This window comes from Cavia porcellus, unplaced genomic scaffold, assembly GCF_034190915.1.
Source record: "Cavia porcellus strain 051 isolate PalLab524CR breed Dunkin Hartley unplaced genomic scaffold, mCavPor4.1 scaffold_7, whole genome shotgun sequence".
Lineage (NCBI taxonomy): Eukaryota > Metazoa > Chordata > Mammalia > Rodentia > Caviidae > Cavia > Cavia porcellus.
The window spans coordinates 32,259,781-32,331,869 of NW_026947490.1; the positions used below are offsets into that span (position 1 = coordinate 32,259,781).

Sequence of the window (72,089 nt, forward strand, 5' to 3'; positions counted from 1 at the left end):
GCCTCAGCTTCCACTTCTTTTTCTGCCTCAGCATGACAGTGTCTACCTGGGAAAGATAGAAGGCAGCACCAGCACAGGCTCCTCTGCTCCTTGGAGATGCCTGCCACCAACAAAAACTTTTAATTTATTCTGGGAATTTTGAACTAAGAAAAACTTTTCAGATACATAACACCAGAGGCAAGGGTGTCATTGTCACCACAGAAGAATTGACCATTTGTGTCCTGGGGGATGTGAGGTCACATTATCACCAGTGTTTATCTCTGTTTCTGGCCTCCTTTCCTCTCTCATTCACCATGGTTCTGTCTCTGTCGCACTGAGGTCTCCGTCCTGGCAGAGGGAGAGGGACAGGTGAGTTTTCTCATAGGTTGAGAGCAAAGTCTGCTACAGCAGTGAGGGCATCAGATGAGAGCTCTTGTGTGAAGACAGCTTGTTCTGGGGTAGAGGCTGCTCTTCACCAAAGCAAAACAGACAGGAGGAGCAGTTCTGGAGACCTGTGCAGTAGCACACATGGGGACTGTATGTCCAGGAACTTGTGCTGAATCCAGGTGACTGCCGATGTGTTCTGGTGTAACATTCACAGGCCATGAGTGCTGCAGCTGGATGCAAGTAGGAACGAAGTCTGAATTTCATGTTGGGTAAGATGGGAATTTGGAAATTAATTTGTTTCTGAGGTCTCATAAAGTGAGCATGGAGAAGTTTTCCATAAGTTCTGTGTATATGTTGATGAATAGGATGGAGTAAACAGAATCTTCTGGTTGTTTGAAAAACTTGACTACTGGCTATGAAAATGAAACTGTCTCTCTCAATGTGTGTGTAAGGTCTTTACTGAATGAGAAATTGTATCTCTGTATGAAAGTATTAGAATTTGTTGGTATTGAGAAGTTTACCTTCTAGTAGTTAGAAAAACATGCTTCCAAAGTATCATCTTACTGTTGAGAGTGAAGGATTACAGAAAAAAATCCGATATTTGCTGTATTTATTCTGTATATCATGCAATGTTTTGTTTGGTCAAAAAGTGTACCTCTAACATTATTTCCATGTCTCTTTCAGTTCAAATTATTTTATAGGCATGATACTATGGAGTGCATTTTAATTTCAAAAGGCTTTTGCATTTTAACATCTTTTAAAAGTCATATGCTGGAGATTTCTTTTGACATGCAGAAACTTTTTAATAAGAAGTGGTCCCAGTTATTGATTCTGGGAAGTATTTCCTGTGCGGTTTGAGTACTGTTCATGAATTCTTTACCTACTCCTATGTCTCCAAGGTTTCTACCTAATTTTTCTTCCAATAGATTTAGTGTTTCTGTTTTAATATTCAGATCTTTGACCCATTTAGATTTTAATTTAGTACATGGTGATAGACATGGGTCTAGCTTTAGTTTTCGGCAAATGGAGAGCCAGTTTTTCCAGCACCATTTATTAAAGAGACTGTCGTTCTTCCAGTGAACCTGCTTGGCTCCTTTATCAAAAATAAGGTGGTTGAGTGTGTTTGTAGTTGTGGTTGTATCTTCTAATCTATTCCATTGATCTTCAGTTCTGTTTTGATTCCAATACCATGTTGATTTTACTACTGTTGCTTTGTAGTATAACTTCAAGTCAGGGATTGTGATGCCTCCTGCTTTGTCTTTGCTGCTTAGAATTGCCTTTGCGATTCTAGGTCTTTTCTGGTTCCAGATGAAATTTAGGAGTGATTTCTCTAGATCTATAAGGTATGTTGATGGTATTTCTATTGGGATTGCATTGAATCTGTATAACAGTTTTGGGAGAATGGCCATTTTCACAATGTTTGTTCTTCCTATCCATGAGCAAGGGATGTCTTTCCATTTTCTGAGATCATCTTCAATTTCCTTTTTCAGTGTATTATAATTTTCACTGTATAAGTCTTTCACTTCTTTCGTAAGAGTAATTCCTAAATATTTCATTTTTTTTCTTGCTAATGTGAATAGTCCAGTTTCTCTTATTTCCCTCTCTGTGATTTTGTTGTTCGTGTATAGGAATGCTATTGATTTCTGAGTATTGATTTTGTATCCAGCCACATTACTGAATTTATTTATTGTATCTAAGAGTCTTTCAATGGAGTTTAGGGGGTCTTCTATGTAGAGTATCATGTCATCTGCAAACAATGATAATTTAACTTCTTCTTTTCCTATCTTTACCCCTTTTATTTCTCTTTCTTGCCTAATTGCTCTGGCTAGTACTTCCAGTACTATATTAAATAGGAGTGGTGATAAAGGACTATTTTCAAGATGATAATATGTAATCTATTAACAGGTGATTTCTTACTGTTATGTTTTTTTTGTAGTTCTGTATTACGTGTACCCTTACACCGCTTTGTTTCGTTTTGTGTTTTTCTCTTTTTCCTCTTAAATAAAAAAAAGTCATATGATATCTAGATTGTATTTTTCTTTAAACAATGAGTAAAGAATCATATCCTCATTTAGAAGCATTAAGTAAGTTTTTAAAAAAAATTTTGCATCCCCTAGATGATAATGAACTGCAATGTTGTACTCTTTTGGAAGACATTTAAAATATGAAATTCATATTTTATTATTTTCTTAATATTTATTTATATTAAATAAAAAACTATAGCTGAAAAACTACCAGCTTTATCTACATTTCATAAAGACATCAGAACCTTTATTCATATATTTATTCTATAGAAAAATTTGACAATGGAAAATTCAACATATTCCTTTGCATAAAAAATGAGTTTCCTGTAAGACAGGAGATACAATGGTACCTCGGTTCATGATCTTGATTTGTTTTATGATTTTGTGAAGATGGTTGTGTTGTGTTTTTGTGGGGGGAATAATGCCATAGTTGTGTTTGCCACCTGATGTGGAGGAAGAGAAACCAAATTTTGTCAAATGTTTTTGTTTGAGAATCAAATGGTTTGTGAGGAGAAGCACTCATGAACTGAGGTGCATATATGTGTGTTATTGTTAAAAAGACAAAAAGTAGATGGGATTAGATACGAAAGCAATGACAGAGCAACAAGTCTAACCAAGATAGACTCAATGAATTTTAATGTGAGTTGCTAATTGCCTTGTGACTCAGTTTACCTGAACTGTAAGGAAAACACACAGTGCTGTCTTGTCTGATGGCTGTTAATATTAAAGTAGTTAAATAACATGTTAGCAGTGATGTATATATTGTAATTACTATACAAAAATGACATGAAACTTGGAAACTATCCTAAACAAAGGTATATATATATATATATATATATATTTCATGTTATCACACAGAAACCTCTATATAAGAATTGAAATCCTAAATACAGTAAGTGACAGAATGGCCTCCAGGGATGTGTATATAGTAATCTTCAGTTTTCAGATTCTCATTGGAACTCTGGGGAATCTCTTTTTCTTAGGTAAATTCTGATTGTGGCCAACTTATTGGCCATTCTCTTTAGAGGGGTCCCAGAGATTTTGGCAGCTTATGGGTTAGAAGACTTCTTCAGTTATTTTGGATGCAAGTTTGTTTTCTATATTGGCAGGGTGGGCAGGGGTGTAGCCTTTGGCAGCACCTGTCTCCTGAGTATCTTCCAGGCCACCACCATCAGCCCCAGCAACTCCAAGTGGATAAAGTTAAAAGTGAAATTTCCTAAGTATATAAACATCTTAACAACCCTCCTCTGGGTCCTGCACTTGTTTCTGAATATTTGTTTCTCTGTGAGCTTAACTAGTAAATTGAAAAACAACAACCTTACAAGTAAAATAGACTTTGCTTCAGATCCACATACGAAGAGAGGGATATACATAGGTCATGCAATGTTAACCACAGTTTTTGATGTTTCATGCATGGGGCTCAAGGTCTTAGCCTATGGCTCCATGCTTTTCATCTTATTTACGCACAAGCGATGGGTTCAGCACATCTGTAGAACCAGCGACTCCTTCAGGTCCTCTGCTGAGACCAGAACCACCCACAGCATCCTTATCCTGGTGAGCATCTTCCTGTTTTGCTATTTCCTGTCTTGTATCATGCAAATATATGTGACTTTTTTCATCATTCGAGAATCTTACTCTTCACTCTTGCTGCTTTCACAAGCACATGTTTCTCAACTGCCTGTCCCTTTGCATTCATGAATTGTGGCCACTATGTATCTGGAATATGCTGTGTCTACTGTCAAAGAAATAGAGTCACCTAATTACAAGACAAACAACACATGCACTGTCTAGTTTCAACTAAGTTGAATCACTGATCAATTCTACCCTCACCAAATCCAACCAAAATGCAGATGTATCCTTAACTCTTAATTTTGCTTAAGTCTTGTGTTCTTGACTTCACTAAAAGGAATTCCTGTCCATCTCTGCCTCCCGTGTTCTTCAAATTGTCTCATCTAGAGACAATCAACAGCTTCTTAGTAGCAGAAAGACTACAGCCTTCTATTTTTCAGTGATGGCAACACCATTGGCATATGACCTTTTCCTTAAACCTTATAAGCTTCAGAGGAAGCTGTCTGTAAGATACCCTGCAGTATCAATCATATTGCTGTTCTGTTGAACAATGAAAGCTCCTTTACTCATAAAAATTTGGTAACCTGAACATGAATGACTTAAAATTCTTGGTACATTTTCATTTTCAACTTTGGAAGTCTTAATTCCTAGAAGTTGTCTTGGCTCACCCTCTGTGTAGTTCCTTCTTGCTTCTAATTTGGTGGATCTGAGATATGTTGCTCATTGTATTAATGGATGTCTGTGCTGTCTATGCTTGTTCCACTTCCACCAGGTGGTCTCTGATCTACCATCTTTGGAGATGGTTCTACCCATCCTGACCTGAATTCTGCAACAGCTGTCCCCCTGCTCCGAGTGTCTGGGAAGCCTCATCATCTCTAGGCAGGCATTTCCAGAGATTTCCTGTATTTGGCCCAAGTATGTGATAAGAAACAAGAATGAAAAAGTTTATCAGGAGCACAGGACAGGTCCCTAGGACACAAGGAGTGGGGGATGGCATAGGTGCATGTGAGGTGCAAGACACAGATGAGTCAGAACTGGAGTCTTCACATCTTTTTCTTTTTTTTTTTTTAATTTTATTTAAAAGGAAAAAGAGAAAAACACAGAACAAAACAAAGCGGTGTAAGGGTACACATAATACAGAACTACAAAAAAAAAAAAAGACAGTAAGAAATCACCAGTTAATAGATTACATATTATCATCTTAGAAATAGTTGCTCAAATCATCTTTTTCTAGTTAACACCGATATTCTAGATTCCTCGATTTTACCTTACTTCATGTGTCAACTCTTGGATTTGCAAAATCATCTCATTTTTATTTTAATTTTTAAGTTACTAGTGTGTAGTTTTTATTTTCCTTCCTTCTAATATCACTTTAGTTTAATAAGTATAATTGTTACTCATAGTTTTCAGTCTTATGTACATTATTATGAAATGTTTTATGTGTCAAATCGCACACACACACATATATAAAATCCACATAGATTAGAAATGGTTTCTATTTCTATCTGCTTTCTATATACTTTTATATCATTGATGAATATTGAGTAAGATTGTTTCAAGTTATTTGCACAGATGATTACTTTCAAATCTTGATTACAATTAATAATATAAGTAGTGATATAAAAATTGCATCAAGTATAATGTAAACATCATGTCTTGCTTTCTAGTACCAAGACACTTCTGGTACTAGGTCTGTGTTTTGTGTGGGAGTGACTATAATTGCATATGTGAATGTGCCCATGTGTTTGTGTGTGCACTTTTTGCTGCATCTCACTGTGCACTTGTGAGTGGTTCTCACATGTCTCTATGAGAATACACATGTGTGAAATTCAGCTCCTCCTCATTACATTCTGGACATGTGGGTCCCGTACTGATTATCAGGGAACCACCGGAGATAATGTTGTTTGAAGACAAACTGATCCTAACAGAGATTGACTAAAAACACTCCTAATCTTTTAATTTATATCCTTCATTGGACTTTTAAAAGCCATTTTTAGCGGCCCAGGCAAACACAGGGTCCTGACTTCAATTCCTGATATGCCTCCACCAAATTAAAAAAAAATTAAACTCATGTATGTTAATTCATTTAGGAGATTGTATTTAGAGATCTATATTAATTTTAAATGTGAAAACAGAATGTGTGAAGAACCTAGATAAATAACAAAAGAGACAATGTAGCAGAAAGACAACACATAGAGAAGGAGGGAAGCCAGAGGAGAGTAATGCACAAGATGGGGAATAAGAAGAAAGAAGGACAGATGGAAATAAAGAAAAGGAAGTGGGAACTTGAAGCGAAAGTGGTGCAGAAGAAGTAAGAATTTGTGTGATTTGAGAAGAAGACACCAGGGAGGGAAATGTGGAAAATGGAATCAGACACAGGGACCAGGAAAATGAGATTCACCAAAGCAAAAAATATGCCTATGAATGGAGAAGAATGCAAAGTAACAAAGAGAAAACTGGCAGGGCTGGGGGTACAGAAAAAGATAAATAAAAATGGACAATACAGTGGGAGTGGGGAATATATTACAAAAAATAGTAGGAAATAAATGACATTAATAGTGAAATGGATAAGGTAAGACAGAACACCTGAAAAAAGGGAAAGAATGAAATGAAAGATTTCATTTCATTCTTGAAATGAAATGAGGGAATGAAAAAAGGGAGAGATTCTTGAGGGAAATGAAATATGGTAAAGAGAGAAGCTAGAATCCATGTGAGTCTTGACAGAGGGCAGAGCATAAGAACAAAGGAACTGAGGATGTATGGAGGAGGAGAGGAGAGGAGAGCAGAAGAGAGGGGAGAATGACGGAGATCACCAGTGCAGAGGGTCCAAAGGACCAAGAAGTCAGAGATGCAGAAGAAAGCAGGAAATAGAAGGGAAGTGTTAAGTAGAAAAAAATACAGCATCACAGAAAAAAGTATCCAAGGAGTAAGGAGGAAGTAGAAAAATCCAAGGACACGTTGACAATAAACAGAAACTTCCAAGTGGAAAACATTATTAGAAGAGAGAAAATTCTGGATCATTAGAAGGTGAGTTGGCGTAAAAGATAGAATCATAACTGTAGGAAGACTGCACACAAACCAAACAGCCATAGAGAAGGTGACAGGGGGAAATGGTTGAAGGAAAGAAAAATACCTAACTGCCCCCCAAAAAGGATTAAGAATTTAGTCACTGATTATATTGCAGTAAAATATATTTGATATTGAAACTGCCATTAAAATTCCTCCTCCCCCTCTCCCATGCACAAAGTGTACAATATTGTTGAATTTTGTATTCTTAAAATCCATATATTGCTGTCTGCCCCTCAAAAGCCTCATGCAGTCATAGGGGTGGGCTTTGCACAGGGGACTTTAGCTAGAGTTTGTGGTGCTATGAATAAGGGTGTATGATAGGTAAATCAGAACACTAATTGTTTTGGCATGGTTCTATCTAGGATTAAGCATGTGAGTGTTGCATATGACCTAGGGCATGTAGCCTGCTTACAATTTATAGGACAGAAAGAGATTTGTCTGCCACTCCCTTGCTTTTGCTATCTTGCGGGAACCATGAAGTGTTCTCCTCTGTCATGCCCCTTCTGTATGTTCTGTCCTGCCTTGGAGCAAGCCAAATATGGACTGGAACTTCTACAAAATGTGAGCTAAGTATACATTTTTTGGTGCATTGGAAACTGGTGGTCAACTTAACATTCAGCTGAACTAAACCCTAAGGATTGTTGCCAACAAAAAAAAAGGCCTGGAGAGGAAGAAATGTTGTTGGAAAGTGCTGCTAGTTTTCTTGTTGCCATGGTTTCTTCTGGAGGAGGTCATTGAGCTTCTTTCCTTATATGAACTCGGTTGTTCTTATTGTCTGAGGAGCACAGGACCTTGTTGTTGCTGAGAATGACTGAAGTTCATTTTTTTTCAGGGGTGGGGGGTGCTCTGGTTCTTACTTTAAGCATCACTTCTTGGCTCTGGAGGAGAAGATGGTGTGCTGTTCAATTTCCAGGAGAAATCTGTCATTCTGGCTTGCTAATATGAACTCAGCTGTTTCCATCATCTGAGGAGCTCAGGATCCCTTTGTTGCTGAGGATGTTCCAGAGGCTGTGGTACTTGTAGTGGGAGCTCTGGTCTGTTCTTTGAGTATCACTTCTTGCCTTCAGTGCAGAACTCTCAGCCTACTGGCATAAATCATTCATCCCACTGGCACAGACTTTCTAGCTTTCACTGCTGATACTTGGGATTTCTCAGTGCATATCTGTGAAACAGACTTGTGTGAGATATTGCCATAGGCTCTAAGTCTCCAGTTATACTCATGAGGGGCATAGTCATGGGTTCTAGATTTTTAGCTGAACTCATGTAGGATGTTGCCATGGGATTCAGGCCCTCAAATGAATTCTCTAGGTCTTAGTGTATGAACATATTTCCTGTACACTTTCTTTTGTATTTGACTCTTGAGTGACTATCCTAAAATAATAGTAAAATTATGTGTCCTGTGTTAAATTGTTTTTCCTTGCAAGCTCTGACTACATCTTACTCCTTTACTTTGAGTGTGGTGTATTTGGCCTGCTCAAGAGAAGTTAGTAAGACACACTGTATTTACAAAGTATACAACATCATTGAATTTTGTTTACCTAAAATCCATATATTTTTGTCCTCACCAAAATCCATTAAGTTTAATGTAATGTGGGAGTGAGATCTTTTCAGTGGAAGGCATTAAGATGAGGTTGTACTGAGGTAGATTTAGAATCTTAGACAATGTGATAACTTCAGGATAGAAATCACAGAAAACAAACACATGAAATTCTGGAGCATTTTTATTCTGCAAGAAAACTTACTGAGCAGGAGATCAAGAAGGCGATCTCACAGCATCTTCAAAAAATAAATGAAATAATATACACCGAGGATAGAATGTGAATAAGGATATGAAATCTTTGCACTGACAATTGAAAACCAGAGATGTAAGAAATTGAAAACAGTTTAAAATGGAAAGGTGCATCATGAAGAGGTTCTTTTCTACCTGTGTATTTTGGGATTCTGAGTGTAAAACATCTCATTCCTTAGATTTAGGAAACTTTCTGCCATACTTTCAGAGAATCCATGTTTTATAACATTGGTTTCTGGCTCTACACTTTACTCCAAACCTAATCTTGTTCTTTTAGATTCACCTAGGAGTTCTTGGTCATTGTGACTTGGTATCTTGTTGCTTCTTTATTTATTTCTGAATAAATATTTTACTAACAATAGAGTACACAAATCCTGTTATTGTATGTTCTAATGGATCTTATTTCTTGCCAAAATTTTCCAATTTCAAACTTTTGCAAATTTCAAGTTTTCATTTCTAGGATTTTTGCTTCATTTCCATACTCTAATTATTTGATTATGTGGTCTTTCATAAATTGTATTGTTCTTTGTAACTCATGCAAATCCTTGTTTGTATATTATTTATGCTCCTTGATCATCATATTGATTCACTTGACTGATTATATGATCATCTCAATAACAGTTCATCTTAGTATTTTGTTCAATTATATCAGTAATTGATTCATTCAGCTGCTTATATTCTTGCTCTGTAAGCTCTTCAACCATTTTACCTATCAGTTTTTTTACATAAAGATTAATTAAATTTATATATCTTAACCAACATACATATAACCTCTCCCTTTCTTCCTTTTTTCCTTTGCCCTATCCTAGTAGCTCTAGGTTACTATACTTCCTATTTCTTTTACTTCATCAGAAAGAACAGTTTGTGCTATCATTGTTTGATTGAACACTTTTGTATCTAGATTTTATAACTTGAACAACTAGTTCTGAGATAACAATGTGCAATGTATTAACTAGTTTTAATTCCCTAACTTTTTTATTTTTTGAAATTCTGTATCATTTCTAGCCTTTTTTGTTTTGATTTTTAAAATAAAATAATTAAAAAAAAAATTAATTAAATTTCATATAGTTTATTTTATATGAGATATTAAATAAAATGAATAAAAACAAAAGAGAGATGACAGGGCAAAATTGTAGACATTTTTTATATTAGGAAGGAGATCAGAGGTATTGAGAGAAAGTTAAAGTGATAAAAATGACCATGAACTGTATTATAAGAATACTCTAATAAAAGTAAAATACTAGAATAGAAAGATCACAACTTTCCATGAATTTGAAAGTCACTTTTTCTTACCAATGTTAGTACTATCCAAAGTGACTAACAGAGTCAATGTCATTCCCATAAAAATAAAACCGTGTCTTAGTTACTTTTCCCCTTGCTTATACAAAATACCAACCAACCAAAGTTAAGGGAGGAAAGGATTATTTAGTCTACAGTTTGTAGAGGTTTCAGCCCATAGTTGGTTGGCTCCAAGGCAGGGAAGTGTCTCTCATGGGCAAATGTGTATAGAAACAAAAGATACACAAAAGCAACAAAAGAGGAAGAGATAAACTTTTTTCTTTCCCTCATATTGTCTGCAGGCTACCCACACTAGGGTGGGTGTAGCAATCACACCCTCAATCCCAGCATTGGATTATGAATCAAACACAAACAAGATTCAGCCTCCTAAGAAAAACCCACCCTCCATAGCTCCATGAAGCTTTGGAGTGACATTCAGAGACAAACAATAACACAGTTCCATTATTTATAAAAATTAAAACAATCCAAAATTTACATGGAACTGCAAAATGTACCAAATAGTAAAGGTATAAAGAGATGAATAAAGAAATCTATCTATCTACATATATGTATATTATATACATTATATATATACATATATATATATATATATATGTATATATATAATGTGACTTATGTTTTACTCTGTCATAAAAAGTGAAACTCTAAAATTTGTAACAATAAGAACAGCATGAGAGATGTTAATTTAACTGGATTAAGCCAGCACTGAAAGAAAGTACAGTTTATTCCTCATTAAGTGTTGAAGTTAAAAATTATTGATCTGAATAAACAATAGTGTTTACCTGGTGCTAAGGGAAGTAGGACTGAAGAATGAGGATCAATTTGGATATCAGATACCAAAATTCTGTTGTGACAAATAAGTCATACTGTGCAATAACACATCATGGTTTCTATAGTTTATGATTTTGTGTTATGTATTTAAGGGTAACTACTGGGTGGAAACTTTAAGATGCAAAGATAAAGATATGGTTAATGAGATTGGATGATTTTCCTAATAGTGTTATGATAGTATATATACATGTATTGAGATATACTGTGCCTCATCATAAACTTGTACATTTATGTATTGAAAAAAGAAAAATATTGTAAAACTATCAGCGTATAATCATTTAAAAATAGACACAGGAAGGGGTGGAGCAGAACAGAGATGTCATAGATAAGTATGACATGTGCTAAACAAATTTTTGATAGACTCATGTATACATGATGAGAAAAAAAATTCTTGAATAAATGGCATCGATAAATTTTCATATCTCTACACAAAAGGGAACCTTGGCCTGCACTTAATTGTCACTGTGTGGGATCTGGGCTTGTGGGCAGTGGCACGGAGTCACGGTGTGAATAAATCACACGAGAGACCAGGCTGATGGCACTGATCCAACTTTTAATATGTCTCCTGCCCTCTTTTTTTTATTTAAAGAGAAAAACAAAACTAAACAAAGCAAGACAGTAAAAGGCTAGAAGCAGCACAGAATTTCAAGACAAAAAAACATACAGTAAGAGTTCACCAGTTAATAAATCACACATTGTCATCTTACAAACAGCTGTCCAGATTACAAAATTAAAGCATACAAAGTGGAGATTAATACAGTGAGACTGCAGTCAGTTCTGTTCAGTGATCCAAGAAAAACTCAGCAATATGGTTCTCTATCCTACACATTTAAATAAACTTGCGGTTGTATCCTTTAGATCACTTTCCTTCCTCTCTTTTTTACACTAACAATCACGCATTTTAGTTTCCATTACTTCCACAGTTTTTTTTAGCTTTTTCTTTGAAGAGGAAAAGAAAAAAGATTGAAAAAAAGGCCAAAAAACAAAAAACAAAACAAGACGGACCAAAGAAAAACCCAATGTGACAAAGCAAAACAGAGTCACTTAGATCAGGAGGATGGACACAGCATAAAATGAAACAAAAAAAAAGGGGGGGGATTACCAGGTGATCAACAATGATTACCATTATGCTTCTTGTTATTCTAAAAAGAGTAGCCTATATCAGCTAGTATAAAAGAATTGAACAAAACTGTACATAAGACCAATAAAACCACATTGGAGAGCTTACAGGATTGCAAAGAAGATAATAGTCAAATAATAACGGGCATCATAGAATATCTGGTTGCCTTCCAAATGTTTGCCTATACCCTCTAACTTGATACTTTTAAGCGAAATAGAATATAACAAAATCAGTCAGAACAAGATATGGAGAACACTACAGGGGTTCAAATCAGGTTAATAGGGAAACAAAAAAAATTACTATAATCTATCGCACTATTTTTAATTTAGTTTTCCCTTAGTTAAAAGATACTAAGAAATAAATTATTTTTTTAAAAAAGGAGGGGGAGAGACTGAGATAAAAAAAAAAAGAACATATCAATATAACAACACCGGTCAGAATTGAAAAATTTAACCATCATTGTGTTTCACCCCCAGATAGCTTGACATTAATAGTAGTTACCATAGTGACTCTTTCCTTGAAATATTTGAGTCTAACTTTGTATACTATAGCATCAAATTTATCAAGACAGTGTGAGACTGTTCAAGAGAATGAAATTATTGCAGGGTATTTAGAACCAGCTAGCAGAAACCAAACATCAATTTCTATATTATCTCTTTGTCTATAAAAATAACTTGCTTATACTATCGCATACATTAAGATATAATAAGGTACCATATGTTAGAACCAATGAAAACAAATGAACAACAAATTGATGGGGCTTCAAAACAGGATGATATTAAGTCAGCGCTAGTTATGCTCTTATTCTCTTCAAAATAGTTATTTGTAGTATCACAGACAATAAAATAAAACCACCCAAATTAAAACCATTCCAAGTAATGAGTGAAAACATTATATGGCTTCAAACCAGTGTGACTGGGAATCATGATTACCACGTATTTCATATATTCTTATCATTTCTTACACTAGGGAAATTATTTGGTATTTATACAGGTGAGTTTGATTTATTTCACTTATGAGTATGGTCTCGAGCTGTGTCCATTTATTTATAAATGTCTCAATGTGATCATTCTTTATAGCTGAGTAGTACTCTGTTGTATACAAATACCATAACTTTTTTATCCATTCCTCAGTTGATGGACACTTAAGTTGTTTTCAAGATCTGACTATTACAAATTGTGCTGCTATAAACATGGATGCACATATATCACTGTGGTATGATGCTTTCAGTTCTTCTGGGAATATGCCTAGGAGTGGAATAGCTGGGTCAAATGGTGCTTCCAGTTCCAGCTTTCTGAGAAATCTCCAGACTGACCTCCACAATGGTTGCACCAGTCTACACTCCCACCAAAAGTGCAGGAGAGTTCCTTTTTCCCCACAGCCTCTCCAGCACTTATTATTGGTGGTTTTCTTGATCTTGGCCATTCTTTCAGGAGTGAGATGAAATCTCAGTGTGGTTTTAATTTGCATTTCTCTAATGACTAGTGATGCTGAACATCTTTTCATATATTTATTTGCCGTTTGTATTTCTTCATATGAAAATTGTTTATTCATCTCCGATGCCCATTTTTGGATGGGCATCCCTTTGAATTTTGGGGGTTTGATTTTTTTTAATTCTTTGTATGTTTTAGACAGAAGTCCTTTGTCTGAGGGACAGTTCACTAGGATTTTTTCCCAGTTTGTGGGTTTTCTTTTCACTATGTTAGAGATTTCTTTCGATGTGCAGAAACTTTCTAATAAGATGTGATACTAGTTATTGACTCTGGGAAGTATTTCCCATGCGGTTTGAGTCTTGTTCATGAATTCTCTACCTACCCCTATGTCTTCAAGGTTTTAACCCAATTTTTCTTCCAATAGATTTAGTGTTTCTGTTTTAATATTTAGAACTTTGATCCATTTAGATTTTATTTTAGTATATGGTGACAGACATAGGTCTAGTTTTAGTTTTCGGCATATGGAGAGCCAATTTTTCCAACACCATTTATTAAAGAGACTGTCATTCTTCCAGGGAACATGTTTGGCCCCTTTATCAAAGATGAGGTGGTTGAGTGTGTTTGTAGTTGTGGTTTTATCTTCTAATGTATTCCATTGGTCTTCGGCTCTGTTTTGATTCCAGTACCATGTTGATTTTACTACTGTTGCTTTGTAGTATAACTTCAAGTCAGGGATTGTGATGCCTCCTGCCTTCCATTTGCTGCTTAGAACTGACCTTGCTATTCTACGTCTCTTCTGGTTCCAGATGAATTTTAGGATTGATTTCTCAAGATCTATGAGGTATGTTGATGGTATTTTTATCGGGATTGCATTGAATCTGTAATAACAATTGGGAGAATGGCCATTTTCACAATATTTATTCTTCCTATCCATGAGCAAGGGATGTCTTTCCATTTCCTGAGATCATCTTCAACTTCATTTTTCAATGTATTATAATTTTCCCTATATAAGTCTTTCACTTCTTTTGTGAGAGTAATTTCTAAATATTTCTTTTTCTTGCTTGCTAGTGTGACGGGTGTGGCTTCTCTTATTTCTCTCTGTGTGATTTTGTTGTTAGTATATAAGAATGCTATTGATTTTTGAGTATTGATTTTGTATCCAGCCACATTGCTGAATTTATTTATTATATCTAGGAGTCTTTCAATGGAGTTTTGGGGGTCTTCTATGTAGAGTATCATATCATCTGCAAATAGTGGTAATTTAACTTCTTCTTTTCCTATCTTTACGCCTTTTATTTTTCTTTCATGTCTAATTGCTTTGGCTAGTATTTCCAGTACTATATTAAATAGGAGCGGTGACAGGGGACATCCTTGTCTTGTGCCTGATTTTAAAGTAAAGGCCTTCAACTTTTGGCCATTTAGTATGATACTGGCTGTTGGTTTGTCATAGATGGCCTTTATTATGTTGAGGTAAAGACCATCTATTCCAATTTTCTGTAAGGTTCTTAACATAAATGAATGTTTTACCTTATCAAAAGCTTTTTCTGCATCTATAGAAATGATCATGTGATTCTTACTTTTGACTCTATTGATATGGTGGATTACATTTATTGATTTATGTATATTGAACCACCCCTGCATACCTGGAATGAATCCCACTTGCTCATGGTGTATAATCTTCTTGATGATTTGCTGCATCCTATTTGCCAATATTTTATTGAGGATCTTTGCATCTGTGTTCATTAGGGAAATTGGTCTGTGGTTCTCTTTTTCAGTTGAGTCTTTCTCGGGTTTTGGTACTAGAGTAATATTTGTTTCCAGGAATGACTTAGGAAGGATTGCTTCCCTTTCAATTTCATTGAAGAGATTGAGGAGTGTCAGCATTAGGTCCTCTTTGTATTTCTTGTAGAATTCTGCAGTGAATCCATCTGGGCCTGGGCTCTTCTTTGTAGGTAATGACTTAATTACATTTTCGATATCATGAATAGAAATTTGGTTATTCAGCAGTTTTACTTCTTCTTGACCTATCTTTGGTACTTCATATGCTTCTAGAAATCTGTGTATTTCTTCTGTGTTATCAAACCTTTTAGAGTAGAGGTTTTTGATATAGGTGTTGATGATCTTCTGTATTTCTATTGGGTCTGTAGTGATTTCACCTTTTTCATTCCTCATTGCATGAATTTTAGCTTTTTCTTACCTTTTTTAATAAGGTTGGCTAGGGGCTTATCAATTTTATTTATTCTTTCAAAGAACCAAGTCTTTGATTCATTAATTCTTTGTATTTTTTTCTTAGTCTCTATTGCATTGATTTCTGCTCTGATTTTTATTATTTCCTCTCTTCTTTTGGCTTTGGGCTTGACTTGCTCTTCTTTTTCTAGCTGTTTGAGGTGTAGCATCAAGTTATTTATTTGTATTTGTTCTGTTTTGCTGATGTGGGAACTCAGTGCAATAAATTTCCCTCTGAGGACAGCTTTCATTGCATCCCATGGATTCTGGTAAGTTGTATTTGTGTTTTCATTTGTTTGTAGGTATTGTTCAATTTCTTCTTTAATTTCCTCTGTGACCCACTGATTGCTCAAGAGTGTGTTATTCAGTTTCCATGTGTTTATGGGATTTTTGCAGTATCTTTCATCATTAATTACTAATTTCATAGCGCTATGATCTGATAACATTCCTGCCCTCTTATATAGGCAGGGCTGAGACCCGGATGGGAGCAGAGCATAGATAGTGTCCTGGAAGGTTGAGAGTGGATCCTGGGGGTGGGTCCGGAGTGGGGGACTCACTTGGTCTGCTGAGGACATTCCAGGGTTTGAGTCTGCTCAGACCCTCTCTTCTGCCAGAGCCGTCAACTAGACCAGCAGACCTTTACTCCCTATAGATTCTCCCTCTTTTTTTATTAAAGCCAATTGAATGGATGCTATCACAGCTTATTGTGAGTGTAATAATGTTTGGACCTGCAAATGAATCATATGAAGAATTGTTATCTCATAAAATCTCAAAATATCAAGAGTCTTAAGTTTAAAAATGGGCTGGAGACAATAAGCACTGCAGACTGTGTAGAATATCAGTGAGTAGAATGTATGTCACAATAGGTGTTGTTGTAGGGACCAACCAACCAATTGTGCAGGGTGAGGAATCAGGGTTGATTGGATGAGTGAAACAGCAGCAGCAGTTCCTATAGAGGCAGCTCCTGCAGCGGCAGCAGTAAGAAAAGCTGTTATTGAAGCAGGAATGGAGGGTATTGGGAGAAAGTTGAAAGGGTAGAAAATCTGCAACAGGGAGGGCTGCAAGGGCTGAATAAGGGTCTAGCAGCAAACTGGCGAGTGATCTGGGAGCAAGTAGTATTGGTGGTGCTGTGAGGTTTACAGGAGCTAAAGGGGAAAAGGATATTTGTCCTGAGGAATGTGGAGGAAGCCATGGAGAAGTCTCCTGATTGAGAAGGAAATAAAGTTAGATGTATAGGATGTGTTCCAGAGAGCTGGCATAGTCTCCTTATCTGGGAGTACCAGGAAGGTCAAATGGTTAGGGAGAATAACAAGAAGTGTCCAGTTGGAGAAGAATGGGGGATAGAAACCTTAGCCTGGGCAGAGTTGATGGAGATGATAGCACACATCATCTGGAATATTTTGGCGGGTGTTTGTTCTTTGGTGTGAAGAATGTGGCAGGCCTAGCTGCAGAGGGCCTTGATTGCTCCCTAGGTAATGGAGGAGGACATGGTGGTACAAGGGGTTCTCCTCCTGTGTTGTGTTGGTCCGCCCTCTGGACATTGTTCGTCAAGGGTCAGGTGTTGCATCTGTGAGGTCGGTGGTGGTGGTGAGGCAGACATCCCCGGCAGGAACCCACATTGGGTGAGGTGCTGTTTCTGGAAAGACACAAGCAAAGCCTCAGCCTTGGTTAACAAGGGTGCTGGGGGTTGCCATTGCTGGGCCATAGGGTCTCTCCTGAGGAAAAGGGGGAGGGGGGTAGGTGGGGCTAATAAGGGACCCCAGTGTTTATGTGCTGGGGAGAGGCCTTTGTCATCAAACGTTAGCAGATTTATGGTTATAAGTGCTTTTGTAAGCAGCTCATCTGGTGTGCATCGAGGGTGTAATTACCCCTTTTTAGTATTCTCTTAAGGGTTTGATGGGTTCTTTCTATGATGGCTTGATCCTGTGGATTATAAGGAATGCCATGGTGTAAGGTTATATTGTATTTAGAGCATGTGTATATTAACAAGTCCCTCAGGGCGAGCCTGCTCTCCAAGTGGTAGCATATATTGAGTAGGAGAAGACTGTGGAGTAGATGGCCATTGAGCAGCCAACCATCCAATAGGCGTGTGTGAGCAATTATCTGATGATTGGCTATAACGGAGCTGCTGGTCAACAGGAGACAAGGAAACACAGGCTGCTGGTGCCTCACTGTGTGCCCTGCAGCAATTTAGCTGCTGCTCCCGGCACAGTGAACTGTCAGGTGGTCTGCAACAGAGTGGTTGTTGCTGAGGAACCACAAGGCGGCACCATTGACCTTTAGACCCCTCCGAAGATGGAGGCATCCCCGAAGATGGAGGCATCCGGCCATGTGGTAGAGGGCTGCAAGATGGCAGCTGGTCCCAGAATGGATCCACTTTCACTTTATTTTATTTTTAATTTTATTTAAAAGGAAAAAGAGAAAAAACAAAACAAAACAAAGCAGTGTAAGGGTACAAGTAATACAGAACTACAAAAAAAAAAAAAAAAAAAAAAAACAGTAAGAAATCACCAGTTAATAGATTACACATTATCATCTTAGAGATAGTTGCTCACTTTAAAATAAAGCCTATTGTCTGAAAGCGAGGGACTTTTTGGGGGAAGGGGACTTCTGCTTCACACCATCTTTTCCTCCCGTTTTAAAAGGCTCAAGAGAGGGATAGATAACCTTTTTGAATCAGGTGGCAAGGTACAGGACCTGTTGTTTTTACTTTCTGTCTGATTCTGTGTGTATAAGGAGAGATCTTGTTCTAACTCCTGGGTTAGAGATGGACTGGCGGCTGGCGCAGCACCTGAGCAAGCGACGGGGTCTGCTAACAGCAGTAAGGCTTCCGAGTTTTCCCCAGTGACACTGTCAGATCCTGTTAAGCAGGCTTTTATGGTCAGTAGAGCCAGTAGAAGTCCTAACGGGAAGATTCTCCCTTCATATTATTCTGCCGCTTGGACCCGCTTTGACCCACTTGATAAGGCAAATCCAAGTTTGTGGGTCCCAAAGATAGGCAGTCTGAAGCTAGGGGTTAAAGGCAAGGAGAAATTCCTAGTACTGGGAGAGGGTCTTATGAAATTTTACAGCATCTAGCCTGCGAAAGGGCAGCAAGAGCCTGTTCCTCCAGGTGCTGCTCTTTGAGAAGCGTGGAGCCCATTGTGTGAGCAGGGGCCATTTACCCAATCACAGGGGGCACTCAGGTCCCTGTTCATGTCACCAACTGTCACTGCATGGGACCTAGGCCTGTGGGAAGTGGCGGGGAGTCACAGCATGAATAAATCACATCAGAGACCAGGCTAATGGCACCAATCCAACTTTTAATATGTCTCCTGCCCTTTTATATAGGCAGGGCTGAGACCCAGATGGCAGAGCTTAGATGGCATCCCAGAAGGTTGAGGGCAGCTCCTAGGGGTGGGTCGGGAGCAGGGCGGCATCTGCAGGGCGACTCACTTGGTCAGCCAAGGACATCCCAGGGTCTGAGTCTGCTTAGACCCTCTCCTCTGCCAGAGCCATCAACCAGACTTGCAGACCTTTACTCCCCATACTTAATAGCATACAATAAAAAATAAATTGGAAGACTAATTTTTAATAATGTGTCTAATAATCTTCTTTCTCTATGAGGCTCTATGGTGAAATCGATACAGGTACTAAAGATTAAATCAGAGCTAACACTGCATATACTACTTTCTTTTTTTGGGAGGGGTACTGAAAATCAAACTCAGAACCTTGCACTTGCCAGTAAAATGCTGCACTACTGAGCTAGATCCCCTGACACTTGCACATATTTCTATATTGCTTTAGTTTAAATTTAATCTTCATGTTTCTTTATACTTAAAGATAACTCATTATTCAGAGTGCCTAGTGCTGAGACAAAATATCTGATATTAAAATTCAAAGGATGATGGGTTTCATATATTTCCTGGTTTGGGAGGTTTCACTGCACAGTTAACTGGCCAGAAGGCAGAAATAGCATGGGGGAAAAGAATGGCAGGGGAAATCTAATCAACTCATTGGAGTCAGTAGCAAAAATATTGAAGAAGCCAGGGACAAGTTTACAACCTTCTTGCTTATACTTCCAGTGACCTGTCTTTTGTGAAGGTGCTCCAGTTCCAATCAGATTAAACTTCTGGAGGACATTGAAGATCTAAAGTATAACTTTCCACACCAGCATCTCAAAATTTCATATCCTTATCATTATGTAAAATACATTTAGTGCATTTCTAATAGTCACCAAACACTTAACAGTTTCAGCATTGATGGAAAGTCTAATGTCTCTTCTGAGACTGAAGGCAAACATTTACCGAGACCTCCTGTATAAATAAAATACAATGTTAAATACTTCCAACATACTGTGTATGGGGTAAACTTCCTCATTCTAAAAGGAAGAAAGTTTAGCAATAGAAAGGAATTGAACCAAAACATGTTTGGAAACCAGGAGGGCAAACATTAAATCCTGTAGTTCCGTGTCCAGCAGGTGGGTCAGATTATGATGAGATGTGAGCGCCATGTGGCTCAGTCAGGCCAGTTGCAGGCAACATGACCTGTCTCTGGGGGCTGGCTCTGCTTCTGCTTGCAGATTTCTCAGCAGGTGTTCCAAATTTATGGAATCCTCCACTTTTTGCTCTCCAGGGCCACACTGTTTTTACAAAGGATAGTGACACAACTCAAGTTCTATAATATGAGCCATGGGATATTCTACTTTTCAGGGTTTTAAAATATATATCTCTGTTTTTCTGCTAATAATTGAAAGTGCACCTGTAATTTCCTATGAAAGAATATAATTTATTGTATTTTCATCCTAAATTATCTGTATATATAATTCTTACTTATGCTACTATTTCATTTTTTGCAATACTTATATTTTATGATATATTATTTTGTAATTTTCTTTTTTTTTTTTTTTTTTTTTTTTTTTGGTACTGGGATCAAACTCACAACTTCATGCTTGCCAGGTAGGCACTGAGGTCATGTAGCTAAATTCCCAGCCTCTTGTGATTTTTTTTTTTTTGCCATCTTTCCATTGTAAAATTATAATTGATTAGAGTTTCTCGTGAATTCTAGAGAATCTCATGAATCCTAGTTTCGTATTGTAGACCATTGGTTTTCCCCATATGCCTATCAACTTGAGGTCACCATCATGACAACATGATGGAAACAGGTGACTGTTTTGTGTTTCAGTCAGTGGCAAGAGCAACGGTGTTGTCTGGAGATGGTATTTTTTGTCTGGTAGAGGCTGATTTCTGTACCAAAGCCACACAGACAGGTAGAACTATTATGGAGAGCACAAAGATGGATTGTAGACAGAAACTATGGCACTATGAGCCTGTGCTGTGCCCTGGTTACTCCTGACGTGTTTTAGTGTGGCTCAGGCTGTTTATCATCTTACAACATGTGCGCAAGTTAAAATTCAGTCTGAATGTTAGGATAGGACTGTAATTTGGAAGTCAATTTGACACTAAAATATCTTAGAGAAGTTGGAAAAAATTTTCAAATTTTCACATGATTTTTCCACATTATTCTGTGCACATGTTAATCATCAAAAAGTTTCTTGAATCATCCAAATTCTTTACAGAAACTTCCAAAGATGTGTGGAAATTATGAAGAGACATCCCTCTAACTTGGCTGTGATATGCTAGATTGAGTTAGTAATTATATATCTACTGAAAATATATAGAGTACATGAAGATATTTGATAACGATGTGCAAATTCTTTCTTGATCCTACAGAAAAACCATTAAGGCCTCCAGCACTTGTTAAAGAAACATGTGGTATAAAGTATTTGTTTTAAAATTTAATTTTTGTCCTTTTTTCACACATGACTATTCTATATTCATGTCCAATTCACATCCTTTGTACTGTATTTTAGTCTTCTTCAAATCCCCTTAGACATAGAACTTCATCTCATCTTTTTTCTCAAAAACAGAATATAATACAAATTTTTCTAAAGAGGATTATTTAAATTTGATTTTCAAATATTTCATTGCTATTTATATATCATCTCTCCCATTTAGGAAAAATTCTACTATTTTTTTATTTTCCATGTTCTTCATAGTTTGGCAAGAATTTACATGAGTGCATCTGTTTCTATTCTAATATTTATCAATGTGCTATAAACAAACATATATTGTATTTATGTTTATTAAGGCATCTAAAACTTTATTCTTTGTTCTTCAACATACTTTGACTATAAGAATAACAATTAGTTAAAAAGGAAATGCCTAATACAAATTAAAGTTGAATGAGTTTTAGTATTCAGCAGTACCTTCTATAATGTGTGAAGTAACATGTATATTATTACAAGTAGGCTTCTCTACTTCAACAGAGACTCTGAATACATTAGTGAGTTCTACCTCACATCTTTGTGGCTTTCTTCTCTTGGAATGTAATGAAAGAAGCATAGTGATTCAATTATATTTTTGTAAGATTTAAATTATGTTATGTGCTGTCCACTGACCCTACATTGTATAGAGTCTAGAAAGGAACTCCAAAGTTGAGAAGTATAAGAAAAAGAAAATATAATTAAAAAATAATAGCAGGAAAAATTTTAATTTGTTAATTAAAACCAATACAAATCTCATGAGAACACTAATAATGCAAATAGTATCACAAAAAATGATGTTCTTTTCCAATGTAAATATTGGATTAGACTGTTCCTTATTGTCATAATTTTGAATAATTTCCCTCTTAACTTAGTACTCATACTTTCACTTTAGTGGATATGAGTCAAGGCTCACAAATTTGACTCTCAGTCTCATAACTATGGCTGAATTCTTGGTTATTCTCCACAGAACATCCCCTAAACCATGATGGCTTCTGAGATGAATGACTAACTTAGAGATATTGGATGAAAACTTACATTATGTTTTCACAGGGTGGGAAGTGGTGTGTGCCTGGGCAGCACTTGTCTCCTGAGTGACTTCCAGGCCATTTCCCTGAGCCCTAGAAACTTGAATTGGGCCGAACTTAAAACAAAATCTCTCAGAAAGATGAGCATCCCTTCTGTCTTCTGCTCTACATGCTGCTGAATCTTACTGTATCTGTGAGTGTGACTCTACTTGTAGAAAGAAAAATTTCACAAATAAAATAGACTTTGCATACAGTTCAACTCCAGATTATAAAAAGTTTTATATTTAGCAATGACAGCATTATTCTCCATCAATGATGCTCTATAATAGGAGTCATGCTCTGTTCTAGTATCTCCATGATTTTCTTACTGTACAGGAACAAACTGCAGGTCAAATGCATTCATAGGACTCTGTCACCTCTAGGTTCTCCACTATGGCCAGGGACATCCACAGTAACCTTGTCCTGGTGTGCGTGTATGTGAATTTCTGCACCATTACCTGCTCCATTCATGTGTGTTTGGCTGTGAATCATAATTCCTGCTTTTAGTTTTCACAGTTGTTGCCCATTTTGGTTACTTTCCTCTCACTACTATGACAAAATACTTGACACCCAAAATGAAGGAAGGAAAGGTATATTTAGCTCTATGTTTTTTGGAGGTTTTAGTCCACGCTCAGCTGGTTCCAAGGCAGTGTAGTGTGGCTAAGGAGCAACCATTCATGGCAGCTACAACCTGAAAGAGTGAAAAGAGCAACAATTGAAAGGCTTGCCTCCTTCCCTCTATTATGTTGTATGCCAGTTACCCTTCCTGGGTGGATGCAGGACTCACACCGCCAACTCCAGTGGTAGACAATGAACTGATCAAAGATGGTAGATTCAGCTACCTCCCTGACTGTGTGGAATATTCATACTGGGGGAATATCCAAACAAGTCAGAGCACTGCCTTAATTAATTGGTCTTTCCCAACTCTCTGCACCTCTTAACTCATGAAATGTGATTACAGTGTTTCCATCCTCTGTTGCATCTACTGTAGAAACAGCATGTATAGTTATTTTAAAGAGAAAAATGACATTTTGAAATTCATTAACTGATACGTTGATATTCAGAAGTTTTATAACTTCTTGATCCAGCTTCAGCAATGCATATGTTTCTAGAAATCTGTCCACTTGTGCTGTTTTTTTCAGCCTATGACAATAAAGCTTTTCAAAGTAGGTAATGATGATTTGTATTTCCACAGGATCTCTAGTGATTTCCTTCTTACCATTCCTTATTGCATGATTTTGAGGTTTTTCCTTTCATTTTTTGTAAAGTTGGCTAAACTTTTATCAGTTTTAATTATTGTTTCAAAGAATCACGCTTTCAGTTCATTAATTCTTTACATTATTTTCTTAGTCTCAATTGGAATAATTTCTGCTCTGATCTTTATAATTTTCTCTGTTTCTTGGGCTTTGGCCTTGGCTTGTTCTTCTTTTTCTAGAAGTTTGAGATGCAGCATTAGGTTGTTTATTTTTGCTTATTCTGTTTTCCTGATATGTGAACTTACTGCTATAAACTTCTCTCTGATAACTACTTTTAGTGCATCACATAGGTTTCAGTAAGTTGTCTTTGCATGTTTGTTTGATTGGATATGTCATCTAATTTCTTTAATTTCCTCTGTGACTGATTGCTTATTCAGCAGGTTATTAGTTAATTTCCATATGTTTATGCATATTTTGAAGTATCTTTTATCATTAATTTCTAATTTAAGTGTACTATGATCAGATAATATGCATAAGGATAATTTTAATTCCATTGCATTTACTTACGCATGTTCTATGGGTCAGGACATGGTTTGTTTTAAAGAATGTCACATGTGCACCTGAGAAGAATGTGTATTCTGCTGTAGTTGGGTGGAACAATGTCCACTTGTTCTAAGTGTGATTCATTTCTATTATTTCTTTGGTGATCTTTTGTCTAGTTAATCTGTCTCTTTGTGTCAGTGGGGTCCTAAAGTTCCCTATTATAATTGTATTAATGCTTATTTGATTTTTCATATCTATTAGTATTTGTCTTACACATTTGGGTGCTCCCATAGTGGTGCACATTTATATATGACTGTTATCTCTTTCCCTTGAGATTTTCCTCTAACAAATATGTAGTGACCTTCTGTATCTCTTTTGATCATTATTCGTTTGATGTAACACATTGTCTCCAAACAGAATAGCTACTCTTGATTTTTCTGGGTTCATGTTGCATGGAGTATTGTTTTCCATCCTTTGACATTTAGTGTATGAATTTCCTTTTGAATTAAATATGTATACAGCATATTGTTGTATTTGTTTCCAGTCTCTCTCTTTCTTTCTTTCTTTCTTTCTTATTATTTTAAAGAGATCAAAGCAGAGTAAAACAAAACAAAATAGAACAATCAGATGAGAGCAAATAATGCAAACAACACAGGATTTCAGAAAAAGACAAGAGAAATCAACAGTGGCTACCATAAAGTCTCTTGTTTTATTCAAAATGATTGTCGAGGCCTGTGTCCCTCAGCACCCTCCCACCATCACTGGCCTGGTGAGCAACCACTATGTTCCACCCCAGCTTGGGCCACTGAGCCATACCTCTCCCCCTGCATGCCCCCCATGCATGCAGGCTCAGAGGACAACCACTGTGCTCCACCTGGCTTGGGCCACTGAACTGCACCTGCACCCCTTGGCACCCTCCCACGATCACTAGTCCAGAGGGTGACTTCCTTGCTCCAATGCAGCTCAAGCTGCTGATCCCCACCTGTACACTGGCATACCACCCATGCACACAGGCCATGAACATGATCGCTGAGCTCCACCCTGGCTCTTACTACCAGCACACCTATGACCTGTGAAATCTCCTCCCATGAACTGACACAGAGGACTTCCAACCCATCCTGGCTCAGCCTGCTGCCATTGTCTACTCTCCTCATCTTTTAGACCCATCACTGCTGTGGAAGTTTGGCTTCTACTCTCCCTCCCATAACCTTGAACTGCAATGGACTGGCAGTGCTGGATGATGGGAGACTTGTTGGCACCTTGCCCATACAGGTGACCCTGGCAGATTCCAGTCACTAGGTACCCAACAATCAGGGGGACATTAACCGCACAGTAGGACCATAGGGGACACACTGACAACAGTTGCGACTATTGGGATTGAATAACAAGATATTGGCTCAGAAGGTAATAATGACAAAATGAAAAACCAAATGCAATCTCAAACATCTAGTCCATCAGGTACAAAAACAGGCAACAGCAAAATAGAGAACTTTAAAATTCATACATCAGAAAATCTCTGAAATGACAGCAAATGAAATAAAGAAACAAATTCATGAGGCTATAGAGGACATCAAATTAGAAGTAATGTCTTACATAAAGAGAGAAATAACAACCTTAGTAAAGGATTTACTCAACATAGCTACAGGAGAAATACATAAAAATTTTGGAGCATGTGAAATTCATTGAAACTTTGAATGAGAAATGTAGAAAATAAGCAGAATCTGTGAAACAAATTCAAAGAGATATACAAGAAACAAAATATTCTATTGAGAGCTGGAAAAACTTTTTAAATGACCCTGAGGGTGGAATTTCAGACCTTGAGCACAGGATCACAGATAGTGACCATGAATGGTAGAACTTATAAAAATAACAAAGCAGCATGAAATGACAATCCAGCAGCTTCAAGATGATTCCAAGAGAAACAGTGTAAGACTAATAGGCATCAGTGAGGGTGCAGTAGACAATGCAAAGGACGTAACTAAGCATTCACAGAGGAAATGACAGAAAATTTCCCAAACATGGGGAAAAATCCAATATACAAATATATGAGGCATGTAACCTAACATGAAACCGTCACTACCAACATATATCTATACCCAGACATATAATAATTAAGATCACTGACATATAATATAAATACAGGATATTAAAAGCTGTTAGGAAAAGACACAACTTACCTATCAAGGAAAGCTTATTGGAGTTACAACAGACTTCTCAATACAAACCTTCAGATTAAGATAAGCTTTGAGTGAAGTATTTCAAGCAGTAAGAGAAATCAATTTTCAACCCAGACTGATGTATCCAGCAAAACTGTCCTTCAAATTTAATGGAGAAGCAAGATACTTCCATGGTAAAGAACAACTGAAGAAATACATATCTACCAAGCCAACACTAGAAAGAGTATTGAAAGACATGCTAGAAAGAGATAAAAAAGATCACAATCTCTGGAACAGTAACAGAATAAACCACCAGACTGGACAAGAAATTAAACAAGGGAGAAAAGCAGGAAACCAACAACAGGAAAACAACATGGCAAAGTCAAGTCAGTGCATATCAGTGATATTCACAAATGCAAATGGATGTAATTCACCTGTCAAAAGAAACACATTAACAGAATGAATTAAGAAACAGGATCTCACAATATGCTGATACAAGAAACATGTCTGACTTAAAAAGAAACTCACTGACTAAAAGTCAAAGGATGGGAAACAATATTCCATGTAACAGGAACCCAGAAAAATGCAGAAGTAGCTATTCTGATTGCAGCCAAAGTGAACTTCAAATCTAAAATGATTAAAAGATATAAAGAAGGCCACTACATACTTGTAAGTGGAAAACTACAAGAGGAAGAAATAACAATTATAAATATATATGCATCAAATACAGGGCACCCAACTACATAAAACAAATACTAATTGATATGAAAAACCAAATACATAAGAACTCAATTGTAATAGGAGACCTTAACACCACACTGTCACAAAGAGATAGATGAACTAGTCAGAAAGTCAGCAAAGAAATAACAGAACTGAATCATACCTGTGAACTAATAGACTTAGTTGATGTCTACAGAGTGTTGCATCCAATCACATCAGAATATATATTCTTCTCAGCTGCACATGGTTCCTTCCCCAAAATAGACCATATATTAACTCATAAAACATTCTTAAGTAAATGCAAAATGAGTGAAATTATCCCACATATAATATCTGACCATAGTGCACTAAAATGGAAATGCATGGCAAAAATGCAAAACCTGCATAAACACATAGAAATTAAATAACAACCTTCTGAAAAAAAAACCAGTGGGTTACAGAAGAAATTTAAAAAGAAAACAAATGACCATAATACAATGAAAATGCTGACACAACACACTGTAACCTAGGGGATGCAAAGAAAGCAGTCCTAAGAGGAAATATATAGCAATAAATAGTCATATCAAGAAAATAGAATGAGCAGAAATAACCTAATGCTACATTGCAAGCGTCTAAAAAAGGAAGAGCAAGTCAAACTCAAATCTCATAGAAGAGAGAAAACTAAGAACTAGAACAAAAATTAATGCAATTAAAACTTAAACACAAATAATTAATGAATCAGAGCTGGTATTTCGACAAAATAAACAAAATTTATAAACCTCTAAACAACTTTATCAAGAAAAAAAGAAAAAACTCAAATTCATGCAATAAGAACTTAAAAGACAGAGATTACTACAGATCCCATTAAAATTTAGAAGATTGTGAACACCTATCTCAAAAACTCTACTCACATAGGCTGTAAAACACAGAGGAAATGGATAGATTTCTTGAAACCTATGAAGTACCAAAGCTTAGTCTGGAAGATATAACAATTTTGAATAATCCATTATCAGCTACTGAAATCAAAAACCTGGTTAAAAACTTGAAACAAAGAAAAACCCAGTCCTGATGGATTAATGACTTAATTCTGCAAGAAATTTAGAGAAGATTTAATACCAATATTCCTTAAACTTCTCAATGAAATTAAAAGAGAACTACTCCTCCATAAATCATTCTTGGAGGCAAGTATCACACTGGTACCAAAACCAGTGAAAGACCCAACTATAGACCAATCTTGTTGCAAATATTCTGAATAAAATATTGGAAAATAGAATGCAGCAAACCTTCAAGAAGGTTATACACCACAACCAAATGGGATTTATTCCAGGAATGCAAGGATGGTTCAACATAAATAAATTAAATAAATAAATTTAAAAAATACACCACATCAACAGATCCAAAAATAAAAATCACATGATAATCTCAGTAGACATAGAAAAAGCTTTTAATAAATTCTGAAACCCATTCATGATAAAAAAAAACACTACAGAAACTGGGAATATATGCTATGTACATCAATCTCATAAACCATTTATGACAAACCAACTGGCAATATTATATTATACTAAATGAACACAAATGAAAAACCTTCACTCTAAAATCAGGAACAAGACAAGGATGTCCACTATCATGACTTCTATTCAATATTATTCTAGAAATATTAGCCAAAGCAATCAGACAAGAGGGAGAAATAAAATAAATACAAATAGGTAAAAAAGGTAAAATATTATTTGCAAGTTCAATCCCTGGTACCTATAAAAAGGAAAAGGACAAAAAAATATTATTTGCAGATGACAGGTTACTCTACATAGTAGACCCCAAAAATATCTATTGAAGTATACTTTAGGTGATAAATAAATTCAGCAGCATAGCTGGATGCAAAGTCAACACTCAAAAATCAACATTCCTGTATACAAACAACTCCCTGAGACAGAAATTATGGAAATATTGCTTTTAACAATAGCATCTAAAAAATCATATACTTAGGAATCAATCTAAATGAGAATGTAAAAGACTTATATGCTAAAAATTATACTACTCTTTTTTTAATTGGTACCAGAGATCGAACTCATGACTGCCTGCTTGCAAGGCAGGTGCTTAGACCGCTGAGCTAAATCCCCAGCCCCTCAATTATACTACTCTTAAAGTGGAGATTGAAGATGATATTAGAAAATGAAAGGATATTACTAGCTCTTGGCTAGGAAGAACCAGCATTGTGAAAATGGCCATACTCCCAAGCCTGTTATGCAGATTCAAGGCGATCCCTATCAAAATACCACTAACATACGTTACAGATCTAGAGAAAATGTTCCTAAAATTTATTTGGTAACCGAAGAAACATAGAGTGGCAAAGGTGATTCTGGGCAACAAATGCAAGACAGAAGTCATATCAATTCCTAACTTAAAACTGTACTAAAACTATACTTAAAACTAGCACAGTAATAAAATCAGCATGGTACTGGCAAAGAAATAAGCATAAGGATCAAACACTACTACAAAGATAGTCAGGTACCTTATATTTGAGAAAGGAGCTAAACAGGTTCACTGGAAAAAATAGCCTCTTTAATAAATGGTGTTGGAAAAATTGTCTTTCCACATACTGAAGACAGAAAATAGACCCATGCCTATCACCATACACTAAAATGAAGTCAAAATGGATCAAGGATCTAAGTATTAAAACAGAAACACTAAATCTACTGGAAGACAATGTGTGTAGAAGTCTTGGAGACAGAGGGGTAGGCAGAGAATTTATCAATAAAATGCAAACCACATGGGAAATACTTCAAAAAATCAACAACTGCAATCTCATTTAACTAAATCTCATTTTACTAAAAGGTTTCTGAACTTCAAAAGAAATCACTAACAAAGTGAAAAGAAAAACCCACAGAATGGGAAAGGATTTTAGTCAACAATCTTTCAGACAAAAGACTTATATCCAGAACATATAAGGAACTGAAAACATCAAAAACCCCAAATTCAAAGACCATCTCCAAAAATGAGTATCTGAGGTGAAAATATAGTTCTCAGATGAAGATATACAAATGACAAATAAATATGTGAAGAAATGTTCACCATCACTGATCATTCGAGAAATGCAAATCAAAACAGTTGTGATTTCATCTCACTCCAGACAGTATGGCTGCCATCAAGAAAACAACTTATAACAAACGTTGACGAGTATGCAGGGTTACAGAATACTTCTTCATGGTTGGTGGGAATGCACACTGGTGCAACTGCTGTGGAAATGGGTATGGACATTCTTCAAAAAATTAGGATTATAAATTTCATTCAATCCTGCTATCCCTCTCCTAGGTAATTTCCCAGAAAAATTGAAAAAAATCATGTCACAGAGACATATGTGCACCCATGTTAATATCAACACAGTTTGTAATAGCTGAATCTTAGGAACAATCAAAATGCCCATCAACAACAGAGTGTATGAAAAAAAATGTGTTATTTTAATTCAAATGGAATACTACTCAGCTATAAAAATGGACAATTTTGAGACCTTTGTAGGTAAATAGAACCAACTTGACAATATCCTTATTAGTGAAATAAAGGAGACTCACATTAGTAAATATCACATAGTCTCTCTAGTTTAAAAATAATGAAAATGGATGAAATAATGGATCCTAAAAGTATAATGATATTGTAAAATTAAAAGTGATAGAAAGTGCTTTAAATGGTATAATGGTATATATAGTGTGTAAGATAGATGACCGTATTACGAAATTTCTGCTGGATCATTGAACAGAATGGTTTGCACTGTCAATATGTGAGTATCTAGCCACTTTTTATACTTTGATTTTGTGACTTTGACAACTATTTTTAAAATGACAATGTGTAATGTATAATCTATCAATTTTATGTTGTTAATATTTTTAAAATTCTCTATTGTTCTACCATTTTTCTGTTTTTCTAGTTTTAAGTTTCTTTTCTTTGTTTAAAAAAATTTTTAAATGTCCTACATTTTTTAAAATCTATTACTCAGTTGATTGACACTTAGGATGTTTCCAAGATCTGGGTATTATAAACTGTACTACTATAAACATGGCTGTACATATATTACTGTGATATGATGTTTTCAGTACTTCCGGGAATATATTCACAAGGGGAATAGTTAGGTAAAATGGGACTTCCAGGCTCAGGATTTTGAGGAAACTCAAGAATGACTCCACAGTGGTTGTACCAGCTTACCCTCCCACCAAGAGTGCAGGAGGGTTCCTTTATCCCCACAGCCTCTACAGCATTGGTTATTGGTAGTTTTCTTTATCTTGGCCATTCTTTTCTGGAGTGAGATAGAATCTCAGTATGGTTTTAATTTGCATTTCTTTAATGACAAAAGATAATGAATAATTTTGCAGGTATTTATTTGCAATGTTATTTCTTTATCTCAGAACTATGTATTCATCTCAGATACCCATTTTTGGATACTTCTTTGAATTTGGAGGGTCAGATTTTTTAAAAAATTGATATGTTCTAGTCAGGAGTCATTTGTCTGCAGGACAGTTGACTAAGAATTTTTCAAAATTCATGGGTGTCCTTTCTACTCTATTGGAGATTTCTTTCAATATGCAAAATCTTTTAATAAGATGAGATCCCAGTTACTGATTCTGGGAAGTACTTCCTGTGTGGTTTATTTTTGTTCATGAAATCTCTAGCTACCCCTATGTCTTCAAGATTTGTACTTAATTTGTCTTCCAGAAGATTTAGTGTTTCTGTTTCAATATTTAGACATTTGGTCCATTATGACTTTAGTGATGATATGGTGATAGGCATGGGTCTAGTTTTAGTTTTCAGCATAGGAAAGCCAGTTTTTTTCAGAAATACTTATTAAAGGGACTATTTTTCCAGTGAATATGGTTAGCCCCTTTGTCAAGATAGGGTGGCTGACTGTGTTTGTAGCTGTGATTCTATCTTCTAATCTATTCCACTGAACTTCAGGTCTGTTTTTATTCTAGTGACATGGTGACTTCATCACAGTAACTTTGTGGTATACCTGTAAGTCAAGGATTGTGATGCCTCCGGCCTTGCCTTTGTTGCTCAGAATTGCCTTTGCTATTCTAGGTTTTCTGGTTCCAGATGAATTGTAGGAATGATTTCTCTAGATCTGTGAGGTATGCTAATGGTATTTTAATTGAAATTGCATTAAACCTGTATAACAGTGTTGGGAGAATGGCCATTTTTATGATATTTGTTTTTCCTATCCAGGAAAAAAAGAATATCTTTTGATTTTCTGACATACCCTTCCATTTCTTTTTTCAGAGTATTGTAATTTCACTGAATATGTCTTTTACATCCTTTGTTAGATTGATTCCCAAGAATTTCATTTTTTGAATGCTATTGTGAGGGGCAGGATTTCTTTAAGTTTTCTCTCAGTGAGTTTGTTGTTTGTATACAGGAATGCTATTTTTTTTTCCGGTACCAGGGATCGAACTCATGACTGCACACTTAAAAGGCAGGCATTTATGCCACTGAGCTAAATCCCCAGTCCCAGGAATGCTATTGATTTTGAGTGTTGACTTTGTATCCAGCTACACTACTGAATTTAGTGATTATATCTAGGAGTCTTTTAATAAAGTTTTGGTGGTCTTCTATGTAGAGTATCATGTCATTTGCAAATAATGGTAAGTTAACCTCTTCCTTTGTGATCCTTATTCCCTTTGTTTCTCTCTCTTATCTGAATGCTCTGGTTAATATTTCCAGTACTATACTGAATAGAAGTGCTCATAGTGGACAGCCTTATCTTGATGATTTTAGGAAGTAAAGCTTTCTGTTTTTGACCATTTAACTTGATGCTGGATGTTGTTTTGTCATAGATGGCTTTATTAGGTTGAAGTAGAGACAACTATTCTGATAGTTCACAGTTCTTATCATGAATGTGTTTTGGAATTTATTCAAAACTCTTTTTGCATCTATAGAAATGATCATGTGATTCATATTTTTGGCTCTATTGATATGGTAGATTACATTTATTGATTTACGTATTTGAACCATCCCTGAATGCCTGGGATGAATCCCATTTGGTTGTGATATATAATCTTGATGAAGATTCTGTTTGCCAGTAATTTATTGTGGATTTTTTTCATCTACCTATATTTGGTAGATTGGCTTGTATTGTTCTTTTTTCTTGTATACTGCCTTTTTATTTTATTTGTATTCATACTTGTGAAGGAACCTTTCTAAGGAAGTCATTTGTGTATATTATTTCACTTATCACTGTGTGTGGCTATCTGCCCATCTAGGTTTGTAAACAACTCTGGGTGTGCATATTTAATTCACATAGGTCTTTGCAGATGGATAAAGGAATGTATGAACATGGTGCTCATGTTTGTGTATATGTTTCAGTATAAATGTGTATGTCCATCCCAACTTGTGAGATGTGAAAGTTAATTCAGACAACACAGAACAATGTCAAAGACACTGTGGAGAAGGAATAATAAAATGCAGAAAAGGAAAAGCAAGTGGAAAAACAGTTCTCAGAAGGGATAGGTTATTGAGGAAGGTAAACAGCTACCTAAGGAGACAGGAGAACCGATAATGTATGGGACAAAGAAGAAAGGAAACTGTTGAAAGGAAAATGAAAAGGAAGCTAAGATGTGTGGAGAGAGCAATTTGGAAAGGCTACATAGGAAAAAATTGAAACAAAATAAAATGCTCTCACAAAAACAAAAGGTAAAAGAGTAAGTCTCCAAATAAATCTTACTTTAAAATACTGAAGAGAGATATTTGAGCTAAAATAAAAAGGCAGTAATTGCTAAAAGGAAACTGAAAGTGTGTACTTCAGTGCTGAAGATAGATATACACTCAAATGCATAATATTTTAATATTATAATGGCTCTTTGTACATCACATGAAAATCTGTGAATGTGTACATTTTACTGCTGAATGTAAATATATATTCTAATGTATAGTATTCTAATAATGTCATGGTTCTTCATTAATTATTTTTAACTCTTTGAACTGTAATGTAATAGTTGAAAGACAAAGGTATAAAACTAGTTTATGTATATATTTCCTTGTGTGTACAACATAAATATGTAAATTGTTATATGAAATACATAGGAAATGAATGTTTATTCTAATAGGACTCAAAATAATTAAGGTGCCCTTCAAGATGAATGGATAAATATAATGAGATCTGTATATACAATAGAGTATTACTTAGGCATAAAGAAGAATAAAGTTCTGTTGTTTGCAGCAAAATAAATAGAACAGTGGAGACATTGTGTGAGGTGAAATAAGCTAGTTTAAAAATATGTATAGCATATATTCTCTGTCATATTTGCAAACAAACAGATATCAGGCTAAGATAAAGTAGTGATTACTAGTTATTTTGAAGGATGTCAAGGCGGGGCTATGGGGTTTGAAAATGTGGTTTAATTTTATCTATGTATTTGATATACTGTGTACAAACACTAAAGGACCCAACCCATATGTACAGTTTGTATGTATTACTAATAACATAAAGTTAAGGGAAGAGACTGAAATTATAAAGCTTTGGTGTACTCTTGAAGTTAAGCTGCTATAAGTTCAAATCAGACTGCTGTAGCTACAAATTGTTTTCTGTAAAAACTTATCACAGATAAAAATTGACATAATGAAACCATAAATAATAATTTTTATGCCTACAACAATAGACTTTAAGCTTATAACATTTGTCAGTTTCTCTTGTAAATACACAGAGCCATGAGCATATGCAGGTCCTGTCCACATGCATGGCCAAAAGAAGTCCATCCATGATGGGGCCTTCTTCATAAAAACCAGCTCTGTGTTAAACAAGCACAGACATAAAAAAAAAATCACAATTCACTGTGTCTAAAAGAGTTCGTTTATACAGAAAATATTCAGTGGGACCTATGAACTTTGTAAAAATTAGTTTAAGAGTGAGACATAGAGGCTTTTTCAGACACTAAAGTGGTTCTGGGCCTTTTCTTTTTCTGTATGGTTCTTCAGATAGTTTGTCTGTTCTGTTCTTCCCATTGTACATTTCCTTCCATTGTGTTACAGGTAAATTTGGCTTGTCAATGTAGATCTTTCTCCAAGCACCTTTGTCTGTCTTTCTTTGGAGAGTGGGTTAGCCTTTCTTTAGCATCGCTCAATCTGAATGTTACTCATAAAACCAATTTATTTCACCTGTTGTAAACCCAAACGAAAGACTTTCCAGTCTTTAAAAGAAATTTCTACTGAACTTGCCCAAAACTGATATGGACTGAAGCAGATTTGTTTTCCTGTACAGTAAACACATTTACCGAAAGTGTTGTAAGCCTAACTGTTTCTATCTTCCAAAATTCATCCTACACAAACAACCAGAAAAACAAGTTGCTCTATTATATTAAATCTCAGGACCACTACTCAAAAGTTGACAGATACCTGAGCACCTATAGAAGGGGACTCTTACAGGGAAGGAGGGAATATTCACCACTCATTTGAGCACTGTTTGGTCTTCCATAAATGTTTCTATAAATACGTCTCTCCCATCAATCACTCTTCAGTGTGATCCAGTATTTGCTACCAAGCTGATTTTATTTCCTTCCTGAAACTCTTTAGAGTATTTTTCTGCAGGATGCTGTGCAGATCATCCCAGTCTACCACATGACCTGTAAGTTCTGCAATGACATAGCTTGATAAATTCCTGAAATCAACAGGGTTCACCTTCGAGGTTGATGTTTTTGTCCTTAAATTTCTACTTTTTAGAATTTTAATTTTTGAAATACAAATCAAACTCAGGACCTCATGCTTGCTAGACAAATACTGCGTCACTGAACTAAATCCCTGGCATTCCACTGAGCTAAATCCCCAACTCTACAAATTTTACATGATATTAATTTGTCAACTTTGTTTCTGTTATGCAAATCAAACTCAGGGCCTTTTGCACCCTATACAAAAGCTCTCCTACTGGCTACACCCAAAGCCTTCTTTGTTTTTTGTCTCCTTAAGCGATACCCTGTATCTCAAACACTCACTTTTGTGTAATACTGGAGCACTTTATCTGCTTCTGAAAAAAACTGAGAGTTTGAACCAGAGTCTGGATGTAGTGGAGTTACAGCTCATTAGAACAAAAGGGCTGATAGTGGGGAAGCAGGTGGAAATCAGGGCAGAGGTGTTTATGAGCCACCCAACTAGGAATACTGAAATTCACAATACAAGCATAGAAGAATGAGGAGAGGGTGTAAAAGGACACAAAGGTGCCTATAAGAATGCAGATGCTGTAGGTGGCCCTGATCTCAGGGGTAGTTTTGTGGGAATCATTTGTCCTAAGGATGTGTTGGACCTGCTGCTTGTGCCTGTGCAAAATGAAAATCATGGAGCCACTGGACCACATCATGAGACCAGAACATGAAACTTCAGGGAATAACACAGATGCTGCATACAATGCATCTATGATTTTGTCTTGAAATCCAGCATAGCAGTACCCAAAACATTTTCTCTTTTTGATATTTTTATTGCTATATTTCATGATATTATAAAATGGAAAATTACAATTTATCAACATACAGAAAATCCAACTGAGGAACATCGAGAATCCAATATGCTTGGGAAGTTTAGCTTTAAGCTCCTTCCGAAAGGAGTTCATGGGGCTCCTCTTAATGGTCTGGAAGATACTCAGCAGGCAGGTAGTACTAAATGATACACCCCTTGCCAATTTGTAGATATACAAAAGAAATATGCATCTATTACCCGGAGAGAAATACTTTATTCCAAAAGCTTGTAATGTCTGTGAGACTCCCTTAGAGAGCATGATCAGTGTGTTTGCTACAGTCAAGTGCTCAGCTATTAGATCAGTGGGCCTGAACTTGTATCCAGTGAAGTACAGAGAGAGATAATGGAACAGAAGGACAGTGTTAGCTAAGGTGCCAATGACTGTCTGAGTCAGAAAAGTCATTCCTATTGCCAAGTTGCTAGATGACATTCTGTTATGAGGATGTAAGAATTATGAGTTTGTTGCTGATTTTTTAGAACTTCCAGTAAGTTGTGTGTTGCTTTGTGATTACTGGAGACAACAGAGCAGGGAACAGAGAGAGAGAAGTAGGGCTTCATGCTGAGGTGAGCTGGTGTTAACCTGGGTGAAGCAATGACAAGAAATGAAATGAAAACAGGAGAGAGCAATCACTTGATTTCAGAAAGACCTTAATCTCAGTGGATCAATCATTTTCATATATAAGAGACATCTTATACATATAACTTATGCAATACTCTCCTATGTTTTAAACACACTCAAGATTGCTTATATTGCCAGAGACAATGTAAATGCTATGAGAATAGCAGGTATATATATTGATTGGGGAATAATGACAAAAAATCTGTATATAGTGAGCTCCTAAAATTTTTAAAAATATTTTTGGTCATGATTTATAGCTCCACATATGTGCAACACATAAGTGCAGAAAGCAGACCATAAATCATTTTCAAAATAAATTTGGGTTTGTGAATTTGAAAAAATATATTCACAACCATAGTCCACTCCACATTGCAGGGGGATTAAAAAAAATGCTGATCAAAATACTAAAGAGTCTGGTATCTAGGTGTATGAAAAGATTATATAAGCAGTACAAAATCAATTAATTACAAAGTGTGACATGAGACAATAGCTAATTTTCAAGATAAATGATTTACCTTATCAGAAAAGAAAGAAAATTCATTTCCAGTATCTGTAAATAACAAATGATTAACAGATATACAGACAACACAACAGGAAAATACGTGCAAATGGAATCCAACAGTCTCTCAAAAAAGAAGCTAACAATCATATTGATTTCCTAGTGTCTGGTCTTTAAAGTCCTTAAGACACTCATTCTTGTGTTTGGATTGCTTTTAAACTCTTGTGTTTTTTATTAACATATTGTGTGTGAAGGTTTGGACAACTATTTCAAACAAACAAGGGACACGATGGTAGCCACTGTTGATTTTCTCTTGTCTTGTTCTGAAATCCTGTGTTATTTGCATGAATGTGAAGATGGAATTTCAGACCTCGAAGACAAGATTGCAGCCAGTAAACAGGAAAGGAAAGATCTTTTAAAAATAACAAGAAATCAGGAAATAACAATTCAATACCTGCAAGATGACACAAAGAGGAACAACATAAGGTTGATAGGGATAAATGAAAAAGGAGGGGACAACATAAAGGATGTCAAGAGGATATTTAGAGAAGTCATAGATGAAAATTTCCCAAACATGAGATTGGAAACTGATATCAAGATCAATGAAACATATAGAACTCCAAATAGCCATAACCAAAATAAAACTACAACCAGACACATAATAATGGCCATCCCAGAAATCAAACAAAAGAATAGAATATTAAAAGCTTTCAGAGAGAAAAGACAGATCATCTATAAAGGAAAACCTATCAGAATCACAGCAGACTTTTCAGCACAAACAATAAAGTCAAGAAGAGCATGGAGTGAAGTATATCAGATCCTAAAGGAAAGTGATTTCCAACCTAGACTGATGTACCCTGCAAAACTGTCCTTCAAAATCAGTGGAGAAATAAGATACTTCCATGACAAAGAACAGTTGAAAAACTACATGATCACCAAGCCAACCCTGCAAAGAATACTGAAAGACAGCCTAGATACATTTAGGAAAAAACCACTAAACAAAGCAGACAATTAAACAGAATAGAAAGATAAATATGCAACAGCAGAAAAATAACATGTCAACATTAAACCAATATATAGCAGTTATAACCATTAATGTAAATGGCCTCAATGCACCAATTAAAAGAAACAGACTGGCAGAATGGATCAAGAAACAAAATCGAACCATATGTTGTCTACAAGAAACCCATCTAACCCAAAAGGATACCCATAGACCGAAAGTCAAAGGATAAAAAACAATACTTCATGCAACAGGAACCCCCCAAAAAAGTGGGGGTGGCTATTCTGTTTGCAGACAATGTGAACTTCAAGCCAATAATGATCAGAAGGATAAAGAAGGTCACTACATACTCATTAGGGGAAAACTCCAAGAGGAAGAGATAACTACCTTAAACATATATGCATCAAATACCAGAGCATCCAGTTATATAAACCAAGTACTAACAGAAATGAAAAACCAAATTAACAGTAACACAATTCTAAGAGGAGATCTTAACACACCATTGTCACCAATGGACAGATCAACCAGACAGAAAATCAGCAAAGAAATAAAAGAAATGAAGCGCACCTGTGAACAAATGGACTTAATAAACATATAGAGTATTCCCTCAACAACAACAGAATATACATTCTTCTCAGCAGTGCATGAGTCATTCTCTAAAACAGAATGTATATTAACTCACAGAACATATTTAAATAAATGCAAAAGGGTTGATATTACCCCTTGCATGCTATCAGGCCATAGCGCAATGAAATTAGAAATTAATGATAAAAGATACTGCAAAATTCCCACAAACACATGGAAACTGAATAACACACTCTTGAGTAATCAGTGGGTCACAGAGGAAATTAAAGAAGAAATTAAACAATACCTACAAGAAAATGAAAATACAGATACAACTTACCGGAATCTGTGGGATGCAATGAAAGCCATCCTCAGAGGAAAATTTATTGCACTGAGTTCCCACATCAGGAAAACAGAATACAAATAAATAACCTGATGTTACACCTCAAACATCTAGAAAAAGAAGAGCAATTCAAGCCCAAATCGAAAAGAAGAGAAGAAATTATAAAAATCAGAACAGAAATCAATGCAGTAGAGACTTAAAAAACAATGCAAAAAAATCAATGAATCAAAGATTTGGTTCTTTGAAAGAATAAATAAAATTGACAAGCCCCTAGCCAACCTTATTTTAAAAAGGGAAGAAAAAGCTCAAATTTATGCAATAAGGAATGAATGAAGAGAAATCACTACAGATCCTATATAAATACAGAAAATCATCAACACCTATTTCAAAAACCTCTACCCTCAAAGGTTTGATAACACAGAAGAAATAGATAGATTACTAGAAGCATACGAAGTACCAAAGCTAGATCATGAAGATGTAAAACTGCTTAATAACCCAATTTCTATTAATAAAACTGAAAACATAATTAAATCTTTACCTACAAAAAGAGCCCAGGCCCAGATGGATTCACTGCAGAATTCTACAAGAAATACAAAGAAGACCTAATGCCGACACTCCTCAAACTCTTCAATGAAATTTAAAGGGAAGCAATCCTTCTAAATCATTTCTAGAAGCAAATATTACTCTACCAAAACCTGAGAAGGACCCAACTGCAAAAGAGAACTACAGACCAATTTCCCTAATGAACACAGATGCAAAAATCCTCAATAAAATATTGGCAAATAGGATGCAGCAAATCACCAAGAGCATCATACACCATGACCAAGTGGGATTCATCCTAGGCATGCAGGAAGGTTCAATATATGTAAATCAATAAATGTAAATACACCATATCAATAGAGCCAAAAGTAAGAATCTCATGATCATTTCTATAGATGCAGAAAAAGCTTTTGATAAGGTCCAACATTCATTTATGATAAGAATCTGCAGAAAATTGGAATAGATGCTCTTTACTTCAATATAATAAAGGCCATCTATGACAAACTAACAGCCAGTATAATACTAGATGGCCAAAAATTGAAGGCCTTTACTTTAAAATCAGGCACAAGACAAGGAGTTCCCTTATTACGGCTCCTATTTAATACAGTACAGGAAATACTAGCCAGAGCAATTAGATAAGAGAGAGAAATAAAAGGCATAAAGATAGGAAAAGAAGAAATTAAGCTATCATTATTTGCAGATGACATGATACTCTATATAGAAGATCCCCAAAACTCCATTGAAAGATTCCCAGATATAATAAATAAATTCAGTAATGTAGCTGGATATAAAATCAATACTCAAAAATCAATAGCATTCCTATATACTAACAACAAAGCCACAGAGAGAGAAATAAGAGAAGCCACACCCTTCACACGAGTAACCAAAAAATGAAATATTTAGGAATTACTCTCACAAAAGAAGTGAAAGACCTATACAGGGAAAATTATAATACACTGAAAAATGAAATTGAAGATGATCTCAGAAAATGGAAAGACATCCCTTGCTCATGGATAGGAAGAATAAATATTGTGAAAATGGCCATTATCCAAAACTTTTATACAGATTCAATGCAATCCTGATAAAAAATACCATCAACATACCTAATAGAGCTTGAGAAATCACTACTAAAATTCTACTGGAGTGAGAAGATGCCAGGTGCCGCGGCCAGCGCGGGGAAGGAGTCAGGCAAGAGACTGAAGACACAGGGAGACCAGTTTCTCAGGAGGCAAAAGGCGATTTATTGAAAGACTACAGAGTTTTTATAATGTTTCAAAACAAAGAGCAGTACAAGTCACTTCAGGACACTTTCTTGTGCACACAGCAAAGGTAAACATGCTCCTGGGCCCATGAGAAACTTCTATGTTGTGCAGCCCAGGAGGTAAACATGTTCTTGGGCCCATGAGAAACTTTTATTGTTTATGTTATGAAGCTTTTCCCAGGTTAATATCAGCGCGATGCTTTGTCTAGAAGGCTGAGGTCACTGTAGGATGAGGAACTGATTAAGGTCTAGCTTTAGTGTGTGGTTTTCCACACCCGTTTACTGCCGGACCCCTGGCTCCTGCTCCCAACAAGAAGAGACCTAGAATAGCAAGGACAGTTCTAAGCAGCAAAGGCAAGGCAGGAGGTGTAACAGTCCCTGACTTGAAGTTATACTACAAAGCAACCATAGTAAAATCATCATGGCACTGGAAAGAAAACAGAGCTGAAGATCAGTGGAATAGATTAGAAGATACAAACACAGCTACAAACACACTCAACCACCTTATCTTTGATAAAGGGGCCAAAAATGTTCACTGGAAGAATGACAGTCTCTTTAATAAATGGTGTTGGAAAAACTGGCTCTCCATATGCCTAAAACTAAAACTAGACCTATGCCTATCACCATGTACTAAAATGAAATCTAAATGGACCAAAGATCTAAATATTAAAACAGAAACACTAAATCTATTGGAAGACAAATTGGATAAAAACCTTGAAGACATAGGAGTAGGTAGAGAATTCATGAATAGGACTCAAACCACATGGGAAATACTTACCAGAGTCAATAACTGGGATCGCCTCTTATTAAAAAAGTTTCTGCACGTTAAAAGAAATCTCCAGCATAGTGAAAATAAAACTCACAAACTGGGAAAAAAATCTTAGTGAACTCCCCCTCAGACAAAGGAATTCTGTCTAAAACATCTAAAGAATTAAAAAAAAAATGAGACCCCCAAAATTCAAAGACCCAATCCAAAAATGGGCATCTGAGATGAATAAACAATTCTCAGATGAAGAAATACAAATGGCAAATAAATATATGAAAAAATGTTCACCATGATTAGACATTAGAGAAATGCAAATTAAAACCACACTGAGATTTCATCTCCTGAAACAATGGCTAAGATTAAGAAAACCACCAACAACAAATGCTGGAGAGGCTGTGGGTAAAAGGAACTCTACTGCACTGTTGGTGGGAGTGTAGACTAGTGCAACCATTGTGGAGGTCAGTCTGGAGATTTCTCAGAAAACTGGGACTGGAAGCCCCATTTGACCTAGCTATACCATTTCTAGGCCTATTCCCAGAAGAACTGAAAGCATCATATCACAGTGACAAATGTGCACCCATGTTTATAGCAGCACAATTTGTAATCGCCAGATCTTGGAAACAACCTAAGTGTACATCAACTGACGAATGGATAAAAAAGTTGTGGTATTTTTATACAATGGAGTACTACTCAGCTATAAAGAATGATCACATTGAGACATGTATAAATAAATGGACACAGCTTGAGACCATACTCATAAGTGAAATAAATCAAACTCACACGTATAAATGCCGAATAGTTTCCCTAGTGTAAGAAATGATAAGAATACATAAAAGTATGTGGTAATCATGATTCCTAGTCATATTGGTTTGAAGCCATATAATGTTTTCACTTGTTAATTGCAATGGTTTTAACCTGGGTTGTTCGATTTTAGTATCTGTGATAATATGAATAGCTATTTTGGAGAAAACAACACAACATAAAAGCTAGCACTGATTGAATATCATCTTGTTTTGAAGCCCCCATCAAGCTGTGGTACATCTGTTTCCACTGGTTTTAACATGTTGTATCTTACTATATTTCATTATATGTGATAGTATAAACAACATTTTTTAATAGGCAAAGAGGTAATATAGAAACTGTTGTTCATTTTCTATTAGCTGGTTCTAAATACCCTCTAATTCTTTCATTCTCTTGAATGGCTTCACACTGTCTTGATATGCTTGATGCTATAGCATACGAAGTTACACTCAAATAATTCAAGGAAAGAGGCACTATGGCGACTAATATTATGTTAGATTATCTGGTGGTGAAACACAATGATGCTTAAATTGCACGGTTCTGACCTGCGTTATTCTGTTACAATGTCCTCTTTTATCTCAATCTCCTCCCCTTTTTAAAAATTAATCTATTTTCTCTCATTCTTTTAATTAAGGGAAAACTAAATTAAAAAGTAGCAGGACATATTATAGTAACTTTTTTTGTTTTCCTATTAACCTGATTTGAACCCCAGTGTTGCTGTCCCCATCTTGTTCTGTCTGATTATTCTATATTCTATTTTGTTTGATAGTATCAAGTTTGAGGGTATAGGCAACCATTTGGAAGGCAATAAGATATACTATGATGCCCATTATGGTTTGACTATTAACTTTTTTTGAAGTCCTGTAAGGTCTCCAATGTAGGATTTATTGGTCTTGTTCTGTACTATTTTGATCAATTCTATTATACCTGGTGATATAGGCAACTCAATTTAAAAATAGCAAGAGGCACAATGGTAACCACTTTTGATCACCTGGTATTCTATTTTTGCATCATGTACTATGCCACCCTTCTGTTCTAACTGACTGTTTTGCTGAGTCACGTTGGTTTTATTCTCTTCAAAAGAAGTAATAAGAACTGTGGGAGTAATAAAACACAAAAAGTGTAATTGTTATGTAAAAAAGAGAGGAAAGGAAGGTGGACTAATGGATATAACCGCAGGTATGTTTGAGTGTGTAGGATGGAAAACCATATTACTGAGCTTTTGTTGGATCATTGAACGGAACTGTCTCCAATATCACTGTATGAATGTCCACTATATATGTATTAATTTTATAATTTGGAAAACTGTTTCTAGGAAGACAATATGTAGCTATTAACTAGTGATTTCTTACTGTGTATTTTTTTTCTTGAAATTCTATATTATTTGTACCCTTTTATTGCTTTGTTTTTTATGTCCTTTCTTTTTTCTCTTTAAATAAAAAAAATAAAAAATTCTCTATTTGTGATGATGAGTGTGACAGAATCCTCTGAATCAGGCCTACTTCTATAAAACAAAGGGAAATCATTTCCTTTGATATAATGATTTTTCTCTTGCTTGGGTTTCAAAAGTTTACTGGAATTGATTAGGACTCTGAAAAAAAACATATACACATGGTCTTCTGATCCATGTGGAGCAATCATCCTTCCTGACTTTCAAGTAAAGTTAATTGTAAACTGGAGAGATTCAGAACCCAGCTCTGTTCAGATTAATCTGTGACTTGTGACATTTTATCAGGTTGCAAAGCTTCTAATTTTGCTTTCAAGCTCCTATTTGTGTATTTTCCATATGAATGTATCAGGTTAAATTCCTAGAATTCCAATTTCTGTCTTTCTTTTTTATTTGAGGATCATTCCTATGTGCTTACTAACTTCTTTTACTTTTCCAAAATAAGAAATATATGGAATCTAAACAAGACTGTTTTATACAGTGCCAAGAAACAGCATATCAATGATTTAGTCTAAATATTATTTAAGAATATGGGAAAGCAAAGCCCAGTATTGCTTATGATGTAATGCTTGCTACCAAAAAGTTGCAAACATTGTGTGTGATTATGTCAGAGTCAATTTCAGTGTTGTTTCATTTTAGTAAAATCAACTTGGTGAGAAAAAAAATTACTCAGTGAATCACTATTTTGTTAAAATATGAATCCTGTTTCAAAAATAATATAGGTACATATAAAAATATTTTCACATGAATTAGAATTTATCATAGTCAAACATTCAGCAGATTTTAAATGTGACATACATATGTGTGTATATGAATGAACACCACTATGTGTCCCATTACAGCTACAAAATATGAGGAGAGCAAGTTTGGAAAGTGAGCTTAAGTCATTCTCATTGTTGACACTTGGAGGAACCATATAAATTCTTCATACTTAATGTCTTCTGTTCAAAAGTAAAATATTCTCAGGTGTGAATACATCATGATGTGAGTAGTAAGCAAAAACAGATAAGCATTTAATCACCATGGGCCACTAACTGCAAATGTTACATTAAGAAACACCTAAGCTTTTGGAAAACTCATAAGAAAAAACTACGTCTTAGGAATAAATGCCTGAGACTGTTAATGTAAAGTAAAAAGTTTAACTTATTTTTTTCTATGAAATACTCCCCAACTTATCTTTCCATGCAGAATACCATATTTTTCATGTTTTTATTTAGTCGTGGACAGTACTAGAATAACCTCCATGAATGTCATATTTGGAATAATCTTCCTTTCCCTTCTTTTCATTAGAACACTGGGGAAATGCACACTGCTACACCATTATGCCTTTCTTTATGTCAGGGGGTTCAGGTCTCTGTCCACAGATGGGATTCTCAGTCACCTGATGTTGGCCAACCTATTGGGCATTCTATCCAGAGGAATCACAGAGACCATGGCAGAGTTTGGGTTGCAGGATGACCTCAATGACACTGGATGAAAACTGGTTTTCCGTGTTTACAACAGGTGGCTAGAGGTGTGTCTATCAGCACCACCTGGATGCTGAGTGTCATCCAGGCCATTGCTATCAGCCCCAGGAGCTCAGAGTGGGCAGAGTTGAAAGGGAAGGACTTGAAGTGCACTGGGCCCTTTAACATCTTCTAGGTCTTGCACATGTTTCTGAATATCAGAATCCCCATGCTTATAACCACAAAATGGAACAAGAACAATATCACAAAAGCTTTGGATTTCCAGTACTGCTCAACTCAGCTTCATGAGCAAGACCTGGGCTCAGGGTTTGCAGTATTCATATTGTCCCATGACATTTTGTGTCTGGAGCTCTCATGGTCTGGGCCAGTGGCTCCATGGTTTTTTGTCTGCATAGGCTCAAGCAGCAGGTCCACCATATCTACAGGCACAGTATCTCATCCAGGTCTTTCCCTGAGACCATAGCCTCTCAGAGTATTCTGGCTCTGGTGAGTGCCTTTGTATCTTTCTGTCTTGTCTTGCACAATTTTTTTTCTCTTCATGGTAGTATGACTCGGCAGCTGGTAAAATCTTCTGCTTTAATCAACATTGTTTTCCCAATATGAGCCCTGTTATTCTCATGAATTGTGAATGTTCCAAATTGTGGCTCCCCTCAAAGAAGTGAACCAATACCTCCACTAATCAGACATATGAATGTAACTGCTTTTCATCTGCTCAGTCGTTAGCGCATGCAAATGTCATTGGAGTCAGAGAAATATCACAAGCCAATCTCATTGCCGACAAAGCTATAAGAACCTAAAGCTCCTATATCCTATTTTTACTTCTACATCATGAATTCTAATTAAGATTTTTAAATTTTTTCAGTTTTGACACATTTATATGTATTGATTCTGAAATATTTTATTCTGGTATGAGTAAAGTACAAAGGTGTGCAGATTTCTATGTCAACTTGATGGGTTTTGTTGTAAGTAAACTACAATAGTACCATCATTAAGATCAATACCATAAAACTCTGAAATTTCATGTGGCTTTGTATTAAGTTCTTGATGGGAGCAAACTTACCATGTACAAAAGGAACATCTCTTATCGGGGGGGAGCTAACAATTAGTTTTAAAGGAGTTATTTGTTTTATTTGCCTTCATATTTACTTACAAAGAAATTTATTCTACATTACAAATCTCTTTTTCATGCTTTTTTAACAGGGTAGTTCAGATTTTCCTTGAACTCATTTTGTAGCCCAGGCTGGCCCTAAACTCCCTGAAATCCTCTTGCCTCAGCTTCTCTAGTGCTAGGATGAATTACAAACTTTGATGTGAGTTGGACACACTATTTCCCTGCTCAGAAGCATCAGGAATAAAAATTTCTATTCTCTGGTCAATATCTGCTCTTTTCCTGAGATGAGAGGTCACTGTGAGTTATAGGTGTATGTCTCAAATTTTTACATTTACTCTGATAAATTTCAGATCTTACCAAATAGTAGACTGTGATTCAGTGAATCTGTGATTGATTCTTGTCTCTCTGATTTTTTTTTGTTTTAAAGATAGTAAAATCAGGGGCTGGGGATTTAGCTCAGTGGCATAAACACCTGCCTTGCAAGCAGGCAGTCATCAGTTTGATCCCTGGTACCGATAGCAATGAAAAAGACAAAAAAAAAATAGTAAAATCAAACAACATACGATAGAACAAAGTCAATCAAAACCATGCAGCAAAATTGGTACAGAACTTCAAAGCAAGAGACTAGGAAGACAAGAGTACCTATCGTAGTATATCTTATCTTCTTAATAGTTTTCCATTCCATCAGGATATAGAAAAATCAAACCAAAAAAGACAGAATGACACCAATCAAAACATAATAGTGAATAAAAAAAACAAACAAACAGAGGGAAATCCCACATATTTGCTATATTGCATACTGTCATTCTCCCAAGAGATGATCAGATCCCTGGTCCCAGGCCTCAAAAATTAACCAAACTATATGAGCATTTCATTGTCTTATGTTCCTTATTTGGTATCAACTCAGCCTGCCCTCCAAACCAGCCAGTTGCTTATGGCGTGGGAAGCACAGTGTTTGATTCTCAGCCCACACACAGTAGGCTCAAGGAGGCACTATCTAACTTTTCCCTACCTGGACCCAAGCAACATGTGTGGCCTACCAGAAAGGCTGGCTAGTTGATTTCTTGTTAGTTCCTCCATCTGTGCTTGATTCTTATTTGTCACATTGCTGAAAAGATCTCTTATGATGTCCATGCCCCACATCCTATATATTTCAGTAGGAGGAAGGTGAACATTGACTCAAGAAATTAGAGATGACTTTAAATCATACAGTTTTACAGAATTTGCAGTTTCTTCCATATTTGTAGAAGCAGCAATGCTGGGGATGTGTCTTGGGGTAAAAACATATCTGATATGAGTATAGAATACAACAAAAGCCTACACAGAAGAGCTCTGTTTCAAAGCTCTTCCTGAGAATACCAGTGTTTCCAGAAGAAAGAAAAACAGCTAAGAACCTTCATTCTCCCAGCTAAGGTAGCAGCTAGAAGAAACTTAGAATAGAGCTTGCTTTCTGCCTGTTGAGTGCTATGGCTTATGTACATCCATCTGCAAATCTCCCCAAGATATGTGTTAATGATTAGAAAAACATTGATGTCCATAGTATCACAGAGAACCACAACCAGGTGAATGAGTCAGCTTCAGCTCTCCAGAATACACTGGCAACAGTTGTCTGTCAGCACTGAGAGACATGGGACCACTGTTGTAATGTTAATGGAATAAATAAAACAAAAAGATAAGCATAAGATTACCATGCCTATTACCTTTCAATTCTATTACTTTCTTTATGATGAGTACATTCAAATTCTGCTTTTCTGACAATTTTGAAGTTTACAGAATAGTGGTTTAATTATAATCCCTTGAATCACAGAGTGTTACATACATTACAATATTAGCTATTGTGTATTGTCTTGCTATAAATGTGTGTGCAAGAATTGTTGTATTGTAGTGAATTTAACACTTTCAGAAAAGATACTCAGGAGACAAATAGCTGGACCAAATGAATTTTCTATCTGAGAAATCTCCCTACTCTTCTCCTAAACTTTTCCATGTATTTACTATCCAACAAAAAAGTCAAATACTTTATTTTCACCACAACTCTAGCAATACTTGAAGCTTTATGTCCTTGATAATGCTTATTCTTTATAGAAGGTCAAATCTCTTATTTTATTTACATTTTACTAAGTAGCCTATATTTTCAGACCTTTTATCGTGCAGTTATTGGTCACTTTTTTGTCATTTGTATTTGTAATTCTGAAAATGTCTATTCACTTATACTGCCCATCATTGGTTGTATCTTTTATTATTGGTGTGCACATATTTTGGGTAATCAATATATTCTAAATATTAGTCCTTTGTGTATAGGATAGCTGATAAAATTTATTTCCATTTGTTTTGTGGATGATCGTAAATAGAAAAGCCTTGTGTTACAACTATTAGTTTCTTATTAAACTTTTTTTTGAGGTATTTCCATAGCTTAGAGTACACATTTTGAGAGCATGTAGAATAAATGGCTACAGTCACTACTGGATTACATTTTAATAAGTAACTAGGCTGCTCGAATTAAATATCACTATTTTGCTTTAGAGTTGAATTTAGCTGATATAACTTGAGTGACTCTCATACATATTAATAGACTCTGGATTCAGTAATAGGACAACATCAACATTACCTTAGAACATTATATACATTATAAACATTAATCCATTAACTAATATATGTTAAATAATGAAAGGGAAAGTTTGAGAAGTCTTAGTAAATATGCAAGCATTGATGAGCTAATGATACTGAAATGGGTTCATTAAATCTGATAAATATTAGGATAATAGCAGTAGCCAAAACACAATTTTTTATCAGTGATGCTGAGATCATGGATTATGAAACCATTATTAAGGCTTCTTCTCTGCCTGGGCTATGATATGAAAATAATGATGAGCTATTTGAGAAGTAGCCTGATATACAATCACAGGAAAACATGTACTTTCTTCACTATTTTAGGAAAAAGTAAATACATGTTGACATACTTGATTGAGAAAAAGTAAAATACTGCACAAAGATACAAAATGAACATAAGTAACACAGGTCATATGCAAGAAAACTCAAACATAGAAGAGGGGCCCTGAGTGCCTTAATAAAATATAAGGACAATAATATCAAAGGACAAATTGTACAGCAATATCAACAAATTCCTAAATTTTTATTGTACTCTATATCATATTTTAGTCGCAATGTAGTTATGTATTAGATTAAATACATCACATCCAGGTTAGAAAAAGATTGCTTAGAATATCTAATGAGATAGACAATTCTTTTTAAGGAAACAAGAGACAACGTTGATAACCATTGTTAATAACCTTGTACTCTGTTCTACATCATGTGCTATGTCTATCCTTGGTTTTGACTGACAGCTTTGTTTTGCCATATTTGACTTTATTCTCTCCCCCCCAAAAAAGTAATAAGAACTAAGGAGTAATAAAATCCAAAATGTGTAAATTTTGTTGTAAAAAAGAGAGGGAGGAAAAAAAAAAGAGCTCTAACGGATATAACAGCAAGTGTGTTTAGGGGTGTTAAATAGCTGACTATATTAATGTTTTTGGATCATTGAACACAGCTGTTTGCAGTCTCTCTGTTTGAATGTCTACTTTGTATTGTTTGATACTGTGATTTGAGCAACTATTTCCAAGATGATAATATGTAATCTATTAACAGGTGATTTCTTACTGTTATGTTTTTTTTTTTGTAGTTCTGTATTATGTGTAACCTTACACTGCTTTGTTTTGTTTTGTGTTTTTCTCTTTTTCCTCTTAAATAAAAAAAAGAAAAGAAAAAGATTGCTTTATTTGTGTACTACTTCTCATTGAATTTGTCAGAAATTTGAATGGTACAAACCAATCTATCATATACAAGACAGGTGACAAGTACTTATGGAAATCTGTGATTCATAAAGTGTCTCTGCTGTTACTCTCTGATACTATGGATGAGAGACTATGTTCCAAATTAAAGTGCTACAAAATAAAATTCAGACATTGATCTTGCTCACACTCAGTTGCAGTAACCGAAACCCTTGAGAATTACCTGTGAATGCATTAGACATCAGCAGCTCTCCCCCATGTTGTCATCCCCATTGCTGTGCACAATTTGTGTCTAGGCTCTTGTCTGTTTGGCTTTGGAGAAAACCAGCCTCTATGCATGGAAGATACCATATCCAGACAACGGCACCTCCCCAGCACTTGCTGCTTCTCATTCACTCATGGAATCTGTATGTCAGAGCAAGATAGAAAATATTCATCTGTTTCCCTGCACTACCAGGGTGATGATCCGTAGGTGCCAGGCATACAGGGCACTGCACCTTGGACCCAGATCTCAGGACATGAATGTCAGTGGTGCTGAGACCTCACCTCTCAACTTAGAATTCACTTGTCCTGTGTAATAGTGACAATGAAAACTTCAATGTGTGTATCTGAAAACGTTTTCTGAATTCCTAATTCCCAGAAACAGAATTTTTTGTTTTCCCTGAACACTTCCAAACAGCAGAAGAGCTTGTGTTGGAGACACTCTATCTCTGTCTTCCCTTGTCTGATAGGAGGCCGCAGGGAAAGCGGAGGCTTGAATATGAGGTAGGGAAAGCAAAGCCTGAGGATCTCACTGAGCCCTGCACTCCTGGGAGAATTGGTCTGGCTCAGAAATCCAGCCTCCCAAACTATACCCAGCCATTGGAGTAGGATACAACATAGTACCTCTCATTTGAGTAAGGCAAAATACAAAGAAAGAACACAATAAAGAATGGACAGAAAGAGATGAGGGGAGAGACTTCTTGAAAATGGGAAGGGCTTCAGGGAAATGAAGGAGAGGGATGGATGAGAGGGGAAAACGAATTAAGCAGAATAAAAATGGAACTTCATAACCTCAATGTAACATTGATGTAAACATTATATGTCATAAACAATAAGTAAGATTAATAACATCAAGAAGAACAAAAATGGGAAAAGTGTGATTTAGTAGAGGGAGAGGGGATTTAAAATATCAAGAATTAAAATACAATCAAGCTGTTTTATGCACATATACCCACTTCCATAGATGACTTTAAACTGAATGTACAATGTAAAATGCATGCATGGGCTGAGAAATGTATAGCAGATTAATCAACCACTTAGCTAATTTGATCTAAAGAAGATTCACATAAGACCAAGGAATGTAAAAGGAAAGAAGGAAAGATCCACCCACCTAGTGTTTGGCTCCATTCCAAGAGGCCTGCAATCCAGATACCAGGAAAAAGGGGAAGACACAGAAAAAGTTTTGTTTGCATAACAAAGCTCCATTCTATTTGTTCAGTTGCCTCTTTTTGTTACATCTGTACTCATCAATATCAGACAATAGTTGCTTCAACCTGTCCACCTGGATTCATACCAGTTACTCTCTACACAACACCAGGCCTTCAGTTGAAACCTGGTGTTGCATTCCTGATCACTATTGCTCTGTAGATTCCAGGTTCTTGGACTGAGACACTCTGGTTCATCATTTTCTATGTTATGGAGACATTTGTTGGGAAATATCTCACCTCTGACCCTTTGAACCTAACCTGTTTTCTCCTACACTCTTATAATAAAATATTCCAGGATAGCATTATATAGGATGATATGCATAATACCTTACTGATTCTTTTTCTGCTTGAAAACCCTAACTGATGCAGAATTTGGTTTACAGAGTGATTCTGGAGAAATAGAATAGTAAAGATGAATTTTCTCAATTGATTTACTAATTTCTGGAATTGATACTTTGATTTCTTAAAACCTAAGTCTGCCATGGTCTCCCCTTCAATGATGTAGAGAAGACTGTTGGTGAATAATGTGAAGTGTTTAAAGTGATTCACAACTCAGAAGTGAAAGGAAGTCAGTGGTTATGCTGATGATAATAGTGGCATTATTGAAAAATTGAGGACTAGAATGATTTTGCTATTTGCTCTTAGCATCTTTGCACAAAGAATTAAGAGAAAAATTCTATCCCCAAGCTTCAAAGATGGATAAGTGACTTAAAGTCTTCTACCCATGTCCTGCAGGAAAATCTTCTCTTCTGTAAGCATGTGGCTCAGTTGCTTAAACCAAAACACAATCCCTCATCATAGAATTGATGGATTATAGCACAAATTAAACCCTCAACTTCAAAGAGTCTATATTTAAAAAGGATATGCTGATCAAGAAAGAATGTGGTCTTGTAAATTGGGAAGATGTTTCAGAAGACTGAAGTGAGACTTTCTTCCAATATTCTTATGTATCCCACAAAACACACTTTATGCTTTTGATCTCTTCAACCCTGAGTGTGCTGTCTTTGGGAACAGGGATGACCTTTATAGTTGCAGTGAACAAGAACAACAATAATGATACTTCTCAGAACTTATCCTCAAAACCTACTTTAGCCCACTCAAGTCTCAGACTGTGTCTTACAAGGTGAAGTACTCTACATGACTGATGAGAAGGCACATGACATGGGTCAAGTTTGCTAATTATTTCTAGCAGAGTTCGAGGAAATGGGTACGGAAATTCTAATGAGATAATGAACCAAGAACATAATCAGGCCACTGGTCTTGAAAGGAGACCATTTAGTCAGTAATGTACATATCTTGTCATCCATTATGGATCTGAAAAACTTACTTACGTCCATTATTAGCCAAAATCTGGATCAAAAGACAGTCCACTGTGAATAAGTTGGAAATGCCTGCTCTTCCTTCAGTTAAGGTGGATGAGGGCATTTGAAGGCCTGGGAAATGTGAAGCTGAATAACTTTGGCCAGGTAAAACTCTGCCTCTATCCTGAAGTATTCAGGAGGTGTCCCCACCACTACCATTTAAGGAACAGTATTATAAGGGAAACATCAGCATCCTCAAAATAATCTACCATTGTTCTCTGCATGTTGGATTTTACAATGGAGCTGTAGTCAATTGAGGAGAAAAATGAAATACGATTGTAGTAAAAAGATTTTGGAGTGGCAGGTGCCAAGTTGCAGTGTTCAATCACCAAACTTATGGTGGAACTACAGACTGTAGCACTCAACAGCAAAGCAATGGTTGTAAAGCTCTGAACCATGTAGACCTGTGGCACTGGCTGGTTATTCATGGTGTCTTCAGAGGCGAAATAGAGTGGATGCCTACTAAGCATTCATTAGATTTGTGAAAGCTGAAAAATTCAGGGCTAATGAATGAGAGTCTACCTCACATTGTAAAACAGAGAATCACACCTCCTCCACCAATTCCAAGACTTCTATGAGTTTACAGACCCAGCATGCCTTGAATAAAAGTGGAGACCTGTCTGCTTGAAGGAGGACACAGGGGATCTTGAAATGTCCTACTTTCATCCTCCTAGCAAGACATGTGATGCTTTCCCGAAGTAAGGATATTCTGGGACAGGATTTAATCAGAAGTATTAAAGAATAATGAACGTTGATTCTAAACTAACACTGATTTGGGGAGATTTAAAATAGTTTTGCAGTCCCCTAATAAGACAAAGAGTCTACGGAAGTCAAGTGAAAAATAGAGTTTTAGATTATGCCTGGCTCACAGTGGGAGTGATATGTCCTCAGGGGATCCTGTACTTATTTCCTAAATTACAGAATGCATCACTGGGATACGCTTAATAACTTGCAGACCCACTAACCTTTGAGGTGAGGGCATTTATGGAGGGATGGCCAAATGGGGCCTCCCCCCTACTGGAGAAAATTACATAAGGACATGGGTGCAACGGGTTTGTTCCAGTGCTGGCCAGCTGCTCCTTGTCCCTAGTGCTGGTTCTATCTTCCTGGCTGCTCTTTGTACTGCTAAACTTTCTCCCTTCTCTCCCTAAGTGTTCTTCCCCGTGTAAGCCGCCACTTTCTTTTCATTTGTGGTCACTCTTGTCTTCAAAGTAGTTTCTTTCCTCTTAACACCCTTTGCATTTTCTTTCCAGGACGTGTTTCTCACTCTGGTTTTCTCACCTCTCTCTTCCCCACCCTCTTACTGCCACTCCATTCTTTGTCCTGGGCCACCTGTCTGTTTAACCTGTTCCCCTCAATACACTTTTCTCTCACATTCATCTTTTTTCTGGGCTGTTGTGTTCTCTTCTTCTGAGCACTATTTTGCCCACTGGCTCTGCTCTACAGTCTTATTTCATTTCATTCTTCTTCATTTTTGTACATTATTCTTGCCCCAAATTTCTCATAAATTCGGTTTTTCTCTATGCAATTCACAGTTGTAGGTGTCTATTTTTTCCTTTTGTGTTTTGTGCTCTTTCCTGTTTGTCCCTCAACGTTTCTTCTTTTTTTATTTTTATTGACCACTTCTTTCTTTCCAGACACACACGTACACATGCACACACTCACACAAATGTTCTCCTCATTACTATCCATTTTCCTGTATATTTTGATGGCTGATATCATTTCTCCTTTCTTCCTCCTATTTCTGTTCCTCCCTGCACCTATACTTCCTGGATTCTGACTCTGATTTCACTTTGGTCTCTTTCTCTCCAATGTTCCCTCTCTCATTCCTCTGCCCAATCTGATTTCTTCCCTCCTGGCTCTTCCTCATGCTATATTTTGACTCCTCTTCTGCCTCACCTTAAATCTATATCTTTTGATATTTCTCTTCTTTTTGTCAATGCCTTCTTTTTATCTATGGTCTCTCCTGATGTACCTCTTACTCTTCTTGGTTTTCTACAAATATTCCAAATATCTTTCTGGTTTTACATTGTCCCTTACATGAGATTCCCAAAAAGTACAGTTTCAGAATTGATGTAATAGAAATACCAATAAAATTTAAAGTAATATAAAACAATGTTAAATTAGATACCTGATATAAAAAGTAAGATAAGCTCTCTTTCCACATTATTCAAAATCAGTCAGTATTCAAGGAAAACAATCTCCTGTAAGTCCTTCCTGGGACATATAGAATCTGCCTGTCCTTTGTGCATAGCTCAGGATGTAAACGTAGCCACATAGACTTTCATAGAAAAATGTAAACACATACATACATGCAGAGGGACACTGAGGAGGAGATGTTTACACAGAGCACATTTACAAATAGTCTCTGTAGAAACATAGTTATACACAGAGAGCAAACAACTTATGCTCAAAATTGTCTTGGTACTCAATAAACAAATCACACTGTTCACATTGTACTATATATGACTGAACTTTCAACACCACTAGGTACACATGAAATAGTGATTATACTAAAAATTTAGTAACACACACTCTAAGATGAATATTTCTTAGAATTTATTATTAAAATATGAAACTGAGGCTTTTATTAAGGGTTATGCCATGTTCTAATTTTCATTACAACACATATCATAAATAATTGCAACGCTAATACATAAAAAACATGAAAGTTCAGAAAGAAATATTAAGTTGCTAAAGCATATGGATAGATATACTGACAGAGATATAGATTTATCAATATTTACAAAACATAATTTAGTTCACAATCAAACATTTTTATATCAATATACATAATAATTCTCATAGTATAAACATTGTGATATATTTACTCTTAAGGTAAAGAGCTAGACCTAAAAACTTCAAAAAGAATTTGGAAATTTTATAAATATTTACAAAAATTTTGATTTAGTAAAGCAAAATATTGAAAGATAGGGAATACATGTTTTTGGATTAATCTTATTTAAGTGAATCCATAAAGATGTCAGTACTGACCTCTGATGTTTCTGAGTTCATCCACAAGTTGTTTGGCATCTTCCTTGAGCCTGCCACAGACTGCTCTCATTCTTAGATTTTACAGATATTTACAGCTAGGTTCCTGAGACTTTCTCACCTTTTCCTTCTTAGCATACTTTGAGAAATTTTAGCGAACCTCAAAGAACAACCACTACAGAAAAATAGGCTTCTCTGACACTGAGAGAATGGAGAGGGCTGAGCTAGAATAAGATCAGCTTGGGAATCCTCTCCTAGACACTTGGGCCACATTGAAAATACAGACATCGGGAGAACCTAGGGACCCCTGTGGAAAATATCTCAGATTCTTCCAGGTCACAAAAGAAAATTCAGCAGAGTTTTAACTCACACAAACTTGGTTTACTAAGTTTAAATAATTGCAAGAGGGATTTCTTGTTCATTAAAAGGCAACATGGTGCACACTCAGTAGTATTTTGTGGCTTAGGCTCCAAGACCAGGCAAAGCTCCTAAGGAAATGGAGATGCCCCGTGGAGTTCTGTGAGCAGTAGTGAGGAGAAGAGTACAGTGGGCTTCTAGAGGACAAATTCTGAGGAGCAGAGAGAGGTGCAGAGCATCTTATTTAAATCTGAATGAGGAGACATTAAATAACAAAATTCACATGTAAACTTACACCCTCTGCATTTTCAGAATCCTTGTCCATGGAGTCCAACCACAGCGCAGAACTGAAAATCAGGCAGCAGACATGTCTTTTCTGCTGTGATTTTCCAGCTCTGGCTCTGTGTTCCTTGCAAGGCAGATGCAGCTGATTCGGGGAATGCCGTGACCATGACACAGGAGAAGGAAAGGAATGATGGTTGGGAAGCATCCATTTATGAAGGCTCCTTCTGTGTGCAGCAAGGAGCTGTGATGTCCAGAAAATGTCAGATATATCTGCATGATGGCAGAAGGGGTGTAGAAACACAAAAAGACACTCACCAGGACAAGAACACTGTGTGTGGCTCTGGTCTCAGGAGAGGACCTGGAGGAGCTGTGAACACTGTGGATATGTTGGACCCACTGCTTGTGCTGTACAGGATACAAACTATGGCTCAACCGGCAAAGAGCACGAGCCCCATACACAGAATATCACTAAAGGAGACCAGTGTGAGCCTTAAAGAGTATAGCCCTCTAGTGGAACGCACATTGGAGCAGTATGCAATGTCTAATTTATTTGTGACATTTATTCTGTTCAATTTGCTAGTCATACAGCAAAGCTAAAGCTCATCAGTGACTGCAGGACTCAGCACAGGGCTGTGAAAGTGCTCATGTACTTGGGAGCTTTCCTTTTAAACTGTGCCCACTTTCAGTCTCTGGGGCTGATGGTGATGGCCTGGAAGACACTCAGGAGGAAGGTGCAGCTGAAAGATACACCTGCTCAGGGCATGGACATAGAAAACCAATTTGCATCCAAACTCACTGAGGAAGTGCTCCAGCCCAAACCTTGCCATGGTCTCCTTTAAAGAGAATGACCCAGAAGTTGGCGACAATTTGGTGTCTGAGGATCAAGTCTGTGGACTCTGGCTCGCATCCTCTGAAGTGTATAAATATGCCCTGACTTAAGAAATAGAAATATCCCACAGTTCCAATGGCTACCTGTATAATGAAAACTATGCTGATGTTAATATCCATGGCAGCAAGACTTTTATTTCCATATTCAATATTCATTCTGGCAAGTATAGTCTTTCAACCAAAAACCTGTATTGTTTTATTGCATGTAAAATCACATATGAGACTCCCCCTTTACCCTGGCTATTTCCAGAAGCTTATTTCTAATATATATTTTCTTTTGTTGATTTAGTTACAAAATTTCAGCTGTTTATCAAGTAGCTTTTACATTATATGGATGACTGTACTGATCATGTTTCATATGGTATCTATTCAATACGCAATTTTATGATTTAGTCATTATTTGAGTTTTTTGTACTGCTAGAAATTTTAGCCATATATGGGTTCATGATTTACACACAAACTCCTAGAATTTGGTTCGTTCCAAGTGCTCGTACTTCTGAATTAGTGGTATTATTTTTATGCTTAATTCTCAGACTTCCCTGTGTGTGTTCTCCAAATAATATGTGCATTTGTCCCTCGTTTTACATTCACTCATTGTATTTCCTACTTTTGTATATATTAATTTTCAATTAGCAATATTTTATTAGAAATATTTTATTCTACAGAAAATAATGAATGAATGAATCTTTTGATTAAATTCCTGCTTATTTCCTCTAACTAACCAGAAGCAATTGTGAATGAAGAAGCTTAAGGAAGTAGCATAACATGCACCTAGCTTTTTGTAATACTCCATCCTGAATAAAAAATGGCACAAGTATGGGTGAAGCTCAAGTGCTAAGATAGTTGGAGAATAAGTTAATATTCAGTAAAGACAGTGTGTTGCTTTGTTGATTATTATCTAATAATTTACATATTATATGACTTTAAAAATTATTAAGATTAAAAAACTATGTCAAATGGAAATTGTATCCATTGCAGCAAATGTATGAAGTAGGTTGAAATGAAAGAGAGGTGAGAGTGACATTTTATAGCAAATTTTAAACTACAAGTATTATAGGATTGATACAGCACCAGACAATGCACACAGTAATTTTCTACCACCCTTCATCCTCAAGTACAAGATTATGATTCTTAATGCTCTTTCTATAATTCTAGATGAAAAGTGCCCCCCCCAGTGACAACCAACTTGAACTATTTACAGAGATAAAATTAGTCATTCATTAGACATACCATGCTTGATTCAGAAGGTAGCATTGTGATAATACTAAGTGCATTAAAGCAGACACAAAAGTTTAAATGTCACTTAGCTTCGCAGATGTAAAAGAATGAAACTATAAATAGCTTAAGAACCATAATAAAAGAAATAATTTCAAGAAAGAAGAAGATAAACACTATAATGGTGTAAAAGTTATAGGATGGAGAGAGAAGAGATTATAGGAACAGAATAAAAATAATCAAGACAAAATATGTATATGTATTAGTGGCATCATTAAAATACAAGAAACATACAAATATACAGTGCAATGAAAACAAAAGTATCTCTGTGATTTTTCTATGGCATCTTGAAGGACATAGTGTTGCCCAAATTATTGTCCTGTGCATCATGGAACTCACATTCCTCTCTGTTAGCACTCAGCTCAAGCAATCAGAACTAGAAAGGGCTACACAGGAACCAGTCAACAGTCAACAAGGCACAACATGGGGCTATGGTGTCATGGTCTCTGTCCACAGGCTCTTTCATAGTCTCCACCTCTGTCTTGTGCATGGGCCTCAGTGCATACCAGTCTGCTAAAAAAAAAAAAAAAAAAAAAAAAAAAAAAAAAAAAAAAAAACCACAGGTTCCACACAGGATCATAGACCCAGGCACCATTTATTCTGCATCTTCTGCATACTCCCCCTTATAGACTAATAAAGGAAACAGTGTTCCATCTCCTTCATGCCACCAGAATGAGGATATCAGGGTGACAGCCATAGGGGGTTGCTGCCTAGAGAAGGGAGAGAACCAGACAAGGGAGCAATGTTGATTACACAGTGACTTCACCTCCCTGTGGGGTAGAAATAATCAGCTGTGAACAAAAGTTGTTCATCTAAAGATGTTTCCATAATTCCAAATTCTCAGGTGCAATTAGAAGTTTTTGTCTGCAATGAGCCTTTAACAAAGGAGTCTTTAGTGGAGTTGCTTCCTTTTCATCTTTTCTATAGAGATGATGTCCCAAAATGAGATAGGGGTAATGGAACACTGTGACTTTTGGGATAGGTAGGAAAGTATCTGGGTCCCACTGGGTCCCACAGAACTGGCAAAAGCTTGTTTCAAGAACATAATTATGTACTTTAGGCAATTGTTTAAACTTCTCTATGAATTGAGTTAGGAATAGACGCAGGGAAACACCACAGGGAGTGCGAAGGAAGAGTGAAAAAAGGTACATCATCTGAATATGAGAAAATAATTGAGATTAAAAGCATTGGAGAACTATTTTTCAACTCTAAGCAAACTGTAAAGTGCAGATGACATGTGTGTTAAATTTATAGAGAAACCTGGAGACTCACATTCCCTGAAGTACTGAGCATTTTCCTGAGGAATCAGAATAAGCAAATGGCCATGGAAAATTAATACGTAAAATCAACATTTTCAAAACCCATGTATATGTATGTGTATGGATATATGTATGTCTATTTATATGTAAATGTAATACCTGTGTATATGAACATAGACACAGATAATTTATATTTTAAAATCACAAAACTAACTTTAGGAGAATGCTCTATTATATATATTTTCCATTAAATAGGATTTTTTGTTTCTAGGGTTCATATTTAATAAAAATCAATTTAGTGGTTCATATTTACTAAAAATCAATTTAGACATAAGCAAATATTTAGTGCATTGGTATTTTAATATACTATTAAATATTCACTGACTAGTAGTCTTCTTATGTGGGAGACATATGTCTACAAATATTTTTGTAATATTGTGAATATTATTACAATTATAGTTAAAGTGATACCTCAGTTATCAAAGTTCCTTCATTCCAGAGTTGTGTCTGATCACAGAATATTTTGAGAAATAAACATAGTTTTCCCATAAATAAATGGAAAACCAAATAATTAGTCCTGAGGCCCCAAATGAATATGAATATATATATATTATTCATGTTACAGGACTGTAAAAAATTTCACAGTGTTTTATTTATTTAACTCTATTGTGTTTCCCCCAGTTTTTCTCTTAGCCTTATGACAGTTTACCACTATCTTTCCCTGGAGCAATGGTTGTGATGTTTTATGAAATGAAATTTCAAAAAAAGTACAGTGATGACTGCTTTCATGCAATGACAGGAGCACTATCTGTTGTCTGGCATGCACAGCTCATATGCATAGACACCAGCACCATGAGGTGTAAGGTGACCCATTATGCCAGCACAGGGTTTTCTAAGGCAGATGTTCAAGGAAAGTTATGAGCACTGAGCAGAGTTTTTTGAACTTGTTGTTCAGGTAATGGGAAATTTGAGCTTTGAGCCATTTCACAGCTGAGGTATCACTGTATTTAGTAAGCAGATTTTGAAATATGAAAAGTGATAAATGTTGTTGGAATATTGAGTGACACTTCTGACTCCTCTGACAGTATGCCCAGAGCTGAGCACGTAATTCCAGGTCACTCTTTTATTTGGTGATACATAATGAGCTTTATAATCTATTTTATGCTCTGCTCTCTGCAAAAAAGGAAACCATTATTATGTTCTAACTAGTAGTGTTGTCTGAATTGAGAAAATGTAAGTCAAAATGTAAGTTTCCAAACAGAATCTTGTACATGAATCTTTTATTTTAAACTCTAGACAGAAAGAAAATTACCTCCATGAAGGTGAAATTTGGAATAATGTTTTCCACATTCTCCTTGAGATCCCAGGGTATTTCTTTCTGTTCTGTTTTCTGCCTTTCTTACTTCAGTAGATACAAGGTCAACAGTTTGTATCTTAGGCACTGGGTTGGACATCTCCTTGGTCTGTATTTCACAAGCAATCTAGGACAATGACAGGTTTTGGAATAAAATCACTCTCCCATGATTGTGGATGCAGTTTTTCACCTGTCCTCAACGAAGGGCATTAATATGTCCCTGTACAACACTGTCATCTAGTGTTTTCTAGGACACAATCATCAGGCCCAGGGATTCCATCCAGGAAAATGAGAGTCCTATAGCACTTTGGCCTGTCTATCATTCTCTGCTGTGCTCTGCACAGAGTGCATCCTTTTGATTGACAAAAAATAACCACAAAAAACTACAGAACCTACAGTTTTTGATTACTGTTTGTATATGTTCCTACATGGGTACAGATTCTGCAACAGTGATATTTTTCATGGTCTTTTGGCTTTGGGGAAAATGATCAGGTCTGGGGCTTGCATCCTTTTCAGTCACAGGCAACTGGTCCACTACATGTAAACACAGACCATCTCCTTAAGACCTTCTGTGAGACCAGAGCTTCGTAGAGCATCCTCATCCTGTGAGAGCCTTTGTATTCTTTCTTAGCTTTCTCCCTAATAAAACTATAATTTATTAGTTTTTATGGCAATTATCTACAATTATTATTATTTTTCAAAAGTGTCTTGTTTTAACGCAAATGTTTTGTCTAACATTTTGAGGCAAAGCTCAGTAGTGGCCCCATTGCTTGGCACATGTAAGGTCTTAGCTTCAACACTCAGCACTGCAAAATAAATCAGCCATGAGGCAAATACAAAAGCTCAACAACACTAGTGACAGTTATTAAGCTGCTTTACTGTGGCATGACTAACATTCAAAAATCTGAACACTATAACCTGCCATACCTGGATGTGCTTGGAAATATGCATATACATGATACCGTGTTAAAATCTGTGCCATTAAAATTGGAAGCATTGGGAGTTCCCGGCACACTGGTATGGGCCCAGGGAGAGTCTAAGGTTATTGCTTCCAGCAGTTAAGTGCCTGCCCAGCTTCCAGCTACACTAGACTAGGCTCTGCAGGTTTTACAGGCCTAACTGGACCATCCCCAGCAACCTTCTTTCAACATAGGGAGCTGAGGACACATGAGGAGAGTTCCAAAACACCAATGCATGCTGGAGGAGAGTCTAAAATCTTCACTCCCAGCAAGTAAGTGCCCTCCTAGCTTCCAGCTACACTGGACTAGGTTCTGCAGGTTTCATGGGCCTAATTGTGCCATGCCCAGTGACCTTCTTTCAACCCAGGGAGCTGAGGCCAAATGAGGTAAGTTCCAGCAAACCAGTGGGGGTGCAGGAAGACTTTAAGAGAATTGCTACAGTAGGTAAGTGCCCATCTAGCTTCCAGAAACACTAGACTAGGCTCAGGAAGTTTCACAGGCCTACCTAGACCATGCACAGGGATCTGCATTCAATCACGGGAGCTGAGGGAACCTAAAGTGAATTGCAGTGCATCAGCACTAGCTCAGCTTTGGACCATCACCCACAGGGATTAGGAGCCTGCTCAGCCTCCTGGAACACCAGAGGTGGCACAGGACATCTTGTGGGCCTCAATGGACCACATTCAGGAACCTCCATTCAGTCCCAGGAACTGAAGGCATAGAAGGTGATTTCAAATACACCCACGGGAAGGTTTAAAACATCACTTAAAACATGGAAATATATGAAAATGAAAAGCAAAAGAAAAAAATGCAATCTAAAACCTGCAGCCTATCCCAAGAAAGCCTACGAACCATGTATATAGAATAAAATATATGCCATACACTTGAAATAACAAATAATAACAACTGAAATAAAGAAGCAACTCCAGGAAGCTGTAAAGGAATTCATATTAGAAATAATCTGCCAAGCAGAAGTAGAATTCATAAAAGTAATGAAAGCAATGCTGAACACATCTAAAGAATTCAGTTAAAAAATTAGAGACTAATGCAAAATGATAGAATTCCTGGATGAACAATATAAGAATCAAATAGAATACATGAAGCAGATTCAAAGAGACATACAGGAAATAAAAAATTTCATTGAAAGTTGTCAAAATCACCTCAACAAAAGTGAAGATAGAATTTCAGATCTTTATTTCAGCTAGTGAATAGGAAAGGAAAGATCTTTTAAAAATAACAAGGAATCAGAAAATAGCAATTCAACAACTGCATGATGATAAAAGAAAAACAGCATAAGATTGTTAGGGATAAATTAAAAAGAAGAGGACATCACAAATGATATCAAGAGGCTATTTACAGAAGTAATAGCTGAAAATTTCCCAACATGAGAATGGAAACTGACATATGGATTAGTGAAGCATATAGAATCCAGCCATAACCATAAAAAACTACACCCAGACATATAATAATTACCATCCAAGAAATCCAACATAGGAATAGAATAGTAAAACCTGTTAGAGAGAAAAGACAGATCACCTATGAAAGAAAGCCTATCAAAATCACAACAGACTTCTCAACATGAACAATGAAGTCAAAAAGAGCATAGAGGGAATTACTTCAGATCCTAAAGGAAAATGACTTCTACGTAGACTGATGTGCACTGCAAAACTGGCCTTCACCTGGATGGAGAAATAAGATACTCCCATGACAAAGAGCAGCTGAAGAATTTCATGATCACCAAACCAACCCTGCATAGAATACTGAAAGACATTCTAGAAGCACATAGTAAAAATGCACTAAGCTAGAAAGACAGTTAAACAGAATGGAAAGATAAAAATCCATCAGCAGAAAGAAAACATCAACAATAAACCAATATATAACAGTTATAACCATTAATGTAAATGATCTCAATTCACCAATTAAAGGAAACAGACTGGCACAATGGATCAAGAAAAAACATCCAATCATATGTTTTCTACAAGAAACACATCTACCCAGAAAGGAAACTCATAGACTGAAAGTCAAAGGATGGCAAACAACACTTCACACACAGGAACCCAAAAAGAAGCAGTAGTAGCTGCAGGGGCTGGGGATTTAGCTCAGCGGCATAAGCGCCTGCCTTGCAAGCAGGCAGTCGTGAGTTCGATCCCTGGGACTGATAAAAACGAAAAAGACAAAAAAAAAAAAAAAAAAAAGGAGAAGAAGAAGCAGTAGTAGCCATTCTGTTTGCATACAATGTGAACTTCAAGCCAAGAAGGATCCAGAGATAAAACAGTTCACTACATATTAGTTAGGGGAAAATATCAAGAGGAAGAGATAACAATAATAAATATATATGCATCAAATTCCAGAGCACCCAGCTATACAAAGCAAATAATAACAGAAATGAAAAATCAAATAAGCAATAACACAATTATAACAGGAGACCATAATACATAATTGGCACAAAAAGTCAGATCAAATAAACAGAAAATCAACAAAGAAATAACAGAACTCAATCACATCTGTGAAAAAATGGACTTGATACAAATATACCGAGTCTAACAACATCAGAATATACGTACTTCTCAGCAGTACATGGAACATTCTCTAAAATAGACCATATACCAACCAACAGAACATATTTAAGTAAATGCAAAAGAATCAAAATTATTCCATGCATGTTATCAGATCATAGAGCCACGAAACTAGAAATTAATTATAAAAGAAACTTCAAAACCCTGACAAACACGTGGAAATTGAATAATACAATCCTGCACAATCAGTGGGTCACAAGGGATATTAACGAAGAAATTAAACAATACTACAAGTAAATGAAAAAAATACAACTAACAAGAATCTGTGGGATGAAATGAAAGCAGTCCTCACAGGAAAATTATTGCCCTGAGTTCCCACATGAGGGAAACAGAGTGAACACAAATAAAAAAGCTAACGCCACACTTCAAACATGTAGAAAAAGAAGAGCAAATCAAGCTCAAAACTAAAAGAAGGGAGGAAATTATAAAAATCAGAGCAGAAATTAATGCAATAGAGACTAACAACACAATCCCAAGAACCAATGAATCAAAGAGTTGGTTCTTTGAAAGAATAAATAAAATTGATAAGCCCCTAGACAGCATTATTTAAAAAAAAGAAAGAAAAAACCTCAAGTTTATACAATAAGGAATGAAAAAGTGAAATCACTGCAGACTCTGTGGAGATACAAATCATCAACAACTATTTCAAAAACGTCTACTCTCATAGGTTTGATAACTCAGAAGAAATGGACAGATTCTTAGAAACATGAAGAAACAAAGCTGGTTCAAGAAGATGTTAAGCTGATGAATAACTCAATTTCTATTAATAAAATTGAAAATGTAATTAAGTCCTACAAAGACGAGTTCAGGCCCAGACAGATTCACTGTGAAATTCTACAAGAAATACAAAGAATATTTAATGCTGACACTCCTAAAATTCTTCGATGAATTCAAAAGGGAAGCCATTCTTCCTAAGTCAATCTCTGAAGCAGATATTACTCTAGTAATAAAACCTCATAAAGACCTAACTAAAACAGATAACTACAGAAAGTCTCACTAATAAACATAGATGCAAAAACACTCAATAAAATATTGGCAAACAGGATGCAGCAAATCATCTAGAAGATTATACACCACCATCAAGTGGGATTCATCCCAGCTATGCAGGGATGGTATGTTGAAGGTATTTTCATTGGGATTGCATTGAATCTGTATAACAGTTTTGGGAGAATGGCCACTTTTACAGTATTTATTCTTCCTTAACATGAACAAGGAATGTCTTTCCATTTTCTGAGATCCATTTCAGTTTCTTCTTTCAAGATATTATAATTTTCCCTGTGTAGATCTTTTACTTCTTTTGTGAGATTAATTCCTAAGTATTTCATTTTTTTGGATGCTAGTTTGAAGGGTTTGGCTTCTCTTATTTCTCTCTCAGTGATTTTGTTGTTAGTGTATAGAAATGCTATTGATTTTTGAGTACTAATTTTGTATCCAGCTATATTACTGAATTTATTTATTATATCTAGGAGCATTTCAATGGAGTTTTGGGAGTCTTCTATATAGAGTATCATGTCATCCATAATAAAGATAATTTAACTTCCTCCTTTCCTATCTTTACTCCATTTATTTCTCTCTCTTGTCTTATTTCTCTGGCTAGTATTTCCAGTACTATGTTGAACAGGAGCAGTGATAAGGGACATCCTTGTTTTGTGCCTGATTTTAAGGTAAAGGCCTTCAATTTTTGGCCATTTAGTATGATACTGGCTGTTGATTTGTCATAGATGGCCTTTATTATATTGAGGTAAAGACTACCTATTCCAATTTTCTGTAAGGTTCTTATCATAAATGAGTGTTGGACTTATCAAAAACTTTTCCTGCATCTATAGAAATGATCATGTGATTCTTACTTTTGGCTTTATTGATATGGTGGATTACATTTATTGATTTACGTATGTTGAACCATCCCTTCATGCCTGGGATGAATCCCACTTGGTCATGGTGTATAATCTTCTTGATGATTTGTGCATCCTGTTTGCCAATATTTTATTGAGAATTTTTTCATCTGTGTTCATTAAGGAGATTGGCCTGTAGTTCTTTTTTTTTAGTTGGATCTTTCTCAGGTTTTGGTACTAGAGTAATATTTGCTTCCAGGAATGATTTAGGAAGAATTGCTTCCTTTTCAATTTCACTGAAGATTTTGTGGAGTGTCAGCATTAAGTCTTCTTTGTATTTCTTGTAGAATTCCATAATGAACCCATCTTGACCTGGGCTCTTCTTTGTAGGTAAGGACTTAATTATATTTTCAATTTCATTAATGGAGATTGGATTATTCAGCAGTTTTACATATTCTTGACCCAGCTTTGGATCTTCATACGTTTCTAGGAATCTGTCCATTTCTTCTGTGTTATCGAACCTATGAGAGTGGAAGTTTTTGAAATAGGTGTAGATGGTCATCTGTATTTCTACAGAATCTGTAGTGATTTCACCTTTTTCATTCCTTATTGCATGAATTTGAAATTTTTCTTCCCCTTTTTAAAATAAGGTTTGTCTAGGGACTTGTCAATTTTATTTATTCCTTCAAAGAATCAAATCTTAGATTCACTGATTCTTTGGATTGTTTTCTTAGTGCTATTGTATTAATTTCTGCTCTGCTTTTTATAATTTCCTCCCTTTTTTTGGTTTTGGACTTGACTTGCTCTTCTTTTTCTAGATGTTTGAAGTGTAGCATCAGGTTGTTTATTTTTATTCATTCAGTTTTCCTGATGTGGAAACTCAGGGGAATAAATTTTCCTCTGAGGGTTGCTTTCATTTCATCCCACAGATTATGGTAAGTTGTATTTGTATTTTTTTTGCATGTAGGTATTGTTTAATTTCTTCTTTAATTTACCCCATGACCCACTGATTGCTCAAGAATGTATTACTCAATTTCCATGTGTTTGTGGCAGTTTTGCAGTTTCTTTTATGATTAATTTCTAGTTTCATGGTAATATGATCTGATAACATGCATGGGATAATTTCAGTTCTTTTGCATTTATTTAAATATGTTCTGTGAGCTAGTATATGGTATATTTCACAGAATGTCCCCTGTGCTACAGAGAAGAATGTTCTAACAAATCCTTTTGGTTCACAGGTGTGTTTGAGTTTTGGTATTTCTTTGCTGATTTTCTGTCTGGTGAATCTGTCTCTTGGTGTCAAGTGTGTGTTAAGCTCTCTTGTTATAATTATGTTATTGCTAATTTGGTTTTTCATTTGTATTAATACATGCTTTGTATAACTGTGTTCTCTGGAATTTGATGCATATATATTCAAAATAGTTATCTCTTCCTCTTTAAGTTTTCCCCTAATCAGTATGTACTGATCTTTATCTCTTAGGATCATTCTTGGTTTGAAGTTCACATTATCTGCAAGCAGAATAGCTACCCTTCATTTTTTTCAGTTCCTGTTGAATGAAGTGTTGTTTTATATCCTTTGGCTTTCAGTCTATGAGTTTCCTTTTAGGTAGATGGGTTTCTTGCAGACAGAAAACAGACCTAAAAATCCATGAAACAGATTACAAGACACAATCACAATAAAAAACACACTCAGCCACCTCATCTTTGATAAGGCATCTAAGCATGTTCACTGGAAGATGGATACCCCATTTAGTTGGATACCCCATTTAGTTATGGTTGGATATTGTTTCTTGCTCTATTCTGCCAGCCTGTTTCATTTAATTGGTTAATTGAGACCATTTACCTTAATGATTATAAATGTAATATATTGGTTTTACTGTTGATATGTTATCTTTCTGCTCTTGCATCTTTATCTTTCCATTCCGTTTGTCTGCTTTGCTTAGTGGTTTATTCCTATGTGTATCTACACTGTCTTTCAGTATTTTTTCAAGGTTGGCTTGGTGATCATGAAGTTCTTCAGCTGCTCTTTGTCATGAGTGTATCTCATTTCTCCATCCAATTTGAAGGACAGTTTTTCAGGGTACATCAGTCTGGGTTCAAAGGTGTTTTCTTCAGCATCTGACATACTTCACTTCATGCTCTTCTTGACTTCGTTGTTTATGTTGACTAGTCTGATGTGATTCTGATAGGCTTTCCTTTATAGGTGATCTTTTCTCACTGATGGCTTTTAGCATTCTATTCTTATGTTGGGTTTCTGGGATGGTGATTATTATATGTCTGGTTGTAGTTTTATTTGGGTTATGGCTATTTGGTCTTCTGTATGCTTCTCTAATCCTATTGTTTGTTTCTATTCCCATATTTGGGAAAATTTGAAATATTACTTTTATAAATATCCTCTTGATATCATTTTGTTGTCCCCTTCTTTTTCATTTATTCCTTGCAATCTTATGTTGTTTTTCTTTCATCATCCTGCAGCTGCTGAATTGTGATTTCCTGATTCCTTTTTATTTATAAAAGTTCTTTCCTTTGGGGCTGGGTATTTAGCTCAGCAACAAAAGTGCATGTCTAACAAGTGTGTGGTCATGAGTTTGATCCCTGGTACCAAAAAAAAAAAAAAAAAAAAAGAAAAAGAAAAAGTTCTTTCGTTTCCTGTTCACTAGCTGCAATCTTGTCTTTGAGGTCTGAAATTCTATCTTCACTTTTATTGAGTAAGTTTTGACAACTTTTGATGGAATTTTTGATTTTCTGTATATCTCTTTGAATCTACTTCATGTATTCTATCTTTTTTTATTATTCTTCCAAGGATTCTATCTTTTTGTTTTGTTCCTTTTTTAAACTCTCTTCTTTAGATGTGTTCAGAATCTCTTTCATTATTTTTATAATTTCTTCTTTTATTTGGGTAGTTATTTCTAGTTTGAATTCCTTTAAAGCCTCCCAGAGTAGCTTCTTTATTTCAATTGCTATTATTTCAGATATTTCAGATTCTTGGCATATATTTTCTTCTTTATACATGGCTTCTAGGCTTTCTTGAGATGGGCTGGATATTTGAGTTTTCATTTTGTTCTTTCATTTTGTGATTTTCCTATATTTCCATGTTACAAGTGTTGTTCCAAGGCTTCCCCTGAGCATGTTGGAAATCATCTCCTATGCAGTCAGCTCCTGGTACTGAATGGAGGTTGCTGAGCATGGTCCAGTCAGGCCCTCAGGCCCTTCCATTCCATATTCATTGTTCCAGGTAGCTGGGTGGGCCCCTAACCACTGTAGGTGATGGTCTAAACTTCTCCCTGGGCAAGTACCAATGCCCTGGATCTCACTTCACCTGCTCTCAACTCCCCTGATTGAAGAAGGCCTCTGGCATGTTCTACTCAGGCCACAAAACCACCTAAGGTTAGTCCAGTGTGTCTGGGAGCTGGGGAGTGATTGACCACTGGGAGTGATGATCTTAAGTCTCCTGGGGCTCAGGATAGTGTGCAGGACTCACTCCAGCCAGCAGCTGAGTTCCCAGATTTAAATAAGTTCCCATGCAAAACATTTTTAATAAGATGAGATCTCAGCTATTTGTTCTGGAAAGGTTTTTCCATTCAGTTTGATTTTTTCCATTTATATTTTCTACATACTGTATATCTTCGAGATTTCTTCATATTTTATCTTCCAACAGATTAAGTATTTCTATTTTAATATTTAGATCTTTGATCCATTTTCAATTTTGTGCATAGTGACAGGTATGGGTCTTGCTTTAGTTTTCAACATATGGAAAAGCCAGTTTATCCATTACTAGTTACTAAATGGGGTATCCATCTTCCAGTGAACATGCTTAGATGCCTTATCAAAGATGAGGTGGCTGAGTGTGTTTTTTATTGTGATTGTGTCTTGCAATCTGTTTCATGATTTTTAGGTCTGTATCATGCTGATTTTATTACATTAGCTTTGTAGTATAACAGCAAGTCAGGTATTGTGATGCCTCCTGCCTTGCCTTAGCTGTTCAAGGTGTCTTCTGGTTTCAGATGAATTTTAAGAATGATTTCTTTAGATCTGTGAGGCATGCTAATGGTATTTTGATTGGAATTGCATTAAACCTGTAAAGGAGTTTTGGGAGACCCTCTTTGATATCTTTTTTCAGAGTATTTTAATTTTCACTGAATAGATATTTTACTTCATTTATGAGACTGATTCCTAAGTATTTCATTTTTTTGGATGCTACTGTGAAGGATATACCTTCTTTTATTTCTCTCTCAGTGAGTTTTTTCTTTGTGTATAGGAATGCTATTGATTTTAGTGTGCTGAATTTGTATCTATCTACATTACTGAATTTGATTATTATGTCTAGGAATCTTTCAATAGAGTTTTGAGGGTCTTATATGTAGAGTATGTGTCATCTGGAAATAATGATATTTAAACTTCTGGTTTTCCAATCAATATTTCTTTTATTTCTTTTTCTTGTCTAATTGTTCTTTGTAATATTTCCAGAATTATATTGAATAGGAGTGGTGATAGTGAGGAGCCTTGTCTTGCTTCTGATTTTAGAGTCAAAGCTTTCAGTTTTGGGCCATTTAATTACAACACTGGCTACTGGCTTGCCATAGATGAATTTTATTAGATTGCGTT

General features: G+C 36.0%; 5 pseudogenes; 3 read left to right on the forward strand and 2 right to left on the reverse strand.

Moving 5' to 3' along the window:
* Positions 1–3,380: 3,380 nt before the first annotated feature.
* Cavporv1r-ps678 (vomeronasal 1 receptor cavPorV1R-ps678 pseudogene) lies at positions 3,381–4,150 on the forward strand (annotated as a pseudogene).
* An 18,173-nt stretch (positions 4,151–22,323) lies between these two features.
* Cavporv1r-ps677 (vomeronasal 1 receptor cavPorV1R-ps677 pseudogene) lies at positions 22,324–23,103 on the forward strand (annotated as a pseudogene).
* A 13,075-nt stretch (positions 23,104–36,178) lies between these two features.
* Cavporv1r-ps676 (vomeronasal 1 receptor cavPorV1R-ps676 pseudogene) lies at positions 36,179–37,103 on the reverse strand (annotated as a pseudogene).
* Positions 37,104–45,756: 8,653 nt separating this feature from the next.
* On the forward strand, positions 45,757–46,607 carry Cavporv1r-ps675 (vomeronasal 1 receptor cavPorV1R-ps675 pseudogene; annotated as a pseudogene).
* A 10,803-nt stretch (positions 46,608–57,410) lies between these two features.
* Cavporv1r-ps674 (vomeronasal 1 receptor cavPorV1R-ps674 pseudogene) lies at positions 57,411–58,349 on the reverse strand (annotated as a pseudogene).
* Between the last annotated feature and the right edge of the window lie 13,740 nt (positions 58,350–72,089).